This window comes from Patiria miniata, unplaced genomic scaffold, assembly GCF_015706575.1.
Source record: "Patiria miniata isolate m_02_andy unplaced genomic scaffold, ASM1570657v1 HiC_scaffold_26, whole genome shotgun sequence".
Taxonomy (NCBI): Eukaryota; Metazoa; Echinodermata; class Asteroidea; order Valvatida; family Asterinidae; genus Patiria; species Patiria miniata.
The window spans coordinates 9,930,208-10,002,296 of NW_024037065.1; the positions used below are offsets into that span (position 1 = coordinate 9,930,208).

Below are 72,089 nucleotides of genomic sequence, written 5' to 3' on the forward strand. Positions count from 1 at the left end.
CACAATTACGAGGGAAACATCTGCATCCAGACGCCTAGCCATCTGTTACCTTCACAGCCTTTAAATCATACTAATTATCTATTCGGTTATTAATGTTAATTAGCTCGATGTAGACCTACATGCATCAACATCACGGGGGAAAATATAATCAACATTTTTCGTAGTCTGGTTCCCAGGCCAAAAGATTCTAACTATTCCTGATTAATCTTAGGGTAGCAGACCAGTAAATGAACTTCCATAGACCCCAATGATAATGCTCCCACTTCGGAAATTTGGGAAACATACCTACAACTCTCCAAGGTGTTCAAGACACACATCAAATTAAAGCTTATTTCATCATTTTTCATTTTCTTTTCAATTTTTTGGGGGTCAACTGATGACTTTTAGGAGAAATTTCCATCCAAAGATGATCACCCCTAAAAAATAGTCCTGAAGCCCATCGCCATTTTGAAAAACGATGGCTACACTCCAATGCAAAATAGAGCGCTTTTAGGGTCCCAATTTATCCAAATTACACACAACTGCAAGCTCCCAGTCCTGTGCACGACTTCCACCCATATTTTTAACAAACCCTCAAGTTCATGGCCCACAGTGCTCTCAAATACTGAAGATTTTGAGGGCATGCAAATCGTGATCTGGCCGGCGTAGGCAATTTTGGGCCTATTTACTGGTCTGCAACCTTATTGAATATCCCATGGCAATTTAGATGTAGGACTATCTCACTCATAAGTTATTTCCATACATAATATTCACGTGATGGCGGTGTCACGTAACTGCGAGATGTGTTATGTATATATCATGTCCATGCCCACCCGGTACCCCTTCTAAAACCTTTGAGCAAGAAAGTCAACCACCGCGCACACTGTTCCTTCACCAAAATAGTCCCTGGACTATGAGCGGGGTGGTGAGCAACAGTCTGGAGGGGCCGGACGGCGGAAGGCCCGGCTGGGTAGCGGTCCTCGCGCTCTGGACCAGAAACCTCATGGTGACCGGCATTACCAAAGGTCTCGGGATAATGCTGCCGATTTTGCAAATCCAACTGACCTCCCAAATGTGGATTATCGGCTGGATAGCGTCACTGACAACCGCAACAAGTGGATTAGTAGGTAACACTGACAGTATTTTTCTAAACTGCAATTTAATTCAACTGTGTGTATTATATTTATGGCGTTGCGAAGAAGCGCATGCATGGGTGTTGTACTGTATTACAATTGACTGAGCGTTTTCATGCGTATATCAATTACTCATGCGTATATCAATTACTCATCATATCAATTACATTATCTCTTAAACAAATATCCCATGGAGTTCCTCAAGGATCAATACTTGGACCTTTACTGTTCTCTATTTATGATTTTAACAAATCATCAGATCTATTTTCCTTCATTATGTTTGCTGATGACAGTAAGTTATTTCTTAGTCATAACAACATTGATGTACTTGCTGATTTAGTTAACCAAGAATTACTTAAAATTTCTGAATGGTTTAAAGCAAACAAATTATCCCTTAATATCAAGAAAACAACCTGCATGCTATTTTCCGCTAAAACATGTTCCATTTACCTGATATATATATCGATAACATAAAATTGCCCTATTCTGATTGTGTAAAATTTTTGGGATTATATATTGATCCTACTCTCTCTTGGAAAATTCAAGTTAACAACATTTGTTCTATTATCTCTAGAAATATAGGTGTCATTAGTAAGCTCAAAGCCTTTTTCCCACAGGAAGTACTGTTTATGCTGTATAATACATTGATTTTGCCTTATTTGAACTATGGTATCCTAGCATGGGGGAATTGTGCAGCTAGTTATTTGAATAGTTTTCTTAACCTACAAAAACGGGCATTGAGAGTTATTAATTCTGTCGACAGACTAGAACATTCAAATCCTCTTTTCTGTAAACATAAAACACTCAAGGTCAATGACATTTATTCACTTCAGCTTGGAGCCTTCATGCATCGTTTGAACAATAATTTACTTCCAAATCCCATTGCACAAATGTTCTGCAGAAACGAAACTATACATCACCATTTTACCCGACAACGTAGATAATTTCACTTTTCATTTGCAAGAACAACTGTTTACAAAAAGACAATTAGGCATGAAGGCCCTAAGTACTGGAAGTCCTTACATAAATCACTCCAGGGCACTCGTAGCCTTCCATTATTTAAATCCAAACTTAAATCGAATTTACTATCAAATTATAATAGCTCAGATTAATCTTCTTACTGGGTTACTACTCTGTATTTCTTTTTTTCTGATCAGCAATATTATGTTTTTCCGTGTGTTATGTACAATTTAAAATGTATACGTTCAATTGTTTTTCATTTGTTTTTCATTAAATGTTTGTATTAATCCATGTTAAGGGGATCCCTACTCGACAAGCTCCGCTTTTTGGGGATCCCCTTCCACCATCTCTAATTAGAAAATAATGCGCCCAAAGTGTATATAAATATATTTTGTAAAACAAGCTCGAACTTTATAATACCCAAAACTACATGTATGTATTGATGCCTTGTCACTTAATGAAAGAGATGTGGTAAAAATAATGAAGAATGAATGAATGAATGAATGCATGACTGTAAGCCACTATCTAAATGTAATAATTGTTGGTTGTAATGCAACCCAGACTACATGTGAATATGATACTTTAAAAATATAATTAGGATTTTAATTTTCTCCATGCATCGGTTTCAAATGGGTCCCTTCAGCAATACCATTTTCATTCTATTTCACAGTCATTATTTTAAAATCAAATACACATAAATGTTGACATTGTGTGAACTGATATACGTGCGGAAAATAAACTGCACGATCATTATTATTTCTTCGGTGGTCTGGTCAGAACATGATTTACTATCATGACAAGTTGATTATATTACTCTTAATTTACTACAGACATCATCATTGTGCCCAAAACGCAACATAGCCGAACAGAATTTTCACTGTATGGTATCCTACTCAATTGTTATCCTACTTAATTGTTATCCAACTTCATTCGCATCTAGAAACAAGGATGTTCCATCCTTTGATCAACTCAAAATCAAATATTTTACGTCTCCACAGCTCCTTTCGGAGGATTAGTGAGCAGGCGCTTTGGGGCTGGTTACGTCATGATGACGTGTGGCGTGATGATGAGTGCAGCGGCCATTGCCGGATCGTTCGTCGAGAACTCTCTGCAACTGGCGTTGCTGTACACGTTACTGGCAGGTTGTATTAAAAAACATTGAAAAACAACGATTTCAACTTCATTGAATTTCCACATGAAATGTATCGGTTTTCCCGATTAATTTAACACTCGTAGCAAACAGATTCTAGTAGCAAACAGATTCGCAGAGATACTCCAGCTTCTTTCCAGTCATCATGGAGCTTATAAATCTAATGTTAATTAAAATGTTAAATAATATTTCCATCGAATTTGTTTAATACAGGTTTTCCCGGCCAATTTCCTAAAATGTTCAATCACTTCTGAAAATCGGTCAATCATTTTCGTCTGAAATTGAGAATCGCTCTGAACACGCGTTTCATTTTCGCTACCATTACAGAACTGAGCCCAATCTAATGCATTTTCTCAAACCTCAGTTTCTGAGGTTCAAGCCTAATGAAGCATGCAGACCCTGCAGCGGATTACCTGATGTTTTAGCATGTTTAGACTGATAAGAGCCTACTTTTGGTCAGTTGTAACTGATCCACTAGCTAAGAGCAGTGACTTACAGGCCGTGGTCAGTATAGGCGTTACCCATGCCAGTGTGTGACCATCCATATGATGCTATTATCATGGAGCTAGATTGTAGGATAGCATGTACATTGTGTATGTACAATGTAGCTGTGTGATTCAGGTGGCTGATTCAAGCATAGAGCAAGGAACAATTTTACTTGGAGCATTCTTGGATGCTTGGAGCAAGGATAGCGATCATGGTTAGCATTGGTTAGGACAATATAATCAAGATCGAGACGACTTTGACGTGAAATTATATGAACCTTGGGATTACTTTTCGCGTAGGCTTGTCTGAACACTTTATAATTGGCCAACCAAATGCTATTAATGGGTGAGTAAAAAAAAAGGCGGAGGCAAACCCCCAAAATAAATTTCATATTTAAAACAATATGTAGTACCAAAATAATAATGACTGGAAAGCCAATTTCATAAGCTATTGTTAGATGAAAAAATACTGAATTTGCTCAATCCGTTCAGAGAATATCAACATTTTAACGCAATGACCCTAAAACCTGTTTCATCACACACACAAAAAGACAATTTATTGTGTATTCTGACTGTTTGGAACAACAAAGAAATTGACTCAGAATACTTGTTCCAACAACTGCCAACAACTGTAGTATACAATGTCTTTATTTACAATCCTGGTTAGGCAAACAATACGATTCATAAAATCTTTTTTTCTTGTTTTTAAGATGGGTCTTTAAAGGATTTTGTTTCTGAATATGTTTAACTTTTAAATTGGGGGGGGGGGTCAAAATGAGCTTTATATTGTCAACAGAAATGTGCACCCTTATTGGGAATGCGAATCAATATAGGCCCCCTAACTTTAAAAATCCGCCCCCAATTTTTGGAGGGCGAATCAAAGTAATTACTCCTCAGTTTAATTGTCATCAGAAATCCGCCACCTTAACTGGGACGGTGAGTTTAACCTCTAAGTTGTCCACAGAAATCCGCACCTTATTATTGAGAGGGTGAATCAAAGAGTGCTCTAAATTGGCAACAGAAATCGACCCTAATATTAAGAGGGCGAATCAAAGTCAGCTCTCAACGTTAAATTGAAATCCGTCCCTTTGTTGAGAGGGCGAATCAAAGTAATTAAGCTCTAAATTGTCAACATTTTAAATCCGCCCCTTATGAAGAGCGCCGATTAAAATAAGCTTTAAATTGTCAACAGAATTTCTCCCCTTATAGTGGGAAGGTGAATCAAAGCATTGAGCTATGATCAAAGTAAGCTCTAATTTATTTTTCAAAAGAAATCCGATGACTGAATCACTCTGGAAATATGCAACACTTCACAGGGCCTATGTTCAAATAAAATCTGGACAAATATCCAATAGTTTGGTGATATGTCATCCTTTTTACAGAGTGTTTTGAATATTCAGAAGTAGGTGTACTCAAAACATTTTTTGTACTCATTTTGTACTCAAGTAATCGCCACTCAATTCAGTCAACGAAAAACTAACAACCCATACAAGTCAGTTCATTATCTCTTGGTTGGTTGATTGAACATTCATACAATTTCTTTTCCGCAGTACAAAACAATAGTCTTCGCAACAACAAAAAAACCGATTAAAAAGCACTGTAATGTCAGCCTAATAGTACTCAAACATATAATTATACAAATTGCATCTATGACTTAGAGAAGTTTATACCCAATATGAGATTTATGTGTTTATTAGTCATCAGTTCGGGGTTTTCTTAAAACGTCAAAAGTTATTTCGCCTTGCAGTCGCACGTTTGTGGTTTTAACTTTTCGTTAAGTACACACGATGAAGCTGTTTTCGAATAACAAATAATTTATGTATTTAAGCTCAATTTTGTGGAACAGTAATATGAAGGAAGGTGTTTTTCTCCTACTTATTTTCTGTTTCTTTGACAGCTTCTGAAAATATGTAACAAAATGGCACTTGGGCCACTAGGCCGACTTCCATAAAAAAACCTCTGGCCAATGGTTTTTACTGACCATGTTGTTTTCCATAATCTTCCGTATGGGCATAGCCTAATGCTTCTTCTGGAAGCATGGTCTAAGTTTCTGAATAATAACAGTCAAGTTTCAAGCCCCCGGGAACGGGGGTGCTGTGGATGCTGCAGCACCCCCAACTTTTTAGATTGGGGTGCTGGAATATGCTTCAGCACCCCCTTCTCCTAGGCAAAAATGTGCTCCAGCCAGCAGTGTTCTACGCGACGATGAAATTGCGCCGCTACGCTATACATTATGCTTGCTCTACAAATATCTCCTTCGTTTTGTTCGTTTCTAGTTTTGCCGCGGCTAAGCGCGGCGCTTCGAAAGTCTAGCTCAACACTGTAAAATATCAAGAGGAGGTATTTTCTAAATCTTCAGGTTGCAGAATCGATATTTCTTCTCAAGGTATCCAAAATTATGACATATCTATGATATTTCCGCCATGATGGAAGCTTTGACCCAGAAGCAATAACCTCGGCCATGACGATGGTGGCAAAGTTGTTTATGCTTGCCAGGATTTTTTTCATTCGATCTTTTAATAGGGGCAAATGTTTATACCTTGCCCCTGAAGGTTTTTCTTTTCATTTAAAAGTTTCATTGACGTTGCTAGCATTTTGTACTCAAGATTAACAAATAGCAAGGTTCACCGTGACACAACCCCAACCTAAAAGGAGTGGGACGGGCTTTTATTGAAACTATAGTCATGCTACAATTCCAGTGTAGTTTCGTTTTAAAAAAAAGCTATTCATGTTTTACCTCTGCAAGTTTTTTTCTCATAAAATCTCAGTAGACCGATAAATCCCTGCCATAAAAAAGCTATTCATCATCCTCTGCAACTTTTTCCTCATAAAATCTCAGTAGACCGATAAATCCTTGCCTAGCCCCAAACTTGCTATCTACCGAGCATAAACATAAAGATGCATTCGGTCTTTTAGTCTTTTATATTTGCCATTCTCTGTAACAAACAAATAACAATGCATACATCGAGAGCTACATTGTTTGGTGAGATAGAACTAAAGCGGCCCCTGGCCCTGTGGCCCCACGCCGTATAAAACAAAATATACACGAAGGAATTTACTAAATGTAAGAAAGCAGCCTTGCAACAATAATATTTACATGCGATGTCATGCATAACGATACAATGCAACAGTATATTCTAAACAAAATAATGAATAAATTGTCTTCATAATCTCAAAAAACTTTTGCTAACAAAGTCAAATGAAAGTGGACAGGAATCGCCCCCAGATTGCACGACAGAGCATATATATTCCAAATTATGCCACGACGTAAGGGCTTTGCGCTCCGCTTTCGCATTAATTTTATCCGTCCTTTATTCCAGCACCCCATGGCAAAAGTTTGTTCCAGCGGCAGTGCAAGTTTGTCACAAGTTTAATCATGCGGGGTCTGAACTGATTGCTTGATGTATCATGCTTTACCTAGATTGGGTATACTAGACCCATGTGTGTACCGTGCTTTTTCATTTTTGTACAGTATTTGTATTTCACACTTTTAATGTTCATTGGCATATCAGTACCTCAATAAATCACATTATAGGAAGTTGTCAATAAATGCATTGAGTGTGTGATTCAGTGCAAAATACAAGAGCATCTACGACAGCAGCTGAAATGAACTTTTCGTGTCATTATATTTTAATGTTTCTTATAAATTTTGTTGTATCCATTTGTTTTAAGGAAATTGTATACCTAACGTGACAATGATACATCAAATCCCAGTCGTCAGTTGTGTACGAAGTATATAACGCAGAGCTAGCATGCTGTTGAACCTTCAAGTTGAGATGAACATCTTAATAATTGCTTCACACGGGCATAATGCTGACCACGGGGGTGTAAAGGGTCTGTGTGCGGCGTATTGTGTTGCGTAACTAATAATAACCACTCCTGAAGTGGCAATAATGTCGGTTAGTCCTGGGCTCCACCCAGTGTAACGGATACCTACTTAATCTCAGATAAGAGCGCAGAGGCGCTAATTACCCCCAAAATGCATTAGCTAGATTGGGCTCGGTTCTGTAATGACCTCAATTTCGTCTTGAAAATTCATGATCCTGCTTACATCATTTTCAATTTCGTCTTTGGTCGCTCATTTTCGCCATACTTTTTTCGTGAAAGACAATTCAATTTCGTCGTCTGCAATTGCTGAACGTGCGATAGATGAATCGATTCCGTCATTTTGCAATCAATGTTATATTAATTTCATTCAAATTCATCTCATAATTGTAGGCCATCTTCCGTATTTTTACGTTTTCATCTGTTCATTTCTACATATTTACTTTTTTTGTGTCTGTTAGTCTCCGTGTAACGTTGGTCTTTAAACCTTAAATAAGCATTTTTCATGTAACAATTACTATGCAAAATTGTAATCTTTTTCAATATTTATTTAGTTCGTTGACAATTTTATGCGTCAACAACTGAAAGAAATAGGGTATACACAGGCAAATGAAATTGCGTATATTTTCCATTTCACGCAAGAAATAAGTAGGCCTATAATTAGTTATTATGAAAAGCAAACTGCATTCATATTTTCACATCTTCGAAAACAGTCATTCAGTTCTTCTTCTTGTTCTTTGGATTGGTTGTTAAGGATCGAGGGCTACATTGTTTGGTGAGATAGAACTAAAGCAGCCCCTGGCCCTGTGGCCCCACGCCGTAATAAAACAAAACATACACGAAGGAATGTACTAAATGTAAGAAAGCAGCCTTGCAACAATAATATTTACATGCGATGTCTTGCATAACGATACAATTCTTTTTCCAGAATGAAATGGAACCAATAATGGAGATAAAAATACAGCGTTCTCCACTTTTCAGTACAGTTAAACGTTTTAAGAGCAACAGTATATTCTAAACAAAATAATGAATTAAATTGTCTTCATAATCTCAAAAAAACGTTTGCTAGCAAAGTCAAATGAAAGTGGCCAGGAATCACCCCCAGATTGCACCACAGAGCATCTATATTCCAAATTAAGCCACGACGTAAGGGCTTTGCGCTCCGCTTTCGCATTAATTTTGTCCGTCCTTTATTCCAGCACCCCATGGCAAAAGTTTGTTCCAGCGGCAGTGCAAGTTTGTCACAAGTTTAATCATGTGGGGTCTGAACTGATTGCTTGATGTATCATGCTTTACCTAGATTGGGTATACTAGACCCATGTGTGTACCGTGCTTTTTCATTTTTGTACAGTATTTGTATTTCACACTTTTAATGTTCATTGGCATATCAGTACCTCAATAAATCACATTCATAAATACCTCAGACAGTTTAGCTATTCCTATTGGTCGAGAGTCCGTCACGTGGCCGGTCTTAAACGGATGATAAAGGTTAAAGACATGGCAAGCTGGTCTTAAACACTTTTCCAGTGTCACAATAAAATGTGGACTCCTAAAAATCCAGTGCCTCTTACCGTTTCATTGGTTGAACGTTCACAATCCTCACGTAGGCATGCGCAACACTACAAGCGAGTCAGAATTTTATAGTTCTAAATTCAAAACGCAACGCCCCAGGTGCGTTCTGCGTGACATCGCGCAGAACATGTTACGCGCGCGTCAATCTCCATAAAAGGGTTGTTTACATCTTACTCGCCAGCTGAACACTCCATTATTTTGCTAGAGGGATGTTTCAAAAAGCATGAAGTGAACTTGTTGAACAAAATCGGGATTTTTTGAACGAATTATTAGATTTTTTTTTACGGATAAGGTATTTATGAATGGGAATAAATATGTGCTCGGTCGGTATTTATCACTCTGTTTAATACCGCTTCATTACCCTCGCCTCCGGCTCGGGTAATTATCAGCACCCAGACTCTAGTGATAAAAACCTCCGGAGCACACATTTATTCCCTTATTATAGGAAGTTGTCAATAAATGCATTGAGTGTGTGATTCAGTGCAAAATACAAGAGAATCTACGACATCAGCTGAAATGAACTTTTCGTGTAATTATTTTTTAATGTTTCTTATCAATTTTGTTGTATCCATTTGTTTTAAGGAAATTGTATACCTAACGTGACAATGATACATCAAATCCCAGTCGTCAGTTGTGTACGAAGTATATAACGCAGAGCTAGCATGCTGTTGAACCTTCAAGTTGAGATGAACATCTTAATAATTGCTTCACACGGGCATAATGCTGACCACGGGGGTGTAAAGGGTTTGTGTGCGGCGTATTGTGTGTTGCGTAACTAATAATAACCACTCCTGAAGTGGCAATAATGTCGGTTACTCCTGGGCTCCACTCAGTGTAACGGATACCTACTTAATCTCAGATAAGAGCGCAGAGGCGCTAATTACCCCCAAAATGCATTAGTTAGATTGGGCTCGGTTCTGTAATGACCTCAATTTCGTCTTGAAAATTCATGATCCTGCATACATCATTTTCAATTTCGTCTTTGGTCGCTCATTTTCGCCATACTTTTTCGTGAAAGACAATTCAATTTCGTCGTCTGCAATTATTGCTGAACGTGCGATAGATGAATCGATTCCGTCATTTTGCAATCAATGTTATATTAATTTCATTCAAATTCATCTCATAATTGTAGGCCATCTTCCGTATTTTTACGTTTTCATCTGTTCATTTCTACATATTTACTTTTTTGTGTCTGTTAGTCTCCGTGTAACGTAGGTCTTTAAACCTTAAATAAGCATTTTTCATGTAACAATTACTATGCAAAATTGTAATCTTTTTCAATATTTATTTAGTTCGTTGACAATTTTATGCGTCAACAACTGAAAGAAATAGGGTATACACAGGCAAATGAAATTGCGTATTTTCCATTTCAAGCAAGAAATAAGTAGGCCTATAATTATTTATTATGAAAAGCAAACTAAGTTTCAAAATTAAGTTTCAAAATGTGCAGGAAAAACTATGTATAAAGCAATGTACATAATCGGGGTTACAATGAGACATTTGTATATGTGAGATATTAGTTGCTAGTTTTTGGCAATTAACGTAGATCAAGTAGGGGATACTTTTTTTATATTATATCTTTGAAGGTACTGCCATAGGTATATCTAATGTCGTTGCAAAGGAGGCTGTCGGACGCTGTTTTACCAAGAACTACGCCACAGCCAATGGCATCGCACAGACCGGCTCCTCCGTGGGACTGATCGTCTTCGCGCCCCTGGTCCAGCTTTTCTTAGACACCTACGGCTGGAGAGGAACCATGTTACTAGTGGGAGCCATCACCATGCATTCTGTTGCGAGTGGCGCCGTTATGGTAGCAACGAGGCAGCCTGAGCTCGATCAGTCAAACGCATACCAAACGCTCCCCCAGACCGAACACACTAATTCGTCATCAGCACATGAGAGCACTCTCCGTTCTCACTGTGGTTCGCTGTGGAAGTTCGTCTCTAAGAACTTCGAGGTGGGACTACTTCTCAATTCGCGCTACTGGTTGGTGGCCGTCATATCTTGCTGCAATATCTACGCGTACCTCATGTGGATTGTGTATTTCGTGTCCCAAGCGCAGTCCAACGGGTTCACTTTGGAGGAGGCGGGGTCTTTCGTGACCATCGCGGGCGTTGCGAACCTGTTTGGTACAATCAGTCAGGGACCGATCACCGACCGCGGAGTGATGTCCTCGTGGACTCTGGTTGCCGTTTGCCTCGTTATGAGTTCCGTCTCGTACCTTGCCTCCTCTTTGCTGACTTCTTTTTGGCCAATGATGACGTCAGCGGTGCTGATTTTGTTCAGTGACGGGGTCTTGTCCTGCCAGATGGATGTTCTCGTCAAGCAGGTTCTTGGTGTCGAGCTATTGGCGGGTGCTTTTGGCTGGATCGGGCTAAAGGTGACGCTATTATTAGTCGCTTTGGGATTTCTGCCTGGTACGTATAAGCCTAATAAATGAGTGTCGTTTCCTTACGCCACTTTCTTCACTGCATGGAGTAGTCTAGTATGTAGTTTCAACATACAAGTAATAATTATTAGGAAGCACTTTAATTCATGGTGTTACTTGTGTGGCATCACTGGCAATGTGCATCACACCATACAATAGCGTAAAAGATCAACAATGTCAAACCATTCTTCGAGACTTCCCGATTTCAATTTTACCTTCTTTCTGTTTTAAGGTTTGGTTTACGACTTGACCGGAAGTTACACAGCAGCCTTTCTACTGATAGGCAGCGTGCAGGCTGTACCACTGGTGCCTTTGCTGATACTAAGATATTCTCAATAGTAGAACCTTGGAGAGTTTTTTCCATTGGAGGATTTCATAATTGACTGTGAGTCGATCGGAGTTGAAACAGAAGCATAAGGACATAATGTACATTGAACAAGTGTGTTTTGATCAATTAAAGATTAGTTGCACGCAATCCTGGCTTTATGCCTTTTCCTGGCTTTATGCCTTTTCCTGGCTTTATGCCTTTTGGTCTGTGTCTGGTGTTGTTGCGATTTCTATGGGTGTGGCAATCTTGCCATACCTCGTGTGAACAACATTCATCCGAGTATGATAATGCAGCATGGCAGTGGCGCACCCAGGATATGGCTTGGGGGGGGGCCTCCCATTTTTTTTTTCAAATTTTTTAGAAGTAAAATTGTTGTCAAAAAATTTTGCCCACAATTTTTGGCCGCAGAAAAAAATTGGGGTTTTGTTTTTGGGGCGGACTATTTTGACGTTGGTGGCGCCACTTACACCCCTATTATACTACTCGAAAATAGGCCACATTATCACCAAGGTCCAATCGTGGCAAACCTCGTCCCCGGGGTGTCGAGCAGTACGCGCCCACCACTACCTGCTCTCTCACCCTGGTATTGGATCATTTGCATGTGCAAGTTTTTTGAACACGTATGCAAATTAGGAATAGTCTGGCGCCTACTGGGGGGGGGGGACGGGGTCCTCACTCTTTCCAAAGCCATCACCCCAAAATTGGACACTGTTTTTTCAAAATGCTGTATGCACAAAATTCATTCAAATGAAGATCCACAATTACGAGGGAAACATCTGCAGCCAGACGCCTAGCCATCTGTCACATTCACAGCCTTTCAATCATACTAAATATCTATTTGGTTATTAGTTTTAATTTGCTCGATGTAGACCTACATGCATCAACATCACGGGGGGGGGAAATAACTAGAGGTTCGCGTTTGTTGTTACAAACGCAGAGTGGTCGGGTAGACAACTATTTTATGAAACACTGTCCAGTTAACGGGAACATGTAATAGGATTTATATGACTTAAATACATTTAAAACAGCTTTCTTGCCATGTAACTATGAAGTTTCCACCTCCTCGGAAGCAGTAAAAAAGAGAAATTTCAACATTTTAAGTTTCAAAGTTTTTATGCTAATGAAAATTTCCATATTCATGAGCCAAAGCGTGATGTCATTCAAGGTAGAACCGTCTCCATAGCTTTGTGTATACAAATATATATCAAAGTTTTCTTCATTTTCTTGGAGTAAATTCCGCTCTTTATTATTTATCATGTAAAACAGCTTATTTGGACAATCGTAGTGGCAAATATTTCTTCAAAAAATAATGTTGTGGGTAATTTTGAAGGACTTATTTTTGTACTGTTCATAACGCACCTTTGGCAAGGAGTACCTTGTTTGACAAAAGCAAAATAGCGCCCTCTTATATATTGATGAAAGGATTTACTAATAATTTAAAAAATACCACTTTCTTGTCACTTCCAAAGAAAACAAGTATTAAGATCTTGTATGTATTGTTGCAACACATAGTAATGTGCATGAAAACAAGATGAGCTGAATTTCCACTGCATGTTTCCTTTAAGTTATGAACTCTCTCACCCTGGTATTGGATCATTTGCATGTGCAAGATTTTTGAACACGTATGCAAATGAGGAATAGTCTGGCGCCTACACGTGCGTTACATTAGCGTTTGTTTTTGTATGCGGTGTCTGGGGTAAAAACAACATCAATTCGTCGCGCTGTAAGTCATGAAAACACATTTTTTTTTAAAGTTAAAATGTTACGATCTGGCCCGCCAATTTGCAGTATTACATTTCAGGTTAATAAAAGCAAAAGGTTATTGGTTTTAATTAGCTCGATGTAGACCTACATGCATCAACATCACGAGGGGAAAAATAATCACCATTTTTCGTAGTCTGGTTCCCAGACCAAAAGATTCTGACTATTCCTGATGAATCTTAGGTCAGGCAGCCTCCGTGGCTAAAAATAAACATGACGACATTGACAACCTTTTTCGAAGCTCGGCTTCGTTTCCGATTGCGCTTTATCACTTAAAGCTTTTAATGTTCCGTCCGATCAAATTTTTTGAAATAAATCACTTGCTTCATATATCATACAGTTATGATATACAGTTTTATAATTCTGTAAAAAAACATTCACTAATTTTCACCTGGAATCTTCCAAGTTAGACACCCAAATAGCACTGTTCGCAGGCGGAGCCGAATTGAGACCACGCCGAGTTTTGGAAAATGCCAGTAACGGTCGTCAAATTCAAACTAGTACATGACGCAACAAAAAGTTCGCCCTCGTATACGATCCGAGTACAAAATCGTTGTTGAATTTCAAGTTTTCTAATTGAAAGCAATGGATATTAATTATGAACTAGTTTTTTAAGTTTTTAATAAGCAATTAGCAGTTAATAAAACCTATATTATGCTCGGAAATGCTCGGGCACTATCCGATTGTCGACGAAATGAATTCGGCAAACTTCGGACATTTTCGGAAAAAGAGGAATTCCTCCCGTTTTAGTCACGTGACATAAATTGTATTACAATGTATTACCGGAGGCTACCGGACCTAAGATTCATTGGAAATAACAACACCAACTACACGGTAAAAATCCATTACTAGCAAATTGCGGTATCGAATCAGGATACAGGTAGAAAGTTTCCTATCCAGGGCTTACTATTGGAAACGAGGTTGGAAATAAAGTAAGCACTGGGGACGAGGTTGAATAGTGGGACTAAAAGAAAAAAATACAAATAGAAAAAAATTAAACTTACTTACTTTTTTTATCTTAACTATTCCTGCTCCACCTGTTCATATTGTCAATGAATTAAATTCTCTGTTTTTTTAATTTATTTGGGGCGGTAATGACAGGGTTTTTAGTAGAAATCAAATGGTTCAAGATTATAGCGAAGGTGGGCTGCGTATGATAGACGTTAGGGATTATATGTATGCATTGAAAATTACTTGGCTACGCAAACTCCTGGCTGCTGACCAGAATTGTGGTTGGGGTTTTTTTACGCCGTAAGATTATGGGAGTCTCTTCTATGCTCTCTTTCGAAGGAGGTTCTTTGCAATATACCAACAAAGAAACCTTGGAAAAGCACCCCTTTTGGATGGATGTCCTTACATCGTGGTCTAAATTTACCCAAGCTCACATTCCGGTGACTGCTGAAGATGTTCTATTGAATACGCTGTGGCATAATGATCAAATCGAGGTGTGCAAAAAATGCATTTATTACAAGCATTGGGAGTCTGCAGGAGTCAATTACATTTTTGATCTTGTTGACGACAAAGGTACATTTCTGTCATGATTTAATGGTTTTAATTAGCTCGATGTAGACCTACATGCATCAACATCACGGGGGGAAAATAATCACCATTACTTGCTTAGCCCGCCCCTTATGGACCCCAAGTCAAATGAGGGCGCACTATACCGTGCTTCGACAGAGTTGACCGCTGCATTTAATTTCGTAATTATCCCAATAAATGTCTTAAGATAGTTGTCACAAAGTGATACTTGGTTTTTAATCGAAATGACTCTTTAAACTGACAAAACACTAATTTATTTTTAGGGGTCTACAATTTCTGAGTTCGGTTAAACGGAAGTGGTTTAGAGAAACACAATTTATTTTCCTCGGGACCGCCACACCCAACTACATGTATTTCTAGAATTAGTTATTGAACCATCAAAGAATGGGGCAGTCAACTCCAGTAGAGTTGTCATTGGTAAGTGTATTGGTACTTTGCATAAATTTAAGTGTTGAATATTCATTTAGCCAAGTGAATGCATTTATTGAATTCTTGGGCCTTAGTATGTAGCATTGCTGAAATGTTTTTCTCCGGGTTTATAAGCAAAACGAGTTTGGAATGGGGCAGATTTTGAGATGAGATTCCGAGGAGAGGGCAGAGACCAGCCTCGATGATTTTGAGAAATAATTTGTGAGAAATTTTTGATATGGAGAAGCCAAAGGAGAGGGCTCAGCCAGCCTACGGCATTAGTATATTTTAAGCTTGAGCTAGTAAGAGCCAAGCCGCTGAAACCTTGGACAAGCTAGGAATCACCCACATTCCTGTAAGTTTATTGCATTATTTGTTTATTTTACAAACCTTTAAATGGATATTTGGCACATTTGTATGTAGAAAGAAGAAGAATTTGATATACTTTGCTGAGATTTAACAATCAAATATTTGTGTTGTTCATATCAGTAAACTTAAAGGAAAATGTAATTATCGATGAAAAAAGATTGTGTGGATCTGCAAAGAAAATATTCCTGCGATTAGTGCTGATTTATAACAGTTGTGGTTATTGAGACATTGGGAAATGTTATCATTGTAAACTATTTGTTGGCTAGAATCCACCTAGTAGGAGTATAATTTGGATTGTAATTTCAGAGCTTTTGGGGGTTGAGAATAGTGCAACCTTTGACCAGAGGACCAGAAGCGACAGGGCAGGACCGCAGCGGCGGACAAGTTACGGACCATCACAGGCGCTACTGATCATACCCCAAGATCCCAAGATCAAGATACACCGGGACGGACGCATCGAGTATTAATGATTGTATAAATTGTCGATAATTATTTTGGGGATTTTGAAGAAGAGACCAAACCTTTGCGTTGAAACGTTGAAATATAAATAAATTGTACATAATATAAATATAAGGAAAAGTGCGTCACACCCTTATTTTATTTCTGAATGCCATTGGTCAGTTAAATTATCAGGGGACTACTGAAGGTCCTGCGAAAGGAGCAGTGGAGAGGAAAATATTTTGAGAGTTGATCAAAGGATGGAACATCATCAACAAAACATCGAGAGGCAAAAAAACAAAAACAAACAAACAAACAAACAGGTATAGGACACAGTGAAAATTCTGTTTGGCTATGTACGTTTTGGGCACACTAATAAAGTCTGTAGTACATTGGAAAGTGCTATAATCAAATTGTCATCATATTAAATTAAGTTGTGACCAAACTCTATTGATTCAGCAACATTATAAAAGAATATTGAATCACCGATGAAGTAATAATGATCGTACGAAGCCCGGAAAGGGACAGGGTGGAAATGTTTTTTGTAATTTGCAAATTCGTTCCCACGAGTTGCTAACTCGTTCCCACGAATTACTATTTCGTTCGCACGAATTACTAATTCGTTCCCACGAATTGCTAATTCGTTCGCATGAATTGCTAAATCGTTCGCACGAGTTGCTATCTCGTTCCCACGATTTTCAAATTCGTGGGAACGAATTGATGACTCGTGGATCCGGAAACGCATAGTAATTCGTGGGAACGAGTTGGTAATTCGTGGGAACGAATTAGCAATTCGTGCAAACGAATTAGCAATTCGTGCAAACGAATTAGCAATTCGTGCGAACGAATTAGCAATTCGTGCGAACGAATTAGCAATTCGTGCGAACGAATTAGCAATTCGTGCGAACGAATTAGCAATTCGTGCGAACGAATTAGCAATTCGTGCGAACGAATTAGAAATTCGTGCGAACGAATTAGCAAATAATAATAACCAATTTAGTCATTTACCATTCAATCGAATTCGTCTCATGTAAATCAATTAGCCTAATTTGATTTCTGAATTACAAGGTTTGACGCAGACGAGACGAAATCAAATACTCCGGGACGAAAACGAGTGCAATGGTTTTTTTTTGTCCAATTTTTGTGAAATTTCATGTTGAAATTTTGATACGCAAACGTGTGCAAATGAATCTGGAAATTTCACAAAAAATAGACATCTGAAAAAGGCAGCACTTTCTGATTAGCCTATAAAGAGGGTGAGTGTGCTTGTAAAGCAAAAAAAAGTACAAACTAAGCCTAAATGTGAAAATCAAAATTTGACACGTTTTTGTACATGTGGAAGTGTGGCCTATGTTTACGGAGGTAGTCCAGTAAATTGGCCACATTTATGGGGCTAGGCCTAGGCCTACTGAGCGCTAGTTGCAGGCCTATTCAGTGACATGTGTATCAATACATGCAGCCTCAATAGCGAATATCAGGAAATACTAACCACCTATTGTCGAATTACATTGAAATATCTTGGAAACCTCTGGTCAAAAACATGCCGGAGTCACGTCACGGCCGGATGCACACACAAACAACTCTCACTGTAAGAGCCAGAGTACGGAAGCTTGAATTGCCTTCCGCGATACCGCGTTACCGTGATAATTTATCGCAGAAATCCGGAATTCAAAGAAAATCCATTCCTCGATACCGCGTTACCGTGATAATTTATCACAGAAATCCGGAATTCAAAGATAATTCCTTCCTCGATACCGCGTTACCGTGATAATTTATCACAGAAATCCGGAATTCAGAGATACCTTTTCCTCGATACCGCGTTACCGTGATAATTTATCACAGAAATCCGGAATTCAAAGATAATTCCTTCCTCGATACCGCGTTACGGTGATAATTTATCACAGAAATCCGGAATTCAGAGATACCTTTTCCTCGATACCGCGTTACCGTGATAATTTATCACAGAAATCCGGAATTCAAAGATAATTCCTTCCGCGGTATCGAGGAAGGATTTATCTCTTCATCTATACTTTCACTGGTATCGTATCTTTTGATGCACGAACTTTAACCAGCAGCCGAAAAATGTGGCAATTCATGGCTTTCCCTAAGATTTCAGGCAAAAAATGAAAATCCTTTGGATGTAGTCCAAGTTATTTTTTAATTAGAAAGCCCAACAGACGTGCTGGTTGCCGTTCGCCGCAACGGCATCATGTACATGTAAATGTATCAGTGACCCTAGAAAAGTTAACCAATCACAATATCACGCACTCTCCTTGACATGGATATTTATCACACAGTGTCGAAGACACATTTATTTTCCCTTACACATATTTCCCTTATATTAACAATTATCCCAACGATTAAATTGGAGAACACCGTACTAGTTGATGAAAAATGGGCATATAGGTGGATTTCGAACCAGAAATCTTGCGATCCATAGTTCACATCATCTCAGTATCCACGAGGCTCTGGAAGCTCAACGAGCCGTTCTTTGTATAATATGTAACTACAATGTAATTGACTATAAGTATAGGCTTTCCCGGCTATTTTAAAATAGCTTTTATTCAAATTCACAAACTCTAACAATCAATTTCGCCCGAGAAAAATTTCACACGCTTTTAACAAAACCAAAAGTCATTTACCATTCAATTTCAAAGTTTGGTCACCCTCCTTGAGTCGCCGGGTCGAAAATATTCGTCATTACAGATCAAATTCATCTGAGCTGTTGCCGAATGTGCAGCATTTACAGATCGAATTCGTCTTAAATTAATTTGACGAATTTGATTTCTGAATAACAAGGTTTGGCGTAGACGAGACGAAAATGAATACTCCGGGACGAAAACGTGTGCTCAATATTGTTTGAATTTGCTTGAACTGAATTTAAAATTGTCTGGCAAAAGACAAAATTCAACATTGGAAGTGCACTAAATCGATGTTGGTGGATAAATTTGACTATTAGAAACGGTGAATTCGAATGATAAACGTTTTAAAGTAGCCGGGAAAACCTATAATAACAATATTGTGACGTCATTGTTGCTTTCTCATGAATAAACATAACTATCCCATAGAAATTACTGAATAATCATGACCCCTTCGGTAGATATCGTCAATGGTCAGTAGTTTGGATGGGGAGGTTATGTTTATTCAAGAGAAAAGAACAACGACGGCACACCCTGATGTTAGTCAACTATCTTAAGACATTTACTGGGATAATTACGAAATTAAATGCAGCGGTCAACTCTGTCGATCTCGAAGCGCGGTATAGTGCGCCCTCATTTGACTTGGGGTCACTCATGAACATAAGGGGCGGGCTTAGCAAGTAATGGTGATTATTTTTTTCCCCCGTGATGTTGATGCATGTAGGTCTACATCGAGCTAATTAAAACTAATAACCAAATAGATAATTAGTATGATTTAAAGGCTGTGAAGGTGACAGATGGCTAGGCGTCTGGCTGCAGATGTTTCCCTCGTAATTGTGGATCTTCGTTTGAATGAATTTTGTGCACACAGGATTTTCAAAAAAACAGTGCCCCAATTTGGGGCGATGGCTTCAGAAAGAGTGAGGGCCCCGTCTCCCCCCCCCCCCCCAAGAAATCCCTCTAGTCCGAAAGGGCGGCTTTTTAAAAGGTCACGAAAATTAAGAGAAAGTGAAGATCAAGATGCCTCAAAGTTTTATATGCGACCGATAGGCATTCGGGCTATTTCGCAAACATGTATTATCTTCAAATCAGCAACGGCTTGTTTCATACACTTTTTTTCAAAACAAATACAGGCAAAAGTACGGAAACACTCAACATCCTAGTAATCTATCGATGATGATCTACCACCGGGATATATAGATGAATGATTTGTTATGGGTATGGTGTATTTTCATATATGGTTGCATCGGCAGACAAAGGCGTCGCCTGCACCGTCGCGCAAACGTGCGATGCGCTTGGCAGCAATAGGATCTTCTAGACGAAATTATATAGCGCCTACTGTTTAAGTTAGTACTGTACTTGCTAAGGCCAGATTGAAAATACAATACATTCAATGATGAGGATGAGATTGCAAGTGATGATAATGCATTCCAGTCCTTGAAGGTTGGAGGGGGAGTCCTTGAAGGTTGGAGTGTCGCACCCAAGGGGCGGGGGGGGGGGGGGCTCGGGGGGATTGAGCCCCCCCCCCCAAAAAAAAGGTTGTCAATTTTTAATTTTTTTCTATTTGTATTATTTTTTTTTTAGTCCCACTATTCAACCTCGTCCCCAGCGCTTACTTTATTTCCAACCTCGTTTCCAATAGTAAGCCCTGGATAGGAAACCTTCTCCCTGTATCCTGATTCGATACCGCAATTTGCTAGTAATGGATTTTTACCGTGTAGTTGGTGTTGTTATTTCCATGTGCATTACGTTTTTTCACGACCATTGTTATTAAGACATCCACGCCTTCTCAAAAATACTCCTTTCCTTTCAAGTTTGCTTTTATTAACCTGAAATGTAATACTGCAAATTGACAGGCCAGATGGTAACATTTTAACTTTAAAAAGAAAATGTGTTTTCATGACTTACGGTGCGACGAATTGATGTTGTTTTAAACCCCAGACACCGCATACAAAAACAAACGCTAATGTAACGCACGTGTAGGCGCCAGACTATTCCTCATTTGCATTCATTTGCATACGTGTTCAAAAATCTTGCACATGCAAATGATCCAATACCAGGGTGAGAGAGCAGGTATTCTTACATCAAAATATTCATAACTTAAAGGAAACATGCAGTGGAAATTTAGCTCATCTTGTTTTCATGCACATTACTATGTGTTGCAACACTACACACAAGATCTTAATACTTGTTTTCATTGGAAGTGACAAGAAAGTGGTAGTTTTTAAATTATTAGTAAATCCTTTCATCAATATATAAGAGGGCGCTATTTTGCTTTTGTCACACAAGGTACTCCTTGCCAAAGGTGCGTTATGAACAGTACAAGAATTAGTCCTTCAAAATTACGCACAAAAAAATTTTTGAAGAAATATTTGCCACTTCGATTGTCCAAATAAGCTGTTTTACATGATAAACAATAAAAAGTTGAATTTACTCCAAGAAAATGAAGAAAACTTTGATATATATTTGTATACACAAAGCTATGGAGACACTACGGTTCTGCCTTGAATGACATCACGCTTTGACTCATGAATATGGAAATTGTCATTAGCATAAAAACTTTGAAAATTTAAAATGTTAACATTTCTCTCTTTTACTGCTACAAAGGAGGTGGAAACTTCATAGTTACATGGCAAGAAAGCTGTTTTAAATGTATTTAAGTCATATAAATCCTATTACATGTTCCCGTTAACTGGACATTGTTTCATAAAATAGTTGTCTACCCGACCACTCTGCGTTTGTAACAACAAACGCGAACCTCTAGTTATGTTTTCCCCCGTGATGTTGATGCATGTATGTCTACATCGAGCTAATTAAAACTAATAACAAAATAGATAATTAGTATGATTTAAAGGCTGTGAAGGTGACAGCTGGCTAGGCGTCTGGCTGCAGATGTTTCCCTCGTAATTGTGGATCTTCGTTTGAATGAATTTTGTGCATACAGGATTTTCAAAAAAAACAGTGTCCCATTTTGGGGCGATGGCTTCGGAAAGAGTGAGGGCCCCGTCCCCTGCCCCCAAGAAGGCGCCAGACTATTCCTCATTTGCATACGTGTTCAAAAATCTTGCACATGCAAATGATCCAATACCAGGGTGAGAGAGCAGGTAGTGGTGGGCGCGTACTGCTCGACACCCTGGGGACGAGGTTGCCCACGATTGGACCTTGGTGATAATGTGGCCTATTTTCGAGTAGTTTAATAGGGATGTAAGTGGCGCCACCAACGTCAAAATAGTCCGCCCCCAAAACAAAACCCCATTTTTTTCTGCGGCCAAAAATTGTGGGCAAAATTTTTTGACAAAAATTTTACTTCTAAAAAATGTAAAAAAAATGTGAGCCCCCCCCCCCACACAAAGCCATATCCTGGGTGCTCCACTGCCATGCTACATTATCATAATCGGATGAATGTTGTTCACACGAGGTATGGCAAGATTGCCACACCCATAGAAATCGCAACAACACCAGACACAAACCAAAAGGCATAAAGCCAGAAAAAGGCATAAAGCTAGGAAAAGGCATAAAGCCAGGATTGCGTGCAACTAATCTTTAATTGATCAAAACACACTTGTTCAATGTACATTATGTCCTTATGCTTCTGTTTCAACTCCGATCGACTCACAGTCAATTATGAAACCCTCCAATGCAAAAAAAACTCTCCGAGGATCTACCGTTGAGAATATCTTAGCATCAGCAAAGGCACCAGTGGTACAGCCTGCACGCTGCCTATCAGTAGAAAGGCTGCTGTGTAACTTCCGGTCAAGTCGTAAACCAAACCTTAAAACAGAGACAGAAGGTAAAATTGAAATCGCGAAGTCTCGTAGAATGGTTTGACATTGTTGATCTTTTATGCTATTGCATGGTGTGATGCACATTGCCAGTGATGCCACACAAGTAACACCATGAATTAAAGTACTTCCTAATAATTATTACTTATATGTTGAAGCTACATACTAGACTACTGCAGTGAAGAAAGTGGTGTAAGGAAACGACATTCATTTATAAGGCTTATACGTACCAGGCAGAAATCCCAAAGCGACTAATAATAACGTCACCTTTAGCCCGATCCAGCCAAAAGCACCCGCCAATAGCTCGACACCAAGAACCTGCTTGACGAGAACATCCGTCTGGCAGGACAAGACCCCGTCACTGAACAAAATCAGCACCGCTGACGTCATCATTGGCCAATAAGAAGTCAGCAAAGAGGAGGCAAGGTACGAGACGGAACTCATAACGATGCAAACGGCAACCAGAGTCCACGAGGACATCACTCTGCGGTCGGTGATCGGTCCCTGACTGATTTTACCAAAGAGGTTCGCAATGCCCGCGATGGTCACGAAAGACCCCGCCTCCTCCAAAGTGAACCCGTTGGACTGCGCCTGGGACACGAAATACACAATCCACATGAGGTACGCGTAGATCGTGCAGCAAGATATGACGGCCACCAACCAGAAGCGCGAATTGAGAAGTAGTCCCGCCTCGAAGTTCTTAGAGACGAACTTCCTCAGCGAACTACGGTGAGAACGGAGAGTGCTCTCATGTGCTGATGACGAATTGGTGCGTTCGGTCTGGGGGAGCGTTTGGTAAGCGTTTGACTGATCCAGCTCAGGCTGCCTCGTTGCTACCATAACGGCGCCACTCGCAACAAAATGCATGGTGATGGCTCCCACTAGTAACATGGTTCCTCTCCAGCCGTAGGTGTTTAAGAAAAGCTGGACCAGGGGCGCGAAGACGATCAGTCCCACGGAGTAGCCGGTCCGTGCGATGCCATTGGCTGTGGCGTAGTTCTTGGTAAAACAGCGTCCGACAGCCTCCTTTGCAACGACACTCGATATACCTATGGCAGTACCTTCAAAGATATAATATAAAAAGTATACATCAAAGACAAGTTTTGGCAATGTGTATAGTTTTCATCATCTGTTGTGTAGACATGGGTCCCCTATTTGATCTACATTGCCAAAAACTAGAAACTAATATCTCACATATATTAATGTCTCATTGTAACCCCGATATATACATTGCTTTATACATAGGTTTTCCTGCACATTTTGAAACTTAATTCATTCCAATTCATAAACGGTTAACTTCAATTTCGTCTCCAGAAGACAGGAACGCGTTTGTCGTTGGTCATTCCAATTGATCAATTTCAACATTTATCCATTCGATGTCGTCAAATTTCAATGGAATTCGTCTCACCTGATGACCATGTACATAATGTAAGGATAGAATTCGTCTTTGTTCAATCGATTTCAAGAACTGTTCGATCAAATTCATCAGACAATGCGCACGCTGGTATACCATACACAGACGTATTTGGCATGGTGTATTGCAAGACAATAAATTGTAGGTTTAACAACCAATCCAAAGAACAAGAAGAAGAACTGAATGACTGTTTTCGAAGATGTGAAAATATGAATGCAGTTTGCTTTTCATAATTAATAATTACAGGCCTACTTATTTCTTGCATAAAATGGAAAATACGCAATTTTATTTGACTGTGTATACCCTATTTCTTTCAGTTGTTGACGCTTAAAATTGTCAAAGAACTAAATAAATATTGAAAAAGATTATAATTTTGCATAATAATTGTTACATGACAAATGCTTATTGAAGGTTTAAAGACCTACGTTACACAAGGAGACTAACATACACAAAAATAAAGTAAATATGTAGAAATGAACAGATGAAAACGAAAAAATATGGAAGATGGCCTACAATTATGAGGTGAGTTTGAATGAAATTTATATAACATTGATTGCAAAATGACAGAACCGATTCATCTATCGCACGTTCAGCAATTGCAGACGATGAAATTGAATTGTCTTTCACGAAAAAGTATGGCAAAAATGAGCGACCAAAGACGAAATTGAAAATGGGGTATGCAGGATCATGAATTTTCAAGACGAAATACGAAAATTAAACGCGTGTTCAGAGCGAGTCTCAATTTCAGACGAAAATGATTGACCGATTATTAGAAGTGATTGAACATTTTAGGAAATTGGCCGGGAAAACCTATATTGAAGGGAAAATACAGCATTTGCAAACATCAAAAATAAAACTACCAAATCATTTTGAAATACCTTGCTAGACTAATAGTGCATGACAGTGTAAAGCATCCTGTAAAATCAGGGCACCTGGTATACTTTCATTTTCAAGAAAAGTGGTATTTTTATATCAATTTCCAACGCTGATCGGCCGATCAGCGTTGGAAAAAACTGGGGTTTTTTCAAATACTGGCCCCAATTGACCATCGCACTTGTTTGCAATCGATTACAAACCTATGAACGGGTACGAGCCAGCTAGACTTGTTCCCTGACCTTACAATTACCCAATATATGTAAACTCCTCTGTTTCTTCTTATATGGAGTCAGGGAACCAGACTACAGGAAAATGATTGTTTTTCTTGGTTTTTATAGCATTTTCGAACCCAAAACCTCAAAAAAGTCAGTGTAACTATATTTGCTATATATTTGCAACCCCTTAATTCCATCCATTTCTGAAAAATAACAGTAAAAGCAAATGATGTATATTCCCTTTAAACAAATTCGATGGAAATATTATTTAACATTTTAATTAACTGATTAGATTGATAAGCTCATTGATGACTGGAAAGAAGCTGGAGTATCTCTGCGATAGAATCTGTTTGCTACGAGTGTTAAATTAATCGGGAAAACCGATACATTTCATGTGGAAATTCAATGAAGTTGAAATCATTGTTTTTCAATGTTTTTGAATACAACCTGCCAGTAACGTGTACAGCAACGCCAGTTGCAGAGGGTTCTCGACGAACGATCCGGCAATGGCCGCTGCACTCATCATCACGCCACACGTCATCATGACGTAACCAGCCCCAAAGCGCCTGCTCACTAATCCTCCGAAAGGAGCTGTGGAGACGTAAAATATTTGATTTTGAGTTGATCAAAGGATGGAACATCCTTGTTTCTAGATGCGAATGAAGTTGGATAACAATTAAGTAGGATAACAATTAAGTAGGATACCATACAGTGAAAATTCTGTTCGGCTATATTGCGTTTTGGGCACAATGATGATGTCTGTAGTAAATTAAGAGTAATATAATCAACTTATCATAATAGTAAATTATGTTGTGACCAGACCACCGAAAAAAATTATAATGATCGTGCAGTTTACTCTCCGCACGTATATCAGTTCACACAATTTCAACATTTATGTGTATTTAATTTAAAATGATGACTGTGAAATAGAATGAAAATGGTATTGCTGAAGGGACCCATTTGAAACCGATGCATGGAGAAAATTAAAATCATAATTATGTTTTTAAAGTATCATATTCACATGTAGTCTGGGTTGCATTACAACCAACAATTATTACATTTAAATAGTGGCTTACAGTCATGCAGATGAGTAATTGATATACGCATGAAAACGCTCAATCAATTTTAATACAGTACAACACCCATGCATGCGCTTCTTCGCAACGCCATAAATATAATACACACAGTTGAATTAAATTGCAGTTTAGAAAAATACTGTCAGTGTTACCTACGAATCCACTTGTTGCGATCGTCAGTGACGCTATCCAGCCGATAATCCACATTTGGGAGGTCAGTTGGATTTGCAAAATCGGCAGCATTATCCCGAGACCTTTGGTAATGCCGGTCTCCATGAGGTTTTCGGTCCAGAGCGCGAGGACCGCGACCCAGCCGGGCCTTCCGCCGTCCGGCCCCTCTAGACTGTTGCTCACCACCCCGCTCATAGTCCAGGGACTATTTTGGTGAAGCAACAGGGTGCGCGGTGGTTGACTTTCTTGCTCTAAGGTTTTAGAAGGGGTACCGGGTGGGCATGGACATGATATATACATAACACAACTCGCAGTCACGTGACATCGCCATCACGTGAATATTATGGAAATAACTTATGAGTGAGATAGTCCTACATCTAAATTGCCATGGGAGATTCAATAAGGTTGCAGACCAGTAAATAGGCCCCAAATTGCCTACGCCGGCCAAATCACGATTTGCATGCCCTCAAAATCTTCAGTATTTGAGAGTATTGTGGACCATGAACTTGAGGGTTTGTGAAAAAATGGATGGAAGCCGTGCACAGGACTGGGAGCTTGCAGTTGTGTGTAATTTGGATGTAATTTGGACCCTAAAAGCGCTCTATTTCGCAATGGAGTGTAGCCATCGTTATTCAAAATGGCGATGGGCCTCAGGACTATTTTTAGGGGTGATCATCTTCGGATGGAAATTTCTCCTAAAAGTCATCAGTTAACCCCAAAAAATTGAAAAGAAAATAAAAGGTGATGAAATAAGCTTTATTTTGATGTGTGTCTCGAACACCTTGGAGGGTTGTTAGTATTTTTCCCGAATTTCTGAAGTGGGAGCATTTACCATTGGGGTCTATGGAAGTTCATTTACTGGTCTGCTACCTATAATTTCAAAATGGCGGCGTCCGTGTTGTGATGAAAGTGGGATTGAAAAGGGGCAATTGCTGTCTAAAATTGTTGATTACAAAATGAAATAAACACCAAAAAAGTTTTAAAGACAATTTCTTGACACATTTTTCTGAAGTTCTTATTTTTGGTTGTGTTTTATTGAAAAACAATTCATGCAACATCATTCTTGTGGATTGTTATGTAAACACGAGAGTACACACTGCTCCATTCACCATAGTCTTAAGGTGCTTCGAATAGTTTCTTTTCATTTGTTAAATTTTCCTTTTCTGGCTAAAACAGGTCTCATTTTGTGATGTTTGTACTCTTACTATTTTGACATTTGGATCTTGAAACGGCATTTGTAGTGAATTGACTTGCCAGAAACAGTAATCAGGTTCATATTTGTACAGAAATTCTTTTCTTTAATTCGTTAAAGTAGAAGTTAGGAGCAGTTATCATTTCATTCCGATTATTTCGTATTCTTTTGTTAGTGGAAGTGTTATGAGACTACTGTGGGAACTCATACTCTCAGTACCATTTGACCCTGCTTAGATTAGTTTCTTTAGGCAGAAAACTGAGCGTTGTGTAATTGTCATAGTTTATCAATTTGTTGCTTTAGTTGTATCACTTTAAAGACTAGTATCGATGATATCGATATTGTGGTGCTAGTGCTGAGTAGCTATACAGTGTATGCACACTAGACACTAATTGATATGCGGTCACTGCACCATTGCCGGCCCTGGGTGGGACAGCCACAAATTCCAAGTTTGGGGTAGAGTGATTAACTCCACAGGAGGCCTGACTGGAGACTTTGTTTCCTGCTCATTGAGTGGTCGGGCACAACCCGACCACTCTTTGGATTTGTTCCGATTAATCTTTCTTTCTTTCTTTCATTCCAACTTGACTTTTTCCACCTTACTTTTAGGGATGTGAATTGACATAGTTTCCGAGTCGATTATGAATACCAAGTATGTCACTTTTGTTTCAGGGGTCAAACAAGATTTGTTATAATTAATTTCAAATCCAAGATTTTGGAGTAGGTTTATCACGAAATTAGTGTTTGTGGTGCTTTCTTCTTTTGAAGAAGACATGATGAGGATGTCATCTAATTAAATGACCAAGCGAATACCTCGACTGCTCGCTGATGCTACTATAGGTTTCATAACCTTAGTAAAAATTCTAGGGGCTGATGATAAGCCAAATGGTAGGCAAATAAAGCAAACACATTTTTCTGCCCAAGAGAATCAAAGATAAGGTTGATCCTTCTCACACATTGGAATAGAAAAATAAGCATCTTTCAGGTCAATTGACGTGAGAAAGTCATTAACTTGAATTAGGTTTTTCACGAGCTTGATATTTTCCATTTTGAAGTGCTCGTACGACACAAATTTGTTAAGATCTTTCAAATTAATAAATGGTCTCAATCCACCTGTCTTTTTCACTATCAGAAAAGTGTTCGACAGAAACTGGCATTCCGCCAGAGAAACTTCTCTGATTGCACCTTTGTGCAGTTCACTTATCTCAGTATTGATCACAAGTGATTCTTGATCACAGAAGGATTTCTTTTGAGGTTTTGAGGTTTGAATTGGACAGCTCAAGAAATCAATTTTACAACCTGATATGGTGATTAGAATCCACCTATCAGAAGTCATTTGAGACCAATCGCCCTTGTGTAATTTTAGTCTCCCGGCACTTGCCAATGGAGAGGATAGTAGGTCTGATTTTACATACCCGTTTTTTTTCTGAAGTAGGTCTCGTTGCAGTAGATGGTTTGTTAGATCTCTGCTGCCAGGTGGATCGCCCACGGCTGTGTTGGGGAACATTCGAACCCCGAGAAGATGAACGCCAGAAGCGTCTGTCTAACAGTTGGTCCGCTGTAGTTTGCGGACGAGCCTTTGCCTGTTCTCTGCTGGTTATAAGGCACATAACGGCGATAGGAAGACTGATTTTTCCTCTCGTCTGAGGTCAATTTTTGGCCTGCTTTGTAGGCTTCATTAGCTACCTGTTTCATTGTATTATTCATGTCTTTCCCAAACAACATTTCTGAGACGGGAGTATTGCGGGAACACAGTTCATAAGAGGCGTTCCCTGCAAGGGTAATGCCATCTAAAGCAAGTTCCTTTAACTTGTCAATGTTCACAACTTAGCCTGACTTTGTTGCATCACGCAATTCAGTCAACATTTTGCAGTAAGGAAGCAAACCTTTGATAACTTGTTTTTGGATTTTCTGTAAGATCACGTCCTTGGATCTAGCTGAGGCGGGGATGGTTCCCCAAAGTTCACTGTCTATTCTGGGTGCCGACACAGCTACCGCATTTGACGGTGTAACGTATTTTTCTGCAATTTTTGCATACGTCTCTTTCTTGATTGGCAAAGTTACCGCTTTTACAGCTCTTTCTGCTAGGTTGCTAAATATCTCGGGGCTAATTAGCCTCACTGTCATTGTAAATATCTTCAATTGGAAGAACGTCAAAATCAGCTTGCGCTGTAATGGCTTGGTTATCCGCCAGTACACTGGTCAGGTCAAACTCAGATTGAGCTGGGTCGTATGCCACAGCTTCCTGGCTTAGTAGCTCGTCTACAAACTCCTCGTCGTATTGAGCCGAGACCTCAAACTGGGGTGGACTACCAGCGGAGTTGCTGGGGCCGGCGTGCTTCGCACGTCCGGATAAGTCACGGGAATGAACCACTGATGCCAGCATCTCTTGCATGGCATTAACAGAAGTCGATAACTTCTGGATACCGTCGGCATTGGCCTGTAACCGAGCATCGATGTCCCGGCGAGAACTAGGCTTACCTTGGCCTGGTTGGGGTGATTTAATGTCGTCTTCGGACGAGTCAGTATTCATTATTGCAATGAACAAGGAGCTGAACTGTTCAGCTCTTTTCGCTATGCCTATCACACGAAGAAAAGAAAAGGGGTTTATATACCCATGCTACACTACCTCATTTGAATTACTATAGATTCATTGAATGTATTGTGTGATCCGCATGCCTGGCACCTGAAAGGAATGCATACCCTCTGAAGACTTGTACGAAGTGTTATGTAATAGAATTTAGATGTAGGACTACATCTTTATATATAAGAGAGAGTTTAACTCGGCCTCCGAGACGATGTTTGCTCATGAAAGGATCCGAGACCGCGTGGCCACCGAGTGCCCCTATTCTTTCATATGCTTCGCTTGCCGCCCCTGCGCCGAGTGCAACGAATACTCAGAAGGACTACACATTAAGTATGCCTTGCGCGGTCTGACCAATCGAAAGTCTACACTGCGTAGTATTTCCGGGCTATGCAAAACTGTCGATGGCAACGCGTACTGCAGCCTGCTCCACACCCTGGAAACGAGGTTGGGTCTACGTGCTCGCTATTTGCATGATTTGAAGCACAAGCATGTGAGTGACGTGTATAGTGCTCTGTTGCTTCCATCGTGTGTTAATACAGCTCCATGCTTCCACCAAGGCTGAGCGTTGTGAGTTCGCTGCCCGCCACATGTGTTGCGTTATAATTTCGGGGGCCTGTCTGGGATCAACGAAGGATCGATGCATTGCTTCAAACATCGCGATCTCAAACGCAGTCACACAAAAAATCAACGAAAATGTGTCCGATCCGGCGGAAGACACCCTCCACATTTTCCCACGGACGTGGAGCGATTTTGGCGTCGCGAAAGACCGCGGTCTCAGATCGTTTCAGGAGCACACATTTCTCGGAGGCCGAGTAAAATTTGCTCTTATATAGATGGTTGACCCAAGTTGAATAACAGTTGACTCGCCAAGTTCCTCGCAGACAGTCTCGCAAATTGTAAGACGTTCAAGTTTACGTTTGTTGAAGAGTCCAATATACTGAAACTTAATTATGACCTTCTTAATCAGCCTTCGCCTGTGTACTACGGCAAGCCTTTCAAGTACGTTTTCTCACAAATGCCACTGCCTCACAAAATGCCAATTTAACAGACCAACGGGAACATTTACAGACTGTTGCCATGGTACATAATTATGATGGGCGTCAATCGGTGGGGGACGGGGAACCCCTCCACCCCCCCCCCCCCATTTTAAAGTGGTGGAGACTTTTTGGGTCCCCTCCCCCCCCCCACTTTTCTTCCCCAAATAACAATTGTAGCTACTACATGTATAATGATTCTATTAGTACTCAGAATAGCTGATTCAATGACACCAAACTCGAAAATGATGTTTAAAAGATGATCTTTTGCTAAAAACAAAATTGTTTTAGTGGTCAGAAATTGCCTCAGATCGCACCACAGAAATTGCTTTTCTATAACTGCATGTCTTCTCAACTAAATCCCCCAATTACATTCATCTCCCCACATTTTCATCCCCAACTCTACGCCCTATCCGATCTATGATCGGGTAAATCAACGAGGTATCGATGCATTGCTTCAAATATTGTGATCTTTGAACTATGTTGGGTTGGAATAACGATGAGTGCATAAATAATAATATTGGCGGTTGTTGGCTGTTTGGCCTTGCTTATATTATGGTTGAACCATGCCAACTTGAATAAAATAGTTAAATCGACTTTTTCCTCGCAGGTCTTGCAAATTGTAAGAAGTTCAAGTTTACGTTTGTTGAAGAGTCCAATACTGTACCTTCATAATGACCTTCCTCCATGATTCAGACTATGTAATTTTATGGTAACACACTCAACATTTCTATTGCAAATGCCACCTTCACGTTTTATTCCATTATGATTTATTGTCAAAACAGTACAATCAGCCTTCGCCTGTGTACTATACGGTAAGTCTTTCAACTCAGTTTTCCCACATTAACAAACGCGACTGCCTCACAAAATGCAACAGACCAACGGGAAAATTTACAGACAGTTATACATGCCATGGTACATAATTATCATGGGCGCGGCGTCAATCGGTGGGGGACGGGGGACCCCCACCCCAACATTTAAAAGCGGGCACTGAATATCGTTTGGTTCCCTACCGCCACTTTTTCTTCCCCGAATAAAAATTGTAGCCTACAATAATATTCTTTTGCTCAGAACAGCTGATTCAATGACTCCAAACTCGAAAATGATGTTTAAAAGATGATCTTTTGTTTTACTATATCATACGTGGTCAGAAATTGCCTCAGATCGCGTCACCGTAAATTGCTTTTCTATAGCTACATCTCTTCTCAACTAAATCCCCCATTTACATTTAACTCCCCACACTTTCAACCCCAACACAAATACGCCCTACCCGATCTATGATCGGGTAAATCAGCTTGTGTATACATAATATTCACGTGATGGCGGTGTCACGTAACTGCGAGATGTGTTATGTATATATCATGTCCATGCCCACCCGGTACCCCTTCTAAAACCTTTGAGCAAGAAAGTCAACCACCGCGCACCCTGTTCCTAAACCAAAATAGTCCCGGACTATGAGCGGGGCGGTGAGCAACAGTCTGGAGGGGCCGGACGGCGGAAGGCCCGGCTGGGTCGCGGTCCTCGCGCTCTGGACCAACAACCTCATGGTGATCGGCATTACCAAAGGTCTCGGGATAATGCTGCCGATTTTGCAAATCCAACTGACCTCCCAAATGTGGATTATCGGCTGGATAGCGTCACTGACAACCGCAACAAGTGGATTCGTAGGTAACACTGACAGTATTTTTCTAAACTGCAATTTAATTCAACTGTGTGTATTATATTTATGGCGTTGCGAAGAAGCGCATGCATGGCTGTTGTACTGTATTAAAATTGACTGAGCGTTTTCATGCGTATATCAATTACTCATCTGCATGACTGTAAGCCACTATTTAAATGTAATAATTGTTGGTTGTAATGCAACCCAGACTACATGTGAATATGATACTTTCAAAATATAATTATGCTTTTAATTTTCTCCATGCATCGGTTTCAAATGGGTCCCTTCAGCAATACCATTTTCATTCTATTTCACAGTCATTATTTTAAAATTAAATACACATAAATGTTGAAATTGTGTGAACTGATATACGTGCGGAGAGTAAACTGCACGATCATCTAGAAACAAGGATGTTCCATCCTTTGATCAACTCAAAATCAAATATTTTACGTCTCCACAGCTCCTTTCGGAGGATTAGTGAGCAGGCGCTTTGGGGCTGGTTACGTCATGATGACGTGTGGCGTGATGATGAGTGCAGCGGCCATTGCCGGATCGTTCGTCGAGAACTCTCTGCAACTGGCGTTGCTGTACACGTTACTGGCAGGTTGTATTCAAAAACATTGAAAAACAACGATTTCAACTTCATTGAATTTCCACATGAAATGTTTCGGTTTTCTCGATTAATTTAACACTCGTAGCAAACAGATTCTATCGCAGAGATACTCCAGCTTCTTTCCAGTCATCATTGAGCTTATAAATCTAATGTTAATTAAAATGTTAAATAATATTTCCATCGAATTTGTTTAATATAGGTTTTCCCGGCCAATTTCCTAAAATGTTCAATCACTTATGAAAATCGGTTAATCATTTTCGTCTGAATTTGAGAATCGCTCTGAACACGCGTTTCATTTTCGCTACCATTACAGAACTGAGCCCAATCTAATGCATTTTCAAAACCTCAGTTTCTGAGGTTCAAGCCTAATGAAGCATGCAGTACCTGCAGCGGATTACCTGATATTTTAGCATGTTTAGACTGATAAGAGCCTACTTTTGGTCAGTTGTAACTGATCCACTAGCTAAGAGCAGTGACTTGCAGGCCGTGGTCAGTATAGGTGTTACCCATGCCAGTGTGTGACCATCCATATGATGCTATTATCATGGAGCTAGATTGTAGGATAGCATGTACATTGTGTATGTACAATGCAGCTGTGTGATTCAGGTGGCTGAAGCATAGAGCAAGGAACAATTTTACTTGGAGCATTCTTGGATGCTTGGAGCAAGGATAGCGATCATGGTTAGCATTGGTTAGGAAAATATAATCAAGATCGAGACGACTTTGACGTGAAATTATATGAACCTTGGGATTCCTTTACGCGTGCTTGTCTTAACACTTTAACTGGCCAACCAAATGCTATTAATGGGTGAGTAAAAAAAAAAGCGGAGGCAAACCCCCCAAAATAAATTTCATATTTAAAATAATATGTAGTACCAAAATAATAATGACTGGAAAGCCAATTTCATAAGCTATTGTTAGATGAAAAAATACTGAATTTGCTCAATCCGTTCAGAGAATATCAACATTTTAACGCAATGACCCTACAACCTGTTTCATCACACACACAAAAAGACAATTTATTGTGTATTCTTACTGTTTGGAACACCAAAGAAATTGACTCAGAATACTTGTTCCAACAACTGCCAACAACTGTAGTATACAATGTCTTTATCTATAACCCTGGTTAGGCAAACAATACGATTTATAAATCTTTTTTTCTTGTTTTTAAGATGGGTCTTTAAAGGACTTTGTTTCTGAATATGTTTAACTTTTAAAGTGGGGGGGAGGGGTTCAAAATGAGCTTTATATTGTCAACAGAAATGTGCACAATTATTGGGAGTGCGAATCAATATAGGCCCCCTAACTTTAAAAATCCGCCCCCAATTTTTGGAGGGCGAATCAAAGTAAATACTCCTAAGTTTAATTGTCATCAGAAATCCGCCACCTTAACTGGGACGGTGAGTTTAACCTCTAAGTTGTCCACAGAAATCCGCACCTTATTATTGAGAGGGTGAATCAAAGTAAGCTCTCAACGTTAAATTGAAATCCGTCCCTTTGTTGAGAGGGCGAATCAAAGGAATTAAGCTCTAAATTGTCAACATTTTAAATCCGCCCCTTTGGTGATATGTCATCCTTTTTACAGAGTGTTTTGAATATTCAGAAGTAGGTGTACTCAAAACAATTTTTGTACTCATTTTTATAAGTAATCGCCACTCAATTCAGTCAACGAAAAACTACAACCCATACAAGTCACTTCATTATCTCGTGGTTGGTTGATTGAACATTCATACAATTTCTTTTCCGCAGTACAAAACAATAGTCTTCGCAAAAAAAAAACCCCCGATTTAAAAGCAATGTGATGTCAACCTAACAGTACTCAAACATATAATTATACAAATTGCATCTATGACTTAGAGAAGTTTATACCCAATATGAGATTTATGTGTTTATTAGTCATCAGTTCGGGGTTTTCTTAAAACGTCAAAAGTTATTTCGCCTTGCAGTCGCACGTTTGTGGTTTTAACTTTTTGTTAAGTACACACGATGAAGCTGTTTTTGAATAACAAATAGTTTATGTATTTAAGCTCAGTTTTGTGGAACAGTAATATGAAGGAAGGTGTTTTTCTCCTACTTATTTTCTGTTACTTTGACAGCTTCTGAAAATATGTAACAAAATGGCACTTGGGCCACTAGGCCGACTTCCATAAAAAAAAAACTCTGGCCAATGGTTTTTACTGACCATGTTGATTTCCATAATCTTCCGTATGGGCATAGCCTAATGCTTCTTCTGGAAGGATGGTCTAAGTTTCTGAATAATAACAGTCAAGTTTCAAGCCCCCGGGAATGGGGGTGCTGTGGATGCTGCAGCACCCCCAACTTTTTGGATTGGGGTGCTGGAATATGCTTCAGCACCCCCTTCTCCTAGGCAAAAAATGTGTTCCAGCCAGCAGTGTTCTACGCGACGATGAAATTGCGCCGCTATGCTATACATTATGCTTGCTCTACAAATATCTCCTTCGTTTTGTTCGTTTCTAGTTTTGCTGCGGCTAAGCGCGGCGCTTCGAAAGTCTAGCACAACACTGTAAAATATTAAGAGGAGGTATTTTCTAAATCTTCAGGCAGTGCAGAATCGATATTTCTTCTCAAGGTATCCAAAATTATGACATGTCTATGATATTTCCGCCATGATGGAAGCTTTGACCCAGAAGCAATAACCTCGGCCATGACGATGGTTGTTTATGCTTGCTAGGATTTTTTTAATTCGATCTTTTAATAGGGGCAAATGTTCATACCTTTCCCCTGAAGGTTTTTCTTTTCATTTAAAAGTTTCATTGACGTTGCTAGCATTTTGTACTCAAGATTAACAAATAGCAAGGTTCACCGTGACACAACCCCAACCTAAAAGGAGTGGGACGGGCTTTTATTGAAACTATAGTCATGCTACAATTCCAGTGTAGTTTCGTTATAATAAAAAAGCTATTCATGTTTTACCTCTGTAAGTTTTTTTCTCATAAAATCTCAGTAGACCGATAAATCCATGCCATAAAAAAGCTATTCATCATCCTCTGCAACTTTTTCCTCATAAAATCTCAGTAGACCGATAAATCCTTGCCTAGCCCCAAACTTGCTATCTACCGAGCATAAACATAAAGATGCATTTGGTCTTTAAGTCTTTTATATTTGCCATTCTCTGTAACAAACAAATAACACTGCATACATCGAGAGCTACATTGTTTGGTGAGATAGAACTAAAGCGGCCCCTGGCCCTGTGGCCCCACGCCGTAATAAAACAAAACATACACGAAGGAATTTACTAAATGTAAGAAAGCAGCCTTGCAACAATAATATTTACATGCGATGTCATGCATAACGATACAATGCAACAGTATATTCTAAACAAAAACAGTTGCTAACAAAGTCAAATGAAAGTGGCCAGGAATCGCCCCCAGATTGCACGACAGAGCATCTATATTCCAAATTATGCCACGACGTAAGGGCTTTGCGCTCCGCTTTCGCATTAATTTTATCCGTCCTTTATTACAGCACCCCATGGCAAAAGTTTGTTCCAGCGGCAGTGCAAGTTTGTCACAAGTTTAATCATGCGGGGTCTGAACTGATTGCTTGATGTATCATGCTTTACCTAGATTGGGTATACTAGACCCATGCGTGTACCGTGCTTTTTCATTTTTGTACAGTATTTGTATTTCACACTTTTAATGTTCATTGGCATATCAGTACCTCAATAAATCACATTATAGGAAGTTGTCAATAAATGCATTGAGTGTGTGATTCAGTGCAAAATACAAGAGAATCTACGACAGCAGCTGAAATGAACTTTTCGTGTAATTATTTTTTAATGTTTCTTATCAATTTTGTTGTATCCATTTGTTTTAAGGAAATTGTATACCTAACGTGACAATGATACATCAAATCCCAGTCGTCAGTTGTGTACGAAGTATATAACGCAGAGCTAGCATGCTGTTGAACCTTCAAGTTGAAATGAACATCTTAATAATTGCTTCACACGGGCATAATGCTGACCACGGGGGTGTAAAGGGTCTGTGTGCGGCGTATTGTGTGTTGCGTAACTAATAATAACCACTCCTGAAGTGGCAATAATGTCGGTTAGTCCTGGGCTCCACCCAGTGTAACGGATACCTACTTAATCTCAGATAAGAGCGCAGAGGCGCTAATTACCCCCAAAATGCATTAGCTAGATTGGGCTCGGTTTTGTAATGACCTCAATTTCGTCTTGAAAATTCATGATCCTGCTTACATCATTTTCAATTTCGTCTTTGTTCGCTCATTTTCGCCATACTTTTTTCGTGAAAGACAATTCAATTTCGTTGTCTGCAATTGCTGAACGTGCGATAGATGAATCGATTCCGTCATTTTGCAATCAATGTTATATAAATTTCATTCAAATTCATCTCATAATTGTAGGCCATCTTCCGTATTTTTACGTTTTCATCTGTTCATTTCTACATATTTACTTTTTTTGTGTCTGTTAGTCTCCGTGTAACGTTGGTCTTTAAACCTTAAATAAGCATTTTTCATGTAACAATTACTATGCAAAATTGTAATCTTTTTCAATATTTATTTAGTTCGTTGACAATTTTATGCGTCAACAACTGAAAGAAATAGGGTTTACACAGGCAAATGAAATTGCGTATATTTTCCATTTCACGCAGGAAATAAGTAGGCCTATAATTACTTATTATGAAAAGCAAACTGCATTCATATTTTCACATCTTCGAAAACAGTCATTCAGTTCTTCTTCTTGTTCTTTGGATTGGTTGTTAAACCTACAATTTATTGTCTTGCAATACACCATGCCAAATACGTCTGTGTATGGTATACCAGCGTGCGCATTGTCTGATGAATTTGATCGAACATTTCTTGAAATCGATTGAAAAAAGACGAATTCAATCCTTACATTATGTACATGGTCATCAGGTGAGACGAATTCCATTGAAATTTGACGACATCAAATGGACAAATGTTGAAATTGATCAATTGGAATGACCAACGACAAACGCGTTCCAGTCTTCTGGAGACGAAATTGAAGTTAACTGTTTATGAATTGGAATGAATTAAGTTTCAAAATGTGCAGGAAAACCTATGTATAAAGCAATGTACATATATCGGGGTTACAATGAGACATTTGTGTATGTGTGATATTAGTTTCTAGTTTTTGGCAATTAACGTAGATCAAGTAGGGGACCCATGTCTTCACAACAGATGAGGAAAACTATACACATTGCCAAAACTTGACTTTGATGCATACTTTTTATATTATATCTTTGAAGGTACTGCCAAAGGCATATCTAATGTTGTTGCAAAGGAGGCTGTCGGACGCTGTTTTACCAAGAACTACGCCACAGCAAGTGGCATTGCACGGACCGGCTACTCCGTGGGACTGATCGTCTTCGCGCCCCTGGTCCAGCTTTTCTTAGACACCTACGGCTGGAGAGGAACCATGTTACTAGTGGGAGCCATCACCATGCATTCTGTTGCGAGTGGCGCCGTTATGGTAGCAACGAGGCAGCCTGAGCTCGATCAGTCAAACGCATACCAAACGCTCCCCCAGACCGAACACACTAATTCGCCATCAGCACATGAGAGCACTCTCCGTTCTCACTGTGGTTCGCTGTGGAAGTTCGTCTCTAAGAACTTCGAGGTGGGACTACTTCTCAATTCGCGCTACTGGTTGGTGGCCGTCATATCTTGCTGCACGATCTACGCGTACCTCATGTGGATTGTGTATTTCGTGTCCCAGGCGCAGTCCAACGGGTTCACTTTGGAGGAGGCGGGGTCTTTCGTGACCATCGCGGGCATTGCGAACCTGTTTGGTAAAATCAGTCAGGGACTGATCACCGACCGCGGAGTGATGTCCTCGTGGACTCTGGTTGCCGTTTGCCTCGTTATGAGTTCCGTCTCGTACCTTGCCTCCTCTTTGCTGACTTCTTATTGGCCAATGATGACGTCAGCGGTGCTGATTTTGTTCAGTGACGGGGTCTTGTCCTGCCAGACGGATGTTCTCGTCAAGCAGGTTCTTGGTGTCGAGCTATTGGCGGGTGCTTTTGGCTGGATCGGGCTAAAGGTGACGTTATTATTAGTCGCTTTGGGATTTCTGCCTGGTACGTATAAGCCTTATAAATGAATGTCGTTTCCTTACGCCACTTTCTTCACTGCACGGAGTAGTCTAGTATGTAGTTTCAATATACAAGTAATAATTATTAGGAAGTACTTTAATTCATGGTGTTACTTGTGTGGCATCACTGGCAATGTGCATCACACCATGCAATAGCATAAAAGATCAACAATGTCAAACCATTCTACGAGACTTCGCGATTTCAATTTTACCTTCTGTCTCTGTTTTAAGGTTTGGTTTACGACTTGACCGGAAGTTACACAGCAGCCTTTCTACTGATAGGCAGCGTGCAGGCTGTACCACTGGTGCCTTTGCTGATGCTAAGATATTCTCAACGGTAGAACCTCTGAGAGTTTTTTTGCATTGGAGGGTTTCATAATTGACTGTGAGTCGATCGGAGTTGAAACAGAAGCATAAGGACATAATGTACATTGAACAAGTGTGTTTTGATCAATTAAAGATTAGTTGCACGCAATCCTGGCTTTATGCCTTTTCCTGGCTTTATGCCTTTTCCTGGCTTTATGCCTTTTGGTCTGTGTCTGGTGTTGTTGCTATTTTCTATGGGTGTGGCAATCTTGCCATACCTCGTGTGAACAACATTCATCCGAGTATGATAATGTAGCATGGCAGTGGCGCACCCAGGATATGGTTTTGTGGGGGGGGGGGGCTCACAATTTTTTTTTACATTTTTTAGAAGTAAAATTTTTGTCAAAAAATTCTGCCCACAATTTTTGGCCGCAGAAAAAAAATGGGGTTTTGTTTTGGGGGCGGACTATTTTGACGTTGGTGGCGCCACTTACATCCCTATTATACTACTCGAAAATAGGCCACATTATCACCAAGGTCCAATCGTGGGCAACCGCGTCCCCAGGGTGTCGAGCAGTACGCGCCCACCACTACCTGCTCTCTCACCCTGGTATTGGATCATTTGCATGTGCAAGATTTTTGAACACGTATGCAAATGAGGAATAGTCTGGCGCCTACTTGGGGGGGGGGGACGGGGCCCTCACTCTTTCTGAAGCCATCGCCCCAAAATGGGACACTGTTTTTTTGAAAATCCTGTATGCACAAAATTCATTCAAACGAAGATCCACAATTACGAGGGAAACATCTGCAGCCAGACGCCTAGCCATCTGTTACCTTCACAGCCTTTCAATCATACTAATTATCTATTTGGTTATTAGTTTTAATTAGCTCGATGTAGACATACATGCATCAACATCACGGGGGAAAACATAACTAGAGGTTCGCGTTTGTTGTTACAAACGCAGAGTGGTCGGGTAGACAACTATTTTATGAAACAATGTCCAGTTAACGGGAACATGTAATAGGATTTATATGACTTAAATACATTTAAAACAGCTTTCTTGCCATGTAACTATGAAGTTTCCACCTCCTTTGTAGCAGTAAAAGAGAGAAATGTTAACATTTTAAATTTTCAAAGTTTTTATGCTAATGACAATTTCCATATTCATGAGTCAAAGCGTGATGTCATTCAAGGCAGAACCGTAGTGTCTCCATAGCTTTGTGTATACAAATATATATCAAAGTTTTCTTCATTTTCTTGGAGTAAATTCAACTTTTTATTGTTTATCATGTAAAACAGCTTATTTGGACAATCGAAGTGGCAAATATTTCTTCAAAAAAAATTTTTGTGCGTAATTTTGAAGGACTAATTTTTGTACTGTTCATAACGCACCTTTGGCAAGGAGTACCTTGTGTGACAAAAGCAAAATAGCGCCCTCTTATATATTGATGAAAGGATTTACTAATAATTTAAAAACTACCACTTTCTTGTCACTTCCAATGAAAACAAGTATTAAGATCTTGTGTGTAGTGTTGCAACACATAGTAATGTGCATGAAAACAAGATGAGCTAAATTTCCACTGCATGTTTCCTTTAAGTTATGAATATTTTTATGTAAGAATACCTGCTCTCTCACCCTGGTATTGGAAGATTTTTGAACACGTATGCAAATTAATGCAAATGAGGAATAGTCTGGCGCCTACACGTGCGTTACATTAGCGTTTGTTTTTGTATGCGGTGTCTGGGGTTTAAAACAACATCAATTCGTCGAACCGTAAGTCATGAAAACACATTTTTCTTTTAAAGTTAAAATGTTACCATCTGGCCTGTCAATTTGCAGTATTACATTTCAGGTTAATAAAAGCAAACTTGAAAGGAAAGGAGTATTTTTGTTAAGGCGTGGATGTCTTAATAACAATGGTCGTGAAAATACGTAATGCACATTGGAAATAACAACACCAACTTCACGGTAAAAATCCATTACTAGCAAATTGCGGTATCGAATCAGGATACAGGGAGAAGGTTTCCTATCCAGGGCTTACTATTGGAAACGAGGTTGGAAATAAAGTAAGCGCTGGGGACGAGGCTGAATAGTGGGACTAAAAAAAAAATAATACAAATAGAAAAAAATTAAAAATGGACAATTTTTTTTTGGGGGGGGGGCTCAACCCCCCCCCCCCCCCCCCGCCCCTTGGGTGCGACACTCCAACCTTCAAGGACTCCCCCTCCAACCTTCAAGGACTGGAATGCATTATCATCACTTGCAATCTCATCCTCATCATTGAATGTATTGTATTTTTAATCTGGCCTTAGCAAGTACAGTACTAACTTAAACAGTAGGCCCTATATAATTTCGTCTAGAAGATCCTATTGCTGCCGAGCGCATCGCACGTTTGCGCGACGGTGCAGGCGACGCCTTTGTCTGCCGATGCAACCATATATGAAAATACACCATGTCCATCACAAATCATTCATCTATATATCCCGGTGGTAGATCGTCATCGATAGATTACTAGAATGTTGAGTGTTTCCGTAAGTTTGCCTGTATTTGTTTTGAAAAAAGTGTATGAAACAAGCCGTTGCTGATTTGAAGATAATACATGTTTGCGAAATAGCCCGAATGCCTATCGGTCGCATATAAAACTTTGAGGAATCTTGATCTTCACTTTCTCTTAATTTTCGTAACCTTTTAAAAAGCCGCCCTTTCGGACTCGAACTCGAGGGATTTCTTGGGGGGGGGGGGAGGGAGACGGAGCCCTCACTCTTTCCGAAGCCATCGCCCCAAAATGGGGCACTGTTTTTTTGAAAATCCTGTATGCACACAATTCATTCAAACGAAGATCCACAATTACGAGGGAAACATCTGCAGCCAGACGCCTAGCCATCTGTCACCTTCACAGCCTTTAAATCATACTAATTATCTATTTGATTATTAGTTTTAATTAGCTCGATGTAGACCTACATGCATCAACATCACGGGGGAAAAAAATAATCACCATTACTTGCTAATGTAGCCAAGGGAAGAGTTATTGGTTTGGTCTAGCAGGGAACTCCTCATGTGGCCGAAGGCTACTTATAGTTAATAAATATTGATGTGAAGCGAGTGGACACGGAGAGATGACTAGATTTGATTAATTTATTCGGATGAATCTATACAAAATATACAGTTGTGGCTCTCTCGAATATATATACAAAAAAAACGACAGTCAAATGGGTATACAGTTGTACGTCTGTGGAATTAAAGAAAACAAAAATGGACATCTCATTAGTTTGTTATCATTTAAAAATACATGTACATAGCAATTCAATTCAGCATTTACAGCTTAGCTCCGCAATGTAAATACGTTAATTTATCTGTAACAATTGCACCATATAATCCTGAAAGAGGTTCAATATATTTTCTTCTCAGAGTTCCAAGGATATGCAATAAATGCATTATAAAATCCTAAATCCATCCATTAATAATAGGCCAGCGAATAATTATTATTGTCAGAGTCCGTGTCCTTTAGGACACACCGTAGTGTTTATGCAAAACCGTGATTCCATCATGTCTATTTATATCACATGTGACTTGCCATCTTATAATGCGCTGTGCGAAACGGTCCTTTTTGGGTCCGCCACCAAACGTGTAGGTAGGTAGGTTAAATCGTGTCCCAAACCCTAACTATTAAGGATAAATTTGCTAGATATATTACATAATTACTATGCCATATTCTCTCATTATCATCCCTGTCTCCATTGTGCAAATCTCAAGTCCATGTGCTGAATCGTAAAAGGGTAATTTGGGATTCATTTATCGTATCAATCTGGTGAAAACGTTTGCGGGTAAAGCACATGGTTGTATACAACGACTGTTTCATGTCGGGTACATAAAATTACTGTTGCGTGTTTTACTCTTAGCTTTTGCTGATAAAATTGGAAAAACTTCAACATCCAGGAATTTAATTATTTAACTGAAGCTATTTGGAATGTGTACATATATTTGTAAAACTTGTCATCGTGGAAACTGGTTGTCATCCATTTAATTTTTCCTTGCTTAACAAAATCCAATCAGTCACAAAACTAATAAGATAATTCTAACATTTAAACTAATATTTGGCGGAGCCTCATGGTGCATAATACTGCCCATGGTCTCTGAAACAGTGCTTTAGTTTACTTAAGCATCAGGTAATAAGAGAAACTTGAAGAAGCACGTTCTACTTTAGTTATTGCTTTACATTTCTTGCTAATTCACCTTACAATTATGGCCAATTATGCCTAAAGCTGGTGGGAAAAGGTGATATTTTATAGCATGTATTCCCTTTAATATCGAGAACACTTCTCTTTCAAGCATAATTACAATTGAAGAGAATCAAACCCTTTGTATTATGTGAAAATCTATCCATAGTATCTTTACACAAGGCTTCTACAAAATTTACAATAAAAATTGAAAAGAAAGATATAAAAATTAGGTGTGTACTCACCGCCTAGGCTGAACAACGGTCGTGCCACCACCAAACGAAGGGGAAATTGTCCCCAACTAGCTGTAGTTGAGCTATAATCAGAGCACTTCTGAATTATAGGTGTGGTCTGATCGCAAGCAAGTGGATGAGTGTCTCTAGCAATGCCTTGTCATGACACGAAAGCTAAGTTATGCAGCTCGCAATGCAGCTCAGAAAGTGTTAACAATATTCTGGAATGCAAGGTATGTTGAAATGTTCCTGGCCAATGCAGCTAGTTATGCTAGAATGTGATTGCAGGAAAGTTAAGGAACCAAGCGAGGGCGTTGCAATAAAAAGTTTCTGTAACTACAGAGGGCGCTAATTATGTTATCAAAATAATGGCTCATCATATTGTACAGCCTATGTACTATGCTTATGATTATATTAGAAATATTACCGAGACCTGTCTGTTGTAAAACACGACAGGTCACACTCACCCCCTAATTTAAAAAAAAAAGAAAACTATACGAGGAATAAGTAGACTATGAGGAATAAGTAGCAGTAGTTAGATGGTAGTATGTACAAGTTCAAGTTTCTGCCTCTACAAATGCCAACTTATCCTAGAATCTTCCTAGAGGATACTGCATGGTGAATACCTAGTGATCAATATCAATTAGAAATATCTCGTAGTCCAGACTCAGTATATCACTAAGAGCGAGTTGACCTCATGGACTAATATAAAGATGTTCTAAATATCACAATAAAGATGATAAACTAGGCTACTATTCAAACCAAATGTCCCCTAGTATGATAGAACTATCTAGGAGGGTATTATACAAAACAGTCCAACCTAGGATGTCCCTAGAAACGAGTTAACCTCAATGCACTGATGAAACCTTCTAGTCATTCTGCGAATAGGGCATGTAAATGGCTGATAAGAAACTTGACAATACCTACAATTTGCTAATTAAACTGACAATGCGGTCGCATCTAAATATGCGAAGTAACCTCGACACTATGGCCTTATTTTAAATTTACTTCAATCTACCCTTGATTAAAGCTAATTTATAAATGTATGTTAAAAATATGTACAAACTTCATAACTAAACCACTGTAGTCAACCATCCAATGACTTCATGAACGTTACAACATCAACAATTCTCATCCTGTGTCGCCAACACCACTGAAAACATGGCTGGATCAATATGACAAGGATACATGATGGAAATAGCCAGAGTAAATGAAAATATCCAACTATTTGTCCAATGTTAATTGCTACAAGAAGGATCACAAGAAAGATCAATAGCAATATTATTTGTCTGTTGCTAACAAATGCGATATGTTGGCGATTCAAGACTGAGCGTGGTTCACGATGTGGATTACTGTGTTGACCCTTTGTAGTTCGTCGAGATCGACGCAATGCAACTGGAGGTCGTTGTGGAAGTTGACGTCTCAATGAAGGTTTTGGAGGGGGTCTTGCCTCAGGATCTGGGGCAACCGGTCTATCTGGCTCTTGAACCGAATCCACAACTACATCCTCAGCCGGCAAGAAAACTTCAATGTCATATTCCGCGTCTGAGCCAGAATCTGAGGAACTCACCATCACCTTATCTATTTCCTGACTTGGAGAAGGAAAGGATGTTGGGATTGTAGGGACCAATTTCAGCTCAGCCGAATTCACGGTTTTTTGTTTACCGCTTCCATCTGCCAGTTCTATGAAGTACACAAAAGAAGTCATATCTGGTCGCTGTACTACTCGATATATGTCTGGAAAATAATAGTCCTGAATCTTACTTCTGCCACGACTATGTTTACGAAGGTAAACAAGATCACCTATTTTGAAGATGTTGGGATTAGCTTTGCAGTCAAAGTGTTTCTTGCTCTTGCTCAACTGGTGCTGTAGCTTGGTTTGTGCTAAACGGTAGGCTTCTTTAAGTCGAGACTGATGAAGTAGCAGCCAATTGTCGTCAGAACCCTTTAACACATCTGTGTTTAGTAACAAGTCAACCGGCAAAAAAGGTTGACGACCAAACATTAGATAAAAGGGAGAAAAACCTGTAGAAGAGTGTTCTGTGGAATTGTAGGCAAAGACTAGTTCTGGTAGGTACTTTGGCCAAGCACGTTTCTGGTCGTCTGACAGGGTACGAAGTAGGTTATGCATCGTTCTGTTGAATCGTTCGCATTGTGCATTGCCCTGAGGATGATATGCTGTAGTTCTTGATTTGTGGATGTTGTAGAACTGACAAAAGTGCTGAATTAGCACACTCTCAAACTGACGACCCTGATCAGAATGAATACGTCGAGGAACCCCATATTTCATGAACCACTCTTTGACTAATGCAGCAGCTGTAGTCCTTGCAGTTTGATCCTTTGTTGGAACAGCTACAGTGAACTTTGTAAAAATATCCGTGATCACCAAGACATTTTCTGTATGGTCTGTGGATGGTTCTAACAATGTGAAATCAATAGCAATGATCTCCAAAGGCTTTGAGGCGACCAAATGTCCCAGAGGATTTCTCACAGTTGGTGTAGGTAGTTTGGCAACCGAGCAGCGCTCACACTCATGAACCCATTTCTTCACATCACGGTACATATGCGGCCAATAACAACGACGACGAACCAATGACATTGTTCTCTCTTCTCCTTGGTGCCCAAAGTCATTATGTAAGCTTGTAAGAATTCTCGACTTGAGTGATGAAGGCAGAACTAGCTGATGTAGTGGACCAAGTTTAGGATCCGTTACCTCCCTGTACAAAACACCATTTCGAAGTGAAAGATGTTTAGCCTGTCTCAAAAGAACTTTTACAGCGGACGATTCTGTTTTCCTACTGGCTTTATCTGCGTCTTTGGAGTTGTGGTAACCTAAGTAGCGGTGTATGTCTGGATCAACTTCCTGTAATTTGATCAGTTCGGAATTTGACAAAGATGGAAAGGCAGATATAGTGGAGCCAATTTCTGCTTGAATTCGCATTGGACCAAGGTCAACGACATTCTCCGACATTTTCACCTGCAAATCCACTGGCAAAGGAGTGAAGGGAAACTGAGCATTTCCACTTATTGCTACCATTTCAGAAATTGTGCAGCTGTCTTCAGTTTCTATCGAGCACTGTCGAGATAAGCCGTCAGCATTTCGATTGGCACGACCAGGACGATAGACTATATTAAAATCAAATGGTGCCAGACTTGAAACCCATCTCTGTTCTGTTGCTCCAAGTTTTGCTGTGCTAAGGTGACTCAAAGGATTGTTGTCAGTTCTAACAGTGAAAGTAGATCCATATAGGTAGTCTTTGAACTTCTCTGTTATGGCCCATTTTAGTCCCATCATTTCCAGTTTTCTTGAGCTGTAGTTTTCCATCTTTTTCTCGTTTTCTCGAAGAGAACGACTCGCATACGCTATGACCTTTTCCTGATTGTCCTGGATCTGAGATAACACAGCACCTAACCCACTCAGACTAGCATCTACATCCAAAATAAAGGGTTTAGTGAAGTCTGCAAATGACAAAATAGGTGGGTTAACAAACTTGGATTTCAGTTCATCCATGGCTGTTTGACATTCTGGAGTCCAATGTTTTCGGAAAACTTTTGGAGAACTGCTACGACACTGACCAACCAAAGTATGTAGTGGCTTCGCAATCCTTGCAAAGTTAGGGACATAACGTCGATAATAGCTCGCAAAACCTAAAAAGGCTCGCAGCATCTTGACTGTACGAGGAACAGGCCAGTCGACAATGGCTTTGGTCTTGTCGGGATTCGATGAAACACCATCTTCAGATAACACATGACCCAGATAAGATATTTTCTTGCAGAACAAGTGGCACTTGGAAGGCTTCAACTTGAGTTTATGTTCTCTCAGTCTGTTAAAAACAGTGTCAAGATGCTGTAAATGATCATCAAAGGTCTTGGAAAAGATGCAAATGTCGTCAAGATAGACAAAGACCATCTGATACATAAGATCTCCCATGCATCTCTGCATAAGTCTCTGAAAAGTAGCTGGTGCTCCACAGAGGCCAAATGGCATTCTAGTATATTCGTATAACCCCATAGGTGTCACAAATGCCGTTTTTTCCTTATCTTCATCTCTTACTCTAACCTGATGATATCCACTGGCCAAGTCCAAGGAAGAGAAAAACTTGGCACCGACTGGAGCGTCAATGAGTTCATCAATACGTGGAAGAGGGAAAGCATCTTTCTTTGTGACTTCGTTTAGGCGCCTATAATCTACACACATACGTAAAGAACCATCCTTCTTCCTAGCCAACACAATGGGAGCGGCATATGGGCTAAAACTTTCATGTATGATGTTGTGGTCAAGAAGTTTCTGGATGTGTTTCTTCACTTCGTTGTATTGATTAGGTGGAATGCGCCTGAATGTTTGTGCTGTAGGTTCCGAAGTTGTTGTTTTTATGTGATGTTCTACGGTGTCAGTGTCACCTAGGTCAAGATCATGAGTGGCAAACACATCTCTATGTTTTTCTAGCAACTTCTGTATCTTCTCCATCTGCTGGTCGTCACCCTCAAACTCAGACAAATCTATTGGAACTGGCGAGGCGGTGCTCGTATCTGCTCGATCGACACGAATTTCACTTGCAGTTACTGTGAAATTTAATTCACCTGAGTCCTGCCCCACACTGTCAACTGAACGTAACACTCCAAGTCTAGTCTTGGGATGGAGAGTATAACCAGACCTAGAAATGTTGTCTATTCTCACCGGAAAAGACTTCTTCACTTCAACTAATGTAGAAGCTACAAGAATCCCTACAGGAAAATGATCGCTGTTCCGCAGTGGTTCGACTACTGCCAGTTGAAAAGGAAGATCTTGTGGCACTCTGGCCATCACCGTCACTGACGTTTCTGGAGGGATGTATACCACCTGGTTACAAGATTGTACAATGGCAACCATCTCTTGCTCCTTAACCTGCGCCTCAATCTGCATGCTCAAAACAGATCTTAGAAAATGCAAAGGGGAAGACTCCCTGAGACAACTATCTGTCAGGGAATCGACCAAAAATGCCAACACATTCATTCCAAGAATTCCTGGAACCTTGTGCTTCTGCTCTTTACATTCTACATCCAATGGATCACGGACAACTAAGAATCCCATTTGACTCAAAACAATACCATCACAATTTACATCAACTTCTATGTATCCAACATAAGGAATCTCTAAGCCATTAGCTGCCGTTATACGAAGACAGGGACTGTTCTGCTTAATAGTGCTTCCTGTTGGTTGCAAATGGTTGCGAAAGAAGTCCTCTGTGACAGTTGAGACCATGGATCCAGTGTCAATCAGACAGGTGGCATCAATATCTCCCAGTTTTATAGTGAGTATAGGACAATCAGCAACCAACTTGTTACCTTCCCCAAAAGTGGCGTGACATGACGAAATTGAAGTAGGGTCCACAACCTCCCTCTCTGCCGAGGGACCCAATTCGCAGAGAGTGTCTAGTTTTCCTGTGTGGACTTTGGTGCATTGATTACTTTGCGAAGTTCTTCGATGGTGTTGTTTGCGTCTTGTATCTGTCGTTTGTAGCAGTTGTCTTTAGTGTGGCCTGCTTTGTTACAATGATCACACTTGATTCTGTTGTTGTTTGGTGTTCTGTTGTATGCTTGTGGACTTCTGGATATATCTGTGAGCTTTTGATGCATCAGTTTAGTCAGATCCTCAATTTGCTTCTGTTGGGTATCCATTTGTTTCTGTTGTTTATACATTAGATCAATAAGTGTCTTGGTGTCTGACCTAGCAGTTGCTGCTTCAACTTGAACCTGTTTGGGTATCTGGATGTTTGTTGCCTCCTGCTTTTCTCCTTCTTCTGCCCATTCGATGGCCTCTGTCCGAAGTTCAAAGAATTCTAACGATGGAGACTCTCGTATCTTACTTTTAAGATACTTTCTGAGAAGGACATCAGAAACACCTTCTGCAAACTGATCCTTGAGCAAATGTTCCCGTTTCTCCATAAGTTGAGGAGATTTACGGGCTGCCCGTCCAAATAAATCCAAAAGAGAATGAGAAAAATCTCTCAAATTTTCTTCAGACTTCTGCTTCCTTTCAAAAAAAGCTCTTTGTAGTTGGACATTTGAGCCTTGATCGCCAAAAACCTCTCTTAGGACTGAGAATACCTCATCAAGATTATCCTTCCTATGATATTTAACTTCTTCACGGGCTGGACCACTAAGATGTTGTAAGGCAAAATCAACTTCAGCTTCCTTTGTCAAAGGTCGAGACTTAATTGCTGTGGTTATGTCATATATCCAATCTTCTAATTTAGTCACAGTTTGCCCAGAAAAAGAAGAAATCTTCTGACTAGGAACTACCAAGTAACTAGGACTGGATTTTTTCGCCTTATAAGATGTTGCTTGATTTTCCTGAACAAGTTCACGAAGTTCCTGGATCTCAGACATTAGTTTTGAGACACTAGGCCCTGAATCTACCTCTTCAGAATCCATTTCTCAACTTGACTAATTCTATCTATCTACAATGGGGAAAGAAGGTTAATACATGTGAAAAAAATGATGCGCTGTGCCAGCTCAAATTCGCGAACGGAAATCGCATGCACTTATACCTTAACTTGCACCAAGCGTTGTATGTTACGACAAGCAACGAGTAGCAGTGAGCGGTACGTCAACAAGTGCAATGTAGAGGCATAAGTCCACTGACGACAGTCAAAGTAGCAGAGTGAAGAGTGGAATGGCACGATCGTTGGTCACCCCGGCAGGTGTCAATACACGAATAATCTGTATGCACACAAACAAAATAAAAAGAGAAAAGACTGCGCCAAGGTTATTATAAATTTACGAACGTCTGCTTACACTAAGAACAGTAAAGGATGACAATGATTGTTAAATGCTTAGGTATATAATATGCAAAAAAATCAAGAATTGAAAGTTGACAGTTGGATTTTGGTAAAATGGAGAGCTTCCAATATTCTATCTGTCACCAATTTTCTGTTCAAACGTGTACAAAAGGCAAAGCTCCACTCTTTTCAATTATGTATTTACATGTATCTACAGTATATCCGTCAGGCAGTTCCTGTACATAACACAAATTTATCGGTTGCTGAACTTAATTTTGTTGATAGCAATTAACTTCACTTCTATGTTACAATTCCTTATATACACTCAATGCAGAATAAAGAAAAAAATATGTTCCGCTTCAACACTCAATTTAGTTGGGACCTTTCACTAGTAGTGCAAAAATTAGTTGTCCTATATTTGTTTTGGGTAACTACTTAGGTTCACCGGTATAGCAGTCACTGGCTAGCAAGGAGGACCAACTTGGCTGTAGGACGAAGTCTCTGGCTTGCTGGATGGAGTCCCTGGCTAGCAAGGTAGGCGACAAAGCTGCAGGACGAAGTCCCTGGATTTTTGGCGGATGGAGTCCCTGGCTAGCAAGGCGGACGACTTGGCTGCAGGACGAAGTCCCTGGATTATTGCAGGATGGAGTCCCTGGCTAGCAAGGCGGACGACTTGGCTGCAGATATTGCAGGATGGAGTCCCTGGCTAGCAAGGCGGACGACTTGGCTGCAGATATTGCAGGATGGAGTCCCTGGCTAGCAAGGTAGGCGACGAAGCTGCAGATATTGCTTGTAGTGGGGAGCCTGCGGCCAGCAAGATGGACCCACTTGACAGCAGGGCAAAGTCCCTTGATTGCAGGATGGAGTCTGCTGCTAGCGAGGTAGACGACTGCAGGACTAAATGTCGGGCGGGGTAGCCTCCAGATTGTTCACCAGTAGCCTATACCCTATTTATTTGACTGCCGTTAATATCTCCAAAATCTCTTAGTCCACTTTTTCAATGGAAGATTGCAAATGTCTTTCAATGCTTCACATCAAAAGAAGATTCTTAGTGTTCAAAGAATCAACTGCCGACTACGCCATTTGTAGCCAAGGGAAGAGTTATTGGTTTGGTCTAGCAGGGAACTCCTCATGTGGCCGAAGGCTACTTATAGTTAATAAATATTGATGTGAAGCGAGTGGACACGGAGAGATGACTAGATTTGATTAATTTATTCGGATGAATCTATACAAAATATACAGTTGTGGCTCTCTCGAATATATATACAAAAAAACGACAGTCAAATGGGTATACAGTTGTACGTCTGTGGAATTAAAGAAAACAAAAATGGACATCTCATTAGTTTGTTATCATTTAAAAATACATGTACATAGCAATTCAATTCAGCATTTACAGCTTAGCTCCGCAATGTAAATACGTTAATTTATCTGTAACAATTGCACCATATAATCCTGAAAGAGGTTCAATATATTTTCTTCTCAGAGTTCCAAGGATATGCAATAAATGCATTATAAAATCCTAAATCCATCCATTAATAATAGGCCAGCGAATAATTATTATTGTCAGAGTCCGTGTCCTTTAGGACACACCGTAGTGTTTATGCAAAACCGTGATTCCATCATGTCTATTTATATCACATGTGACTTGCCATCTTATAATGCGCTGTGCGAAACGGTCCTTTTTGGGTCCGCCACCAAACGTGTAGGTAGGTAGGTTAAATCGTGTCCCAAACCCTAACTATTAAGGATAAATTTGCTAGATATATTACATAATTACTATGCCATATTCTCTCATTATCATCCCTGTCTCCATTGTGCAAATCTCAAGTCCATGTGCTGAATCGTAAAAGGGTAATTTGGGATTCATTTATCGTATCAATCTGGTGAAAACGTTTGCGGGTAAAGCACATGGTTGTATACAACGACTGTTTCATGTCGGGTACATAAAATTACTGTTGCGTGTTTTACTCTTAGCTTTTGCTGATAAAATTGGAAAAACTTCAACATCCAGGAATTTAATTATTTAACTGAAGCTATTTGGAATGTGTACATATATTTGTAAAACTTGTCATCGTGGAAACTGGTTGTCATCCATTTAATTTTTCCTTGCTTAACAAAATCCAATCAGTCACAAAACTAATAAGATAATTCTAACATTTAAACTAATATTTGGCGGAGCCTCATGGTGCATAATACTGCCCATGGTCTCTGAAACAGTGCTTTAGTTTACTTAAGCATCAGGTAATAAGAGAAACTTGAAGAAGCACGTTCTACTTTAGTTATTGCTTTACATTTCTTGCTAATTCACCTTACAATTATGGCCAATTATGCCTAAAGCTGGTGGGAAAAGGTGATATTTTATAGCATGTATTCCCTTTAATATCGAGAACACTTCTCTTTCAAGCATAATTACAATTGAAGAGAATCAAACCCTTTGTATTATGTGAAAATCTATCCATAGTATCTTTACACAAGGCTTCTACAAAATTTACAATAAAAATTGAAAAGAAAGATATAAAAATTAGGTGTGTACTCACCGCCTAGGCTGAACAACGGTCGTGCCACCACCAAACGAAGGGGAAATTGTCCCCAACTAGCTGTAGTTGAGCTATAATCAGAGCACTTCTGAATTATAGGTGTGGTCTGATCGCAAGCAAGTGGATGAGTGTCTCTAGCAATGCCTTGTCATGACACGAAAGCTAAGTTATGCAGCTCGCAATGCAGCTCAGAAAGTGTTAACAATATTCTGGAATGCAAGGTATGTTGAAATGTTCCTGGCCAATGCAGCTAGTTATGCTAGAATGTGATTGCAGGAAAGTTAAGGAACCAAGCGAGGGCGTTGCAATAAAAAGTTTCTGTAACTACAGAGGGCGCTAATTATGTTATCAAAATAATGGCTCATCATATTGTACAGCCTATGTACTATGCTTATGATTATATTAGAAATATTACCGAGACCTGTCTGTTGTAAAACACGACAGGTCACACTAAGCCCGCCCCTTATGTTCATGAGTGACCCCAAGTCAAATGAGGGCGCACTATACCGTGCTTCGAGATCGACAGAGTTGACCGCTGCATTTAATTTCGTAATTATCCCAGTAAATGTCTTAAGATAGTTGACTAACATCAGGGTGTGCCGTCGTTGTTCTTTTCTCATGAATAAACATAACCTCCCCATCCAAACTACTGACCATTGACGATATCTACCGAAGGGGTCATGATTATTCAGTAATTTCTATGGGATAGTTATGTTTATTCATGAGAAAACAACAATGACGTCACAATATTGTTAATATAGGTTTTCCCGGCTATTTTAAAACGTTTATCATTCGAATTCACCGTTTCTAATAGTCTAATTTATCCACCAACATCGATTTAGTGCACTTCCAATGTTGAATTTTGTCTTTTGCCAGACAATTTTAAATTCAGTTCAAGCAAATTCAAACAATATTGAGCACACGTTTTCGTCCCGGAGTATTCATTTTCGTCTCGTCTACGCCGAACCTTGTTACTCAGAAATCAAATTCGCCAAATTGATTTAAGACGAATTCGATCTGTAAATGCTGCACATTCGGCAACAGCTTAGATGAATTTGATCTGTAATGACGAATATTTTCGACCCGGCGACTCAAGGAGGGTGACCAAACTTTGAAATTGAATGGTAAATGACTTTTGGTTTTGTTAAAAGCGTGTGAAATTTTTCTCGGGCGAAGTTGATTGTTAGAGTTTGTGAATTTGAATAAAAAATATTTTAAAATAGCCGGGAAAGCCTATACTTATAGTCAATTACATTGTAGTTACATATTATACAAAGAACGGCTCGTTGAGCTTCCAGAGCCTCGTGGATACTGAGATGATGTGAACTATGGATCGCAAGATTTCTGGTTCGAAATCCACCTATATGCCCATTTTTCATCAACTAGTGCGGTGTTCTCCAATTTAATCGTTGGGATAATTGTTAATATAAGGGAAATATGTGTAAGGGAAAATAAATGTGTCTTCGACACTGTGTGATAAATATCCATGTCAAGGAGAGTGCGTGATATTGTGATTGGTTAACTTTTCTAGGGTCACTGATACATGTACATGTACATGATGCCGTTGCGGCGAACGGCAACCAGCACGTCTGTTTGGGCTTTCTAATTAAAAAATAACTTGGACTACATCCAAAGGATTTTCATTTTTTGCCTGAAATCTTAGGGAAAGCCATCAATTGCCACATTTTTTGGCTGCTGGTTAAAGTTCGTGCATCAAAAGATACGATACCAGTGAAAGTATAGATGAAGAGATAAATCCTTCCTCGATACCGCGGAAGGAATTATCTTTGAATTCCGGATTTCTGTGATAAATTATCACGGTAACGCGGTATCGAGGAAAAGGTATCTCTGAATTCCGGATTTCTGTGATAAATTATCACCGTAACGCGGTATCGAGGAAGGAATTATCTTTGAATTCCGGATTTCTGTGATAAATTATCACGGTAACGCGGTATCGAGGAAAAGGTATCTCTGAATTCCGGATTTCTGTGATAAATTATCACGGTAACGCGGTATCGAGGAATGGATTTTCTTTGAATTCCGGATTTCTGCGATAAATTATCACAGTAACGCGGTATCGCGGAAGGCAATTCAAGCTTCCGTACTCTGGCTCTTACAGTGAGAGTTGTTTGTGTGTGCATCCGGCCGTGACGTGACTCCGGCATGTTTTTGACCAGAGGTTTCCAAGATATTTCAATGTAATTCGACAATAGGTGGTTAGTATTTCCTGATATTCGCTATTGAGGCTGCATGTATTGATACACATGTCACTGAATAGGCCTGCAACTAGCGCTCAGTAGGCCTAGGCCTAGCCCCATAAATGTGGCCAATTTACTGGACTACCTCCGTAAACATAGGCCACACTTCCACATGTACAAAAACGTGTCAAATTTTGATTTTCACATTTAGGCTTAGTTTGTACTTTTTTTGCTTTACAAGCACACTCACCCTCTTTATAGGCTAATCAGAAAGTGCTGCCTTTTTCAGATGTCTATTTTTTGTGAAATTTCCAGATTCATTTGCACACGTTTGCGTATCAAAATTTAAACATGAAATTTCACAAAAATTGGACAAAAAAAACCATTGCACTCGTTTTCGTCCCGGAGTATTTGATTTCGTCTCGTCTGCGTCAAACCTTGTAATTCAGAAATCAAATTAGGCTAATTGATTTACATGAGACGAATTCGATTGAATGGTAAATGACTAAATTGGTTATTATTATTTGCTAATTCGTTCGCACGAATTGCTAATTCGTTCGCACGAATTGCTAATTCGTTCGCACGAATTGCTAATTCGTTCGCACGAATTGCTAATTCGTTTGCACGAATTGCTAATTCGTTTGCACGAATTGCTAATTCGTTCCCACGAATTACCAACTCGTTCCCACGAATTACTATGCGTTTCCGGATCCACGAGTCATCAATTCGTTCCCACGAATTTGAAAATCGTGGGAACGAGATAGCAACTCGTGCGAACGATTTAGCAATTCATGCGAACGAATTAGCAATTCGTGGGAACGAATTAGTAATTCGTGCGAACGAAATAGTAATTCGTGGGAACGAGTTAGCAACTCGTGGGAACGAATTTGCAAATTACAAAAAACATTTCCACCCTGTCCCTTTCCGGGCTTCGTACGATCATTATTACTTCATCGGTGATTCAATATTCTTTTATAATGTTGCTGAATCAATAGAGTTTGGTCACAACTTAATTTAATATGATGACAATTTGATTATAGCACTTTCCAATGTACTACAGACTTTATTAGTGTGCCCAAAACGTACATAGCCAAACAGAATTTTCACTGTGTCCTATACCTGTTTGTTTGTTTTTGTTTTTTGCCTCTCGATGTTTTGTTGATGATGTTCCATCCTTTGATCAACTCTCAAAATATTTTCCTCTCCACTGCTCCTTTCGCAGGACCTTCAGTAGTCCCCTGATAATTTAACTGACCAATGGCATTCAGAAATAAAATAAGGGTGTGACGCACTTTTCCTTATATTTATATTATGTACAATTTATTTATATTTCAACGTTTCAACGCAAAGGTTTGGTCTCTTCTTCAAAATCCCCAAAATAATTATCGACAATTTATACAATCATTAATACTCGATGCGTCCGTCCCGGTGTATCTTGATCTTGGGATCTTGGGGTATGATCAGTAGCGCCTGTGATGGTCCGTAACTTGTCCGCCGCTGCGGTCCTGCCCTGTCGCTTCTGGTCCTCTGGTCAAAGGTTGCACTATTCTCAACCCCCAAAAGCTCTGAAATTACAATCCAAATTATACTCCTACTAGGTGGATTCTAGCCAACAAATAGTTTACAATGATAACATTTCCCAATGTCTCAATAACCACAACTGTTATAAATCAGCACTAATCGCAGGAATATTTTCTTTGCAGATCCACACAATCTTTTTTCATCGATAATTACATTTTCCTTTAAGTTTACTGATATGAACAACACAAATATTTGATTGTTAAATCTCAGCAAAGTATATCAAATTCTTCTTCTTTCTACATACAAATGTGCCAAATATCCATTTAAAGGTTTGTAAAATAAACAAATAATGCAATAAACTTACAGGAATGTGGGTGATTCCTAGCTTGTCCAAGGTTTCAGCGGCTTGGCTCTTACTAGCTCAAGCTTAAAATATACTAATGCCGTAGGCTGGCTGAGCCCTCTCCTTTGGCTTCTCCATATCAAAAATTTCTCACAAATTATTTCTCAAAATCATCGAGGCTGGTCTCTGCCCTCTCCTCGGAATCTCATCTCAAAATCTGCCCCATTCCAAACTCGTTTTGCTTATAAACCTGGAGAAAAACATTTCAGCAATGCTACATACTAAGGCCCAAGAATTCAATAAATGCATTCACTTGGCTAAATGAATATTCAACACTTAAATTTATGCAAAGTACCAATACACTTACCAATGACAACTCTACTGGAGTTGACTGCCCCATTCTTTGATGGTTCAATAACTAATTCTAGAAATACATGTAGTTGGGTGTGGCGGTCCCGAGGAAAATAAATTGTGTTTCTCTAAACCACTTCCGTTTAACCGAACTCAGAAATTGTAGACCCCTAAAAATAAATTAGTGTTTTGTCAGTTTAAAGAGTCATTTCGATTAAAAACCAAGTATCACTTTGTGACAACTATCTTAAGTAATGAAAGGTTTGCGGAAACACCATGTGCGAATAATTTCTCAACTAAGAGAATGGTTCTGAAAAGAACCAGAGGTATAAACTCGACGTTCCGGTCAGTATGCTCTGACCGTCTTCAGGACTCTCCTGAAGACGGTCAGAGCATACTGACCGGAACGTCGAGTTTATACCTCTGGTTCTTTTCAGAACCATTCTCTTAGTTGAGAAATTATTCGCACATGGTGTTTCCGCAAACCTTTCATTATTTAGTATCTCCACCATGCAAAGCCTCAAATCTTACTTAACTATCTTAAGACATTTATTGGGATAATTACGAAATTAAATGCAGCGGTCAACTCTGTCGAAGCACGGTATAGTGCGCCCTCATTTGACTTGGGGTCCATAAGGGGCGGGCTAAGCAAGTAATGGTGATTATTTTCCCCCGTGATGTTGATGCATGTAGGTCTACATCGAGCTAATTAAAACTAATAACCAAATAGATAATTAGTATGATTTAAAGGCTGTGAAGGTGACAGATGGCTAGGCGTCTGGCTGCAGATGTTTCCCTCGTAATTGTGGATCTTCGTTTGAATGAATTTTGTGCATACAGGATTTTCAAAAAAACAGTGCCCTATTTTGGGGCGATGGCTTCGGAAAGAGTGAGGAGTCCGAAAGGGAGGCTTTTTAAAAGGTTACGAAAATTAAGAGAAAGTGAAGATCAAGATGCCTCAAAGTTCTATACGCGACCGATAGGCATTCGGGCTATTTCGCAAACATGTATTATCTTCAAATCAGCAACGGCTTGTTTCATACACTTTTTTTCAAGACAAATACAGGCAAAAGTACGGAAACACTCAACATCCTAGTAATCTATCGATGATGATCTACCACCGGGATATATAGACGAATGATTTGTTATGGGCATGGTGTATTTTCATATATGGCAGACAAACGTCGCCTGCACCGTAGCGCAAACGTGCGATGCGCTTGGCAGCAATAGGATCTTTTAGACGACATTATATAGGGCCTACTGTTTAAGTTAGTATTGTCCTTGCTAAGGCCAGATTAAAAATACAATACATTCAATGATAAGGATGGGATTGCAAGTAATGATAATGCATTCCAGTCCTTGAAGGTTGGAGGGGGACAATATTTCCTAAGAAGGGTTAGGATTAATTACGACTTTTGACGATATTGTTTTCGGTGTATTCTTTCACGTGTTTTTTTATCCCGGGGATAACTCTTTATTTTCAACAATAACAAATCATATTTAAACATAAGCACATTTAAATATGAGTTCATACAAACCCAAAACATGGCAATTCAAACAATTACTCTTGGAAAAGTGCAGAAAAGGAATCCCATTTACAGTAAAATTTCTCAACATTATCATTATATTTAAACACATATTTTTCCACGGAGTAGTAGTTCTTCACATCCTTTTTTAGAACCAGGAAAGAGGGCACTTTCTCAATCATTTTCATTTTATAAATATGGAAACGGCAAATTAATAAAATTAAGTTAAACTTTGCACTCAAAGTCAGCTTTGCCAAACAAACACATTTCATTATCTAGGGTAATGGTAAATTTGGTTTTGTCCTTGATCCACAAAACCACTGAACCCCAAAATGAGACTGTGTAAACACATGAGCAAAAGAGATGGGTAAGAGTTTCATCTTCATTTTTACAAAATGTACATTGGTTCGTCGTGGACTTATTGATTTTAAACAGAAAGTGTTTCGTACCGAGAATTATATGAATTAGTCTGTATTGGAACCATCTCAGCCTAGTATCTACAGTGCAATTGAAAGGAATATTCAAAATCAACGACCATTTAGAAATAAAAAGCTAAAGTCTGTTTGTAACTTATTGTTCCATTTGGAAATAAATTTATGAACTACTTTCCTGGTTGAGGCCAGCACTTTGAGAATTCTACGAGAACCTTTTTTGTCCATCAAAAGAATCTTGAAATTAAATGGAATAAAAGGGAATTTAACTGTGCGTGTTTCTAAATCCAACAGTTCCGGAAAGGCTAGCTTGATAGCTCTAACTACACCTCCATATTCCAGGAAATTAGTTCGCATCTTAAACTTCCTTCTAAAATCATTAAATGACAGAAATTTACCTTTGTCGTCAACAAGATCAAAAATGTAATTGACTCCTGCAGACTCCCAATGCTTGTAATAAATGCATTTTTTGCACACCTCGATTTGATCATTATGCCACAGCGTATTCAACAGAACATCTTCAGCAGTCACCGGAATGTGAGCTTGAGTAAATTTAGACCACGATGTAAGGACATCCATCCAAAAGGGGTGCTTTTCCAAGGTTTCTTTGTTGGTATATTGCAAAGAACCTTCTTCGAAAGAGAGCATAGAAGAGACTCCCATAATCTTACGGCGTAAAAAAACCCAACCACAATTCTGGTCAGCAGCCAGGAGTTTGCGTAGCCAAGTAATTTTCAATGCATACATATAATCCCTAACGTCTATCATACGCAGCCCACCTTCGCTATAATCTGGAACCATTTGATTTCTACTAAAAACCCTGTCATTACCGCCCCAAATAAATTTAAAAAACATAGAATTTAATTCATTGACAATATGAACAGGTGGAGCAGGAATAGTTAAGATAAAAAAAGTAAGTAAGTTTAATTTTTTTCTATTTGTATTTTTTTCTTTTAGTCCCACTATTCAACCTCGTCCCCAGTGCTTACTTTATTTCCAACCTCGTTTCCAATAGTAAGCCCTGGATAGGAAACTTTCTACCTGTATCCTGATTCGATACCGCAATTTGCTAGTAATGGATTTTTACCGTGTAGTTGGTGTTGTTATTTCCAATGAATCTTAGGTCCGGTAGCCTCCGGTAATACATTGTAATACAATTTATGTCACGTGACTAAAACGGGAGGAATTCCTCTTTTTCCGAAAATGTCCGAAGTTTGCCGAATTCATTTCGTCGACAATCGGATAGTGCCTGAGCATTTCCGAGCATAATATAGGTTTTATTAACTGCTAATTGCTTATTAAAAACTTAAAAAACTAGTTCATAATTAATATCCATTGCTTTCAATTAGAAAACTTGAAATTCAACAACGATTTTGTACTCGGATCGTATACGAGGGCGAACTTTTTGTTGCGTCATGTACTAGTTTGAATTTGACGACCGTTACTGGCATTTTCCAAAACTCGGCGTGGTCTCAATTCGGCTCCGCCTGCGAACAGTGCTATTTGGGTGTCTAACTTGGAAGATTCCAGGTGAAAATTAGTGAATGTTTTTTTACAGAATTATAAAACTGTATATCATAACTGTATGATATATGAAGCAAGTGATTTATTTCAAAAACTTTGATCGGACGGAACATTAAAAGCTTTAAGTGATAAAGCGAAATCGGAAACGAAGCCGAGCTTCGAAAAAGGTTGTCAATGTCGTCATGTTTATTTTTAGCCACGGAGGCTGCCTGACCTAAGATTCATCAGGAATAGTCAGAATCTTTTGGTCTGGGAACCAGACTACGAAAAATGGTGATTATTTTTCCCCTCGTGATGTTGATGCATGTAGGTCTACATCGAGCTAATTAAAACCAATAACCAAATAGATAATTAGTATGATTTAAAGGCTGTGAAGGTGATAGATGGCTAGGCGTCTGGCTGCAGATGTTTCCCTCGTAATTGTGGATCTTCGTTTGAATGAATTTTGTGCATACAGGATTTTCAAAAAAACAGTGCCCCATTTATGGGCGATGGCTTCGGAAAGAGTGAGGGCCCCCCCAAGAAATCCCTCGAGTTCGAGTCCGAAAGGGAGGCTTTTTAAAAGGTTACGAGAATTAAGAGAAAGTGAAGATCAAGATGCCTCAAAGTTTTATACGCGACCGATAGGCATTAGGGCTATTTCGCAAACATGTATTATCTTCAAATCAGCAACGGCTTGTTTCATACACTTTTTTCAAGACAAATACAGGCAAAAGTACGGAGACACTCAACATCCTAGTAATCTATCGATGATGATCTACCACCGGGATATATAGATGAATGATTTGTTATGGGCAGACAAACGTCGCCTGCACCGTAGCGCAAACTTGCGATGCGCTTGGCAGCAATAGGATCTTCTAGACGAAATTATATAGGGCCTACTGTTTAAGTTAGTACTTGTACTTGCTAAGGCCAGATTAAAAATACAATACATTCAATGATGAGGATGAGATTGCAAGTGATGATAATGCATTCCAGTCCTTGAAGGTTGGAGGGGGACAATATTTCCTAAGAAGGCTTAGGATTAATCACGACTTTTGACGATATTGTTTTCGGTGTATTCTTTCAAGTGCCAAAAAGGTTGTCAATTTTTAATTTTTTGCTATTTATAATTTTTTTCTTTTAGTCCCACTATTCAACCTCGTCCCCATTGCTTACTTTATTTCCAACCTGGTTTCCAATAGTAAGCCCTGGATAGGAAACTTTCTCCCTGTATCCTGATTCGAAACCGCATTTTGCTAGTAATGGATTTTTACCGTGTAGTTGGTGTTGTTATATCCAACGTGCATTACGTGTTTTCACGATCATTGTAATTAAAACATCCACGCCTTCTCAAAAATACTCCTTTCCTTTCAAGTTTGCTTTTATTAACCTGAAATGTAATACTGCAAATTGGCGGGCCAGATCGTAACATTTTAACTTTAAAAAAAAATGTGTTTTCATGACTTACAGCGCGACGAATTGATGTTGTTTTTACCCCAGACACCGCATACAAAAACAAACGCTAATGTAACGCACGTGTAGGCGCCAGACTATTCCTCATTTGCATACGTGTTCAAAAATCTTGCACATGCAAATGATCCAATACCAGGGTGAGAGAGTTCATAACTTAAAGGAAACATGCAGTGGAAATTCAGCTCATCTTGTTTTCATGCACATTACTATGTGTTGCAACAATACATACAAGATCTTAATACTTGTTTTCTTTGGAAGTGACAAGAAAGTGGTATTTTTTAAATTATTAGTAAATCCTTTCATCAATATATAAGAGGGCGCTATTTTGCTTTTGTCAAACAAGGTACTCCTTGCCAAAGGTGCGTTATGAACAGTACAAAAATAAGTCCTTCAAAATTACCCACAACATTATTTTTTGAAGAAATATTTGCCACTACGATTGTCCAAATAAGCTGTTTTACATGATAAACAATAAAAAGCGGAATTTACTCCAAGAAAATGAAGAAAACTTTGATATATATTTGTATACACAAAGCTATGGAGACGGTTCTACCTTGAATGACATCACGCTTTGGCTCATGAATATGGAAATTTTCATTAGCATAAAAACTTTGAAACTTAAAATGTTGAAATTTCTCTTTTTTACTGCTTCCGAGGAGGTGGAAACTTCATAGTTACATGGCAAGAAAGCTGTTTTAAATGTATTTAAGTCATATAAATCCTATTACATGTTCCCGTTAACTGGACAGTGTTTCATAAAATAGTTGTCTACCCGACCACTCTGCGTTTGTAACAACAAACGCGAACCTCTAGTTATTTCCCCCCCCCCGTGATGTTGATGCATGTAGGTCTACATCGAGCAAATTAAAACTAATAACCAAATAGATATTTAGTATGATTGAAAGGCTGTGAATGTGACAGATGGCTAGGCGTCTGGCTGCAGATGTTTCCCTCGTAATTGTGGATCTTCATTTGAATGAATTTTGTGCATACAGCATTTTCAAAAAACTGTGTCCAATTTTGGGGTGATGGCTTTGGAAAGAGTGAGGACCCCGTCCCCCCCCCCCCCCCAGTAGGCGCCAGACTATTCCTAATTTGCATACGTGTTCAAAAAACTTGCACATGCAAATGATCCAATACCAGGGTGAGAGAGCAGGTAGTGGTGGGCGCGTACTGCTCGACACCCCGGGGACGAGGTTTGCCACGATTGGACCTTGGTGATAATGTGGCCTATTTTCGAGTAGTATAATAGGGGTGTAAGTGGCGCCACCAACGTCAAAACAGTCCGCCCCAAAAACAAAACCCCAATTTTTTTCTGCGGCCAAAATTGTGGGCAAAATTTTTTGACAACAATTTTACTTCTAAAAAATTTGAAAAAAAAAATGGGAGGCCCCCCCCCCAAGCCATATCCTGGGTGCGCCACTGCCATGCTGCATTATCATACTCGGATGAATGTTGTTCACACGAGGTATGGCAAGATTGCCACACCCATAGAAATCGCAACAACACCAGACACAGACCAAAAGGCATAAAGCCAGGAAAAGGCATAAAGCCAGGAAAAGGCATAAAGCCAGGATTGCGTGCAACTAATCTTTAATTGATCAAAACACACTTGTTCAATGTACATTATGTCCTTATGCTTCTGTTTCAACTCCGATCGACTCACAGTCAATTATGAAATCCTCCAATGGAAAAAACTCTCCAAGGTTCTACTATTGAGAATATCTTAGTATCAGCAAAGGCACCAGTGGTACAGCCTGCACGCTGCCTATCAGTAGAAAGGCTGCTGTGTAACTTCCGGTCAAGTCGTAAACCAAACCTTAAAACAGAGAGAAGGTAAAATTGAAATCGGGAAGTCTCGAAGAATGGTTTGACATTGTTGATCTTTTACGCTATTGCATTGTGTGATGCACATTGCCAGTGTTGCCACACAAGTAACACCATGAATTAAAGTGCTTCCTAATAATTATTACTTGTATGTTGAAACTACATACTAGACTACTCCATGCAGTGAAGAAAGTGGCGTAAGGAAACGACACTCATTTATTAGGCTTATACGTACCAGGCAGAAATCCCAAAGCGACTAATAATAGCGTCACCTTTAGCCCGATCCAGCCAAAAGCACCCGCCAATAGCTCGACACCAAGAACCTGCTTGACGAGAACATCCGTCTGGCAGGACAAGACCCCGTCACTGAACAAAATCAGCACCGCTGACGTCATCATTGGCCAAAAAGAAGTCAGCAAAGAGGAGGCAAGGTACGAGACGGAACTCATAACGAGGCAAACGGCAACCAGAGTCCACGAGGACATCACTCCGCGGTCGGTGATCGGTCCCTGACTGATTGTACCAAACAGGTTCGCAACGCCCGCGATGGTCACGAAAGACCCCGCCTCCTCCAAAGTGAACCCGTTGGACTGCGCCTGGGACACGAAATACACAATCCACATGAGGTACGCGTAGATATTGCAGCAAGATATGACGGCCACCAACCAGTAGCGTGAATTGAGAAGTAGTCTCACCTCGAAGTTCTTAGAGACGAACTTCCACAGCGAACCACAGTGAGAACGGAGAGTGCTCTCATGTGCTGATGACGAATTAGTGTGTTCGGTCTGGGGGAGCGTTTGGTATGCGTTTGACTGATCGAGCTCAGGCTGCCTCGTTGCTACCATAACGGCGCCACTCGCAACAGAATGCATGGTGATGGCTCCCACTAGTAACATGGTTCCTCTCCAGCCGTAGGTGTCTAAGAAAAGCTGGACCAGGGGCGCGAAGACGATCAGTCCCACGGAGGAGCCGGTCCGTGCGATGCCATTGCCTGTGGCGTAGTTCTTGGTAAAACAGCGTCCGACAGCCTCCTTTGCAACGACATTAGATATACCTATGGCAGTACCTTCAAAGATATGATATAAAAAAAGTATCCCCTACTTGATCTACGTTAATTGCCAAAAACTAGCAACTAATATCTCACATATACAAATGTCTCATTGTAACCCCGATTATGTACATTGCTTTATACATAGTTTTTCCTGCACATTTTGAAACTTAATTTTGAAACTTAGTTTGCTTTTCATAATAAATAATTATAGGCCTACTTATTTCTTGCTTGAAATGGAAAATACGCAATTTCATTTGCCTGTGTATACACTAATTCTTTCAGTTGTTGACGCATAAAATTGTCAACGAACTAAATAAATATTGAAAAAGATTACAATTTTGCATAGTAATTGTTACATGAAAAATGCTTATTTAAGGTTTAAAGACCTACGTTACACGGAGACTAACAGACACAAAAAAGTAAATATGTAGAAATGAACAGATGAAAACGTAAAAATACGGAAGATGGCCTACAATTATGAGATGAATTTGAATGAAATTTATAAAACATTGATTGCAAAATGACGGAATCGATTCATCTATTGCACGTTCAGCAATAATTGCAGACGACGAAATTGAATTGTCTTTTACGAAAAAGTATGGCGAAAATGAGCGACCAAAGACGAAATTGAAAATGATGTATGCAGGATCATGAATTTTCAAGACGAAATTGAGGTCATTACAGAACCGAGCCCAATCTAACTAATGCATTTTGGGGGTAATTAGCGCCTCTGCGCTCTTATCTGAGATTAAGTAGGTATCCGTTACACTGAGTGGAGCCCAGGACTAACCGACATTATTGCCACTTCAGGAGTGGTTATTATTAGTTACGCAACACACAATACGCCGCACACAAACCCTTTACACCCCCGTGGTCAGCATTATGCCCGTGTGAAGCAATTATTAAGATGTTCATCTCAACTTGAAGGTTCAACAGCATGCTAGCTCTGCGTTATATACTTCGTACACAACTGACGACTGGGATTTGATGTATCATTGTCACGTTAGGTATACAATTTCCTTAAAACAAATGGATACAACAAAATTGATAAGAAACATTAAAAAATAATTACACGAAAAGTTCATTTCAGCTGATGTCGTAGATTCTCTTGTATTTTGCACTGAATCACACACTCAATGCATTTATTGACAACTTCCTATAATAAGGGAATAAATGTGTGCTCCGGAGGTTTTTATCATCAGAGTCTGGGTGCTGATAATTACCCGAGCCGGAGGCGAGGGTAATGAAGCGGTATTAAACAGAGTGATAAATACCGACCGAGCACATATTTATTCCCATTCATAAATACCTTATCCGTAAAAAAAAATCAAATAATTCGTTCAAAAAATCCCGATTTTGTTCAACAAGTTCACTTCATGCTTTTTGAAACATCCCTCTAGCAAAATAATGGAGTGTTCAGCTGGCGATTAAGATGTAAACAACCCTTTTATGGAGATTGACGCGCGCGTAACATGTTCTGCGCGATGTCACGCAGAACGCACCTGGGGCGTTGCGTTTTGAATTTAGAACTATAAAATTCTGACTCGCTTGTAGTGTTGCGCATGCCTACGTGAAGATTGTGAACGTTCAACCAATGAAACGGTAAGAGGCACTGGATTTTTAGGAGTCCACATTTTATTGTGACACTGGAAAAGTGTTTAAGACCAGCTTGCCATGTCTTTAACCTTTATCATCCGTTTAAGACCGGCCACGTGACGGACTCTCGACCAATAGGAATAGCTAAACTGTCTGAGGTATTTATGAATGTGATTTATTGAGGTACTGATATGCCAATGAACATTAAAAGTGTGAAATACAAATACTGTACAAAAATGAAAAAGCACGGTACACGAATGGGTCTAGTATACCCAATCTAGGTAAAGCATGATACATCAAGCAATCAGTTCAGACCCCACATGATTAAACTTGTGACAAACTTGCACTGCCGCTGGAACAAACTTTTGCCATGGGGTGCTGGAATAAAGGACGGACAAAATTAATGCGAAAGCGGAGCGCAAAGCCCTTACGTCGTGGCTTAATTTGGAATATAGATGCTCTGTGGTGCAATCTGGGGGTGATTCCTGGCCACTTTCATTTGACTTTGCTAGCAAACGTTTTTTTGAGATTATGAAGACAATTTAATTCATTATTTTGTTTAGAATATACTGTTGCTCTTAAAACGTTTAACTGTACTGAAAAGTGGAGAACGCTGTATTTTTATCTCCATTATTGGTTCCATTTCATTCTGGAAAAAGAATTGTATCGTTATGCAAGACATCGCATGTAAATATTATTGTTGCAAGGCTGCTTTCTTACATTTAGTACATTCCTTCTTGTATGTTTTGTTTTATTACGGCGTGGGGCCACAGGGCCAGGGGCTGCTTTAGTTCTATCTCACCAAACAATGTAGCCCTCGATGTATGCATTGTTATTTGTTTGTTACAGAGAATGGCAAATATAAAAGACTAAAAGACCGAATGCATCTTTATGTTTATGCTCGGTAGATAGCAAGTTTGGGGCTAGGCAAGGATTTATCGGTCTACTGAGATTTTATGAGGAAAAAGTTGCAGAGGATGATGAATAGCTTTTTTATGGCAGGGATTTATCGGTCTACTGAGATTTTATGAGAAAAAAACTTGCAGAGGTAAAACATGAATAGCTTTTTTTTGAAACGAAACTACACTGGAATTGTAGCATGACTATAGTTTCAATAAAAGCCCGTCCCACTCCTTTTAGGTTGGGGTTGTGTCACGGTGAACCTTGCTATTTGTTAATCTTGAGTACAAAATGCTAGCAACGTCAATGAAACTTTTAAATGAAAAGAAAAACCTTCAGGGGCAAGGTATAAACATTTGCCCCTATTAAAAGATCGAATGAAAAAAATCCTGGCAAGCATAAACAACTTTGCCACCATCGTCATGGCCGAGGTTATTGCTTCTGGGTCAAAGCTTCCATCATGGCGGAAATATCATAGATATGTCATAATTTTGGATACCTTGAGAAGAAATATCGATTCTGCACTGCCTGAAGATTTAGAAAATACCTCCTCTTGATATTTTACAGTGTTGAGCTAGACTTTCGAAGCGCCGCGCTTAGCCGCAGCAAAACTAGAAACGAACAAAACGAAGGAGATATTTGTAGAGCAAGCATAATGTATAGCGTAGCGGCGCAATTTCATCGTCGCGTAGAACACTGCTGGCTGGAACACATTTTTGCCTAGGAGAAGGGGGTGCTGAAGCATATTCCAGCACCCCAATCTAAAAAGTTGGGGGTGCTGCAGCATCCACAGCACCCCCGTTCCCGGGGGCTTGAAACTTGACTGTTATTATTCAGAAACTTAGACCATGCTTCCAGAAGAAGCATTAGGCTATGCCCATACGGAAGATTATGGAAAACAACATGGTCAGTAAAAACCATTGGCCAGAGGTTTTTTTATGGAAGTCGGCCTAGTGGCCCAAGTGCCATTTTGTTACATATTTTCAGAAGCTGTCAAAGAAACAGAAAATAAGTAGGAGAAAAACACCTTCCTTCATATTACTGTTCCACAAAATTGAGCTTAAATACATAAACTATTTGTTATTCAAAAACAGCTTCATCGTGTGTACTTAACGAAAAGTTAAAACCACAAACGTGCGACTGCAAGGCGAAATAACTTTTGACGTTTTAAGAAAACCCCGAACTGATGACTAATAAACACATAAATCTCATATTGGGTATAAACTTCTCTAAGTCATAGATGCAATTTGTATAATTATATGTTTGAGTACTATTAGGCTGACATTACAGTGCTTTTTAATCGGTTTTTTTGTTGTTGCGAAGACTATTGTTTTGTACTGCGGAAAAGAAATTGTATGAATGTTCAATCAACCAACCAAGAGATAATGAACTGACTTGTATGGGTTGTTAGTTTTTCGTTGACTGAATTGAGTGGCGATTACTTGAGTACAAAATGAGTACAAAAATTGTTTTGAGTACACCTACTTCTGAATATTCAAAACACTCTGTAAAAAGGATGACATATCACCTAACTATTGGATATTTGTCCAGATTTTATTTGAACATAGGCCCTGTGAAGTGTTGCATATTTCCAGAGTGATTCAGTCATCGGATTTCTTTTGAAAAATAAATTAGAGCTTACTTTGATCATAGCTCAATGCTTTGATTCACCTTCCCACTATAAGGGGAGAAATTCTGTTGACAATTTAAAGCTTATTTTAATCGGCGCTCTTCATAAGGGGCGGATTTAAAATGTTGACAATTTAGAGCTTAATTACTTTGATTCGCCCTCTCAACAAAGGGACGGATTTCAATTTAACGTTGAGAGCTGACTTTGATTCGCCCTCTCAATATTAGGGTCGATTTCTGTTGCCAATTTAGAGCACTCTTTGATTCACCCTCTCAATAATAAGGTGCTGATTTCTGTGGACAACTTAGAGGTTAAACTCACCGTCCCAGTTAAGGTGGCGGATTTCTGATGACAATTAAACTGAGGAGTAATTACTTTGATTCGCCCTCCAAAAATTGGGGGCGGATTTTTAAAGTTAGGGGGCCTATATTGATTCGCATTCCCAATAAGGGTGCACATTTCTGTTGACAATATAAAGCTCATTTTGACCCCCCCCCCCCCCCAATTTAAAAGTTAAACATATTCAGAAACAAAATCCTTTAAAGACCCATCTTAAAAACAAGAAAAAAAGATTTTATAAATCGTATTGTTTGGCTAACCAGGATTGTAAATAAAGACATTGTATACTACAGTTGTTGGCAGTTGTTGGAACAAGTATTCTGAGTCAATTTCTTTGTTGTTCCAAACAGTCAGAATACACAATAAATTGTCTTTTTGTGTGTGTGATGAAACAGGTTTTAGGGTCATTGCGTTAAAATGTTGATATTCTCTGAACGGATTGAGCAAATTCAGTATTTTTTCATCTAACAATAGCTTATGAAATTGGCTTTCCAGTCATTATTATTTTGGTACTACATATTGTTTTAAATATGAAATTTATTTTGGGGGGTTTGCCTCCGCCTTTTTTTTTACTCACCCATTAATAGCATTTGGTTGGCCAATTATAAAGTGTTCAGACAAGCCTACGCGAAAAGTAATCCCAAGGTTCATATAATTTCACGTCAAAGTCGTCTCGATCTTGATTATATTGTCCTAACCAATGCTAACCATGATCGCTATCCTTGCTCCAAGCATCCAAGAATGCTCCAAGTAAAATTGTTCCTTGCTCTTTGCTTCAGCCACCTGAATCACACAGCTGCATTGTACATACACAATGTACATGCTATCCTACAATCTAGCTCCATGATAATAGCATCATATGGATGGTCACACACTGGCATGGGTAACGCCTATACTGACCACGGCCTGCAAGTCACTGCTCTTAGCTAGTGGATCAGTTACAACTGACCAAAAGTAGGCTCTTATCAGTCTAAACATGCTAAAACATCAGGTAATCCGCTGCAGGGTCTGCATGCTTCATTAGGCTTGAACCTCAGAAACTGAGGTTTGAGAAAATGCATTAGATTGGGCTCAGTTCTGTAATGGTAGCGAAAATGAAACGCGTGTTCAGAGCGATTCTCAATTTCAGACGAAAATGATTGACCGATTTTCAGAAGTGATTGAACATTTTAGGAAATTGGCCGGGAAAACCTGTATTAAACAAATTCGATGGAAATATTATTTAACATTTTAATTAACATTAGATTTATAAGCTCCATGATGACTGGAAAGAAGCTGGAGTATCTCTGCGAATCTGTTTGCTACTAGAATCTGTTTGCTACGAGTGTTAAATTAATCGGGAAAACCGATACATTTCATGTGGAAATTCAATGAAGTTGAAATCGTTGTTTTTCAATGTTTTTTAATACAACCTGCCAGTAACGTGTACAGCAACGCCAGTTGCAGAGAGTTCTCGACGAACGATCCGGCAATGGCCGCTGCACTCATCATCACGCCACACGTCATCATGACGTAACCAGCCCCAAAGCGCCTGCTCACTAATCCTCCGAAAGGAGCTGTGGAGACGTAAAATATTTGATTTTGAGTTGATCAAAGGATGGAACATCCTT

The 72,089-nt window shown here is 39.5% G+C and overlaps 4 protein-coding genes and 3 long non-coding RNA genes across 7 annotated transcripts in view; 3 read left to right on the forward strand and 4 right to left on the reverse strand.

Moving 5' to 3' along the window:
• Positions 1 to 685: 685 nt before the first annotated feature.
• LOC119734097 (monocarboxylate transporter 12-like) lies at positions 686 to 12,006 on the forward strand. Its single transcript, XM_038207464.1, has 4 exons — positions 686 to 1,106; positions 3,071 to 3,214; positions 10,691 to 11,521; positions 11,765 to 12,006. Exons 1-4 carry the CDS (start codon positions 788 to 790, stop codon positions 11,869 to 11,871), a joined length of 1,401 nt encoding a protein of 466 aa, XP_038063392.1. The 5' UTR covers positions 686 to 787; the 3' UTR covers positions 11,872 to 12,006.
• A 3,210-nt stretch (positions 12,007 to 15,216) lies between these two features.
• Positions 15,217 to 16,510, forward strand: LOC119734096. Its single transcript, XR_005272034.1, has 2 exons — positions 15,217 to 15,923; positions 16,244 to 16,510. It is a non-coding gene; the product is annotated as an uncharacterized LOC119734096 (long non-coding RNA).
• A 6,031-nt stretch (positions 16,511 to 22,541) lies between these two features.
• On the reverse strand, positions 22,542 to 27,019 carry LOC119733622 (monocarboxylate transporter 12-like). Its single transcript, XM_038207029.1, has 4 exons — positions 26,530 to 27,019; positions 25,749 to 25,892; positions 23,027 to 23,857; positions 22,542 to 22,785 (listed from the first exon to the last, which is right to left on the reverse strand). The coding sequence occupies exons 1-4, from the start codon at positions 26,846 to 26,848 to the stop codon at positions 22,676 to 22,678; spliced, it is 1,404 nt and encodes a 467-aa protein (XP_038062957.1). The 5' UTR covers positions 26,849 to 27,019; the 3' UTR covers positions 22,542 to 22,675.
• A 5,646-nt stretch (positions 27,020 to 32,665) lies between these two features.
• Positions 32,666 to 40,205, forward strand: LOC119734117 (monocarboxylate transporter 12-like). Its single transcript, XM_038207475.1, has 4 exons — positions 32,666 to 33,029; positions 33,482 to 33,625; positions 38,887 to 39,717; positions 39,963 to 40,205. Exons 1-4 carry the CDS (start codon positions 32,816 to 32,818, stop codon positions 40,070 to 40,072), a joined length of 1,299 nt encoding a protein of 432 aa, XP_038063403.1. The 5' UTR covers positions 32,666 to 32,815; the 3' UTR covers positions 40,073 to 40,205.
• A 2,951-nt stretch (positions 40,206 to 43,156) lies between these two features.
• On the reverse strand, positions 43,157 to 45,777 carry LOC119734022. Its single transcript, XR_005272011.1, has 2 exons — positions 44,502 to 45,777; positions 43,157 to 43,268 (listed from the first exon to the last, which is right to left on the reverse strand). It is a non-coding gene; the product is annotated as an uncharacterized LOC119734022 (long non-coding RNA).
• A 6,666-nt stretch (positions 45,778 to 52,443) lies between these two features.
• LOC119734119 lies at positions 52,444 to 54,231 on the reverse strand. The gene is made up of 2 exons (XR_005272045.1): positions 53,788 to 54,231; positions 52,444 to 52,554 (listed from the first exon to the last, which is right to left on the reverse strand). It is a non-coding gene; the product is annotated as an uncharacterized LOC119734119 (long non-coding RNA).
• A 10,482-nt stretch (positions 54,232 to 64,713) lies between these two features.
• The window catches only part of LOC119734106 (monocarboxylate transporter 12-like), a 9,761-nt gene continuing 2,385 nt past the window's right edge, over positions 64,714 to 72,089 (reverse strand). The window contains exons 2-4 of the mRNA XM_038207466.1: positions 71,892 to 72,035; positions 65,199 to 66,029; positions 64,714 to 64,955 (exon numbers count right to left, since the gene is read on the reverse strand). Coding sequence (XP_038063394.1) covers positions 64,849 to 64,955; positions 65,199 to 66,029; positions 71,892 to 72,035 — 1,082 coding nt within the window. The 3' untranslated portion in view covers positions 64,714 to 64,848. The remainder of the gene's footprint in view (positions 64,956 to 65,198; positions 66,030 to 71,891; positions 72,036 to 72,089) is intronic.

Excerpts from the sequence above, each read along its gene's own strand:
- LOC119733622 (XM_038207029.1), bottom strand. The coding sequence starts at position 26,848 with ATGTATATATCATGTCCATGCCCACCCGGTACCCCTTCTAAAACCTTA. Across the intron at positions 23,858-25,748 it reads GCTGTACACGTTACTGGCAG|GTACTGCCATAGGTATATCG; the intron begins GTTGTATTCAAA and ends ATATCTTTGAAG. Across the intron at positions 22,786-23,026 it reads CGCTTTGGGATTTCTGCCTG|GTTTGGTTTACGACTTGACC; the intron begins GTACGTATAAGC and ends CTCTGTTTTAAG.
- LOC119734117 (XM_038207475.1), top strand. The coding sequence starts at position 32,816 with ATGAGCGGGGCGGTGAGCAACAGTCTGGAGGGGCCGGACGGCGGAAGG. Across the intron at positions 33,030-33,481 it reads CGCAACAAGTGGATTCGTAG|CTCCTTTCGGAGGATTAGTG; the intron begins GTAACACTGACA and ends ACGTCTCCACAG. Across the intron at positions 39,718-39,962 it reads CGCTTTGGGATTTCTGCCTG|GTTTGGTTTACGACTTGACC; the intron begins GTACGTATAAGC and ends CTCTGTTTTAAG.
- LOC119734097 (XM_038207464.1), top strand. The coding sequence starts at position 788 with ATGTATATATCATGTCCATGCCCACCCGGTACCCCTTCTAAAACCTTT. Across the intron at positions 1,107-3,070 it reads CGCAACAAGTGGATTAGTAG|CTCCTTTCGGAGGATTAGTG; the intron begins GTAACACTGACA and ends ACGTCTCCACAG. Across the intron at positions 3,215-10,690 it reads GCTGTACACGTTACTGGCAG|GTACTGCCATAGGTATATCT; the intron begins GTTGTATTAAAA and ends ATATCTTTGAAG.